The sequence below is a fragment of the Uloborus diversus genome, chromosome 4, assembly GCF_026930045.1.
Source record: "Uloborus diversus isolate 005 chromosome 4, Udiv.v.3.1, whole genome shotgun sequence".
Lineage (NCBI taxonomy): Eukaryota > Metazoa > Arthropoda > Arachnida > Araneae > Uloboridae > Uloborus > Uloborus diversus.
In genome coordinates, this window is record NC_072734.1 from 21,751,219 (window position 1) to 21,823,307 (window position 72,089).

Consider the following 72,089-nt stretch of genomic DNA (forward strand, 5'->3'; position numbering starts at 1 on the left):
AAAAAAACTCACATAGTTTACTATTTCAAAATATAAAATATTGAATTTTGCGTCTACGGAAAAATGCAAAATTATTTGTTTCATCATCACAGTTATTTGCTACAATATATTTGAAATGATTTTTTGAAAAACTGCATATTTTCTTTTCTGAAGCTTAAAAATTATTTACCAATATAATCTTTTGTTTAACAAACTTTAAATTTTCCAGTAAGGTATCTGAAAAATTAATACTTCTAAAAACCAACTTACGGCAGGCTGACGACCTGTTGTGCCAACTTATTGTCCAGTATGAACTGACTGAACCTAGGGTCAGAAGCAGGAATGACGCTTCCATAGTTCTGTAAGGTGGAATAGTGGCCAGTGTCATGGGCCGTGGAAGAAGATGGCTGTGGGGGAAGGGAGCGGGGCCGATGGGGCGCAGAACCCTGGTTGCTGCAATCGCCGGGCCCCGTGAACGTAAAACCTCTGGACTCCACACCTTCTGAAACAAACGAAGATATGAATAGGTTATACAAAAGAATATGAGCAGATTATGATTACTTGATGTCCCAAGTTCCTCCGCGTCTATTGTAGAAGTAGTTTACCAGTTGAGTGAGACGGCTCAATATTTGAGCCAAACCAAGATTCTCTTGATCCAGCAACCAGTTATGTTAAATTTGAATTGGAACTTCGAGGAAGGACTTCATAACCTCGAAAGATTGAGCGTGCACCTGTCACCATTACGTTATTTAGGTTATTTTAATAGTTAAAGACTGTCCGATTCCACATAACACTACTTTGACCTTTAGACGTTAGACGACTGTAAAACTCAAACTCACCAATGGCGAAGTTATAAAATTAAACCCTAATTTTCAGTTTGGTTGAACAGGGCGAACACAAGTACCCCACAGATTGCTGGAGAAGTTACAAATTGAAGCGAATGTGACACCCTAGGTATTGACCCCACGTGGGGGACCACAGAAATGGGTCCAAAAGAGCTCCTTGCAGAGAAAAACAAGACGAAACGTTATAAATCTATATCTCTGTTGTATGATCTGGAAAGGATTTCCTCAATTAATGTGGTTTTCATGACACTAGGACAAGACTTGATGAGAGGACCAATTACACGTCTTTAATGAGGTTTGAGTTCAGGACATTGCCATCAAAGCCTTCAACTGTACCTATTAGGTTATTGGATGGCAAACAAAGCAAGTAGAAAGTTAACAAGTTTTACAAGCATTGTTATTGCATGGTAGTCAGTGGTACTGTCTGCTACCTACTGAGTCTTATGGCACAATGCGCAAAATGTCGGTTTTGCTTTTCCCATCATGCAAAAGTTTTAAAAATTGCTTACTCCACTCGCCACGTGGCGACTAAACGAGAAAAAGTAGAGAGTGAAATTGTTAGTATCATTCCCCACCCGGTTGCTTCTTTTGTCAACACCTGTGTTATCGGTTCCTTTTATGTTTCAGTAGCAACTAGAAACTAGTAATATGTAGTTTCATTAACTTTTTTTTTTAACAAAAAAGAGAGAATTATTCGGAAATTTCAATAACCTTGGCGATAGTACCTTTTTTTTTTAAAAAAATCCGAATCAGCTAGACACAACGAAGGCTTGCTGTACTTTTAGTTTGACTTCAAACTATGATGGTTTAATCACTTCTATCACATAAAACTGAAATAAAAAAAAATCGAAAACTCTATCATTCCATTACATATTTATGACTGGCGCTTCCATTTTATACTAATATCGAGCCTGTGTGCACTTTATTTCAAAATTACTACTACTATGGCAAATGAGGAGAACTTTTCATGGAAAGGTTTTAAACCTACTTCCGCTATAACAGTGGAAACGTGATAAAACTTCAGAAAAGTCCTCGGAAAGAGTTTCTGGATACCGTACCTGTTCTGGGGGCTTGGAGACTATTCAGTTTCCGCAAGCAGCAGCAAGCGGCAACTGGAACTACAAGGATCGTTGTCATGGAAACTGCAACAGGAATGATGAATGACAGCTTCTGATAAAACGGAACAGCCAGATCTTCTTCTTCGTATTGGAACATAGAGCCACCAGTACCTAATAACAACAATGCTTTTTTAATGTAAATATATTTCAATGGTGACGAAAAATTTTCAAGACAAACGGATTTACGTCTATAGTTAAGGCAAACTAAACTTGGCAGCATTGTAAAGGCTAAGCAGGCCCTAATCACAGCATTACGAGGCTGCTAGGTCAGGTTCGCCTCAACTATAGAAGTTTTAAAACTTTCTACTTATTTCGTGCAGTCAGTTTATTTAGTTTTCATTCAGTAGATTGTTATTTGTCTTAAAAAAATGAATAAAATTAAGCCTTAAAACATACAGTACACAATAAAAAAAAAATGCAGTACTATTAGAAGCGTCTAGGAAACTGCGTACTCATGAAGGTTTCTAATAACTATACAGCTTCTTATCCGTTAACGTTGTCATGTCAACAATACATCAGAAGAAGCTGTATCGATAATAGAAACTTTTGTGGAATTCCAATCTCGTAGACATTTTCTAATATTGTAGTTTTCGGTGTTACAATGTAGAATGGTTTCTCAAAACACAAAAATTTTCAATAAGTTACACTGTAAAAAATGAAGGCCTCATCGTTTCACAAAGATTCCAATTGGCTGATGGACTTTCCTTCAAGAATATACGATTTTCCTGGTTCCATTAAAATGATTGCCAACAACAAACTTCACTCGACGTTAAATCCCAGTTGTCACAAATTTGCTGCCATTTGCGATTTTGCTGCGCTTGCGCGCGGACTTAGCTGATTTCAAAAATTTTGCTAAAATTAATTGCAAACATTTCAAATTCGTTAACAAATATGAGATGGCAGCAGATAAAAATTAAAAATCACAAAGCGTTCTCTGATTTAGTTTTTAGGCCTCGGTAAAGATTGAGTTTTGCGTCTTAATTATTAATGGATTCGGTGTCTGATTTTTCTGTCCCTTTTCAGAGACAAATTTTTACCTCAGAAGAGCGTACTGGAATTGCAGCATCACTTCTAATACAAAGCCGAACCCTCAACCTAAATAAAAATGTATAATACTAAGCTGTTTACGCCTAACGTAAAATATTCGCAAAAGACGGACTTCTGTACTCATATTCCAATCATTTTTGAAGTACATAACGTGGTTTACGTTTATGTTAAATAAATATTTCCAAACCATAAAATACTGAAGTGTCATTTTTCTCTTTACATTACAAAGATTATCAGTTATTCATATCCGTAGTTTCATATAATATGTCACGAAATCGCTGTGAAAATATTCTAATCGCATTCATTAATTCGTTGGGACCCTAGCTCAGCCTAAATATAAACAAGCAACACGAAATCTTAAAACCGAAAGCCCAAAAAGCTAAGTCCGCACGCAAGCGCAGTTGAAATGGCAAATTTGTGATAACCGGGATTTAACGTCTAGTACAAACTTCTAGTTTCACCAAAATCTCGGTTCAACTCAGGGCAAAAGTGCAGATGCGTAATGATTGCTGGCAAATATGCTATTTCTAATCGTAGAAGTTTTATCTAACACTCGAACAGCTTGCAAGATGAAATAAAAGTTCATTTCAAATTCGTTCTTTCATGTGGACAATTTTTGATTAATATTTCCCATCTTACAACTTTGAGTTTTACAAGCTCAAACAATTTGGATTTCATTCAAAAATTTACTGTTTTCACCTTTTATTTTCATCACAAAATACAGTGATAAAAAGAATTTGTGATTTTTGACTTGATGCTATGTTGTTAAGCATTCATTTTTCACACGTCTTTTGACCTAAAACCTCTCAAAATCTTTGTTTATTAAATTTATGTGATCATTTTTGTAGTAAATTTTTTCTTCCAATCTTTGGAATATGTTTAATTCTAAATACAAATATCAACACAATACATAATAGAAATTCCATTAAGGTGATTTAGTTTGTTTAGTTTGTTGTGGTTCAAAACTATGCTTAATGTAATTTTTCAATTAAATGTTTGAAGAAAAAAAATGACAGAAATTTTTTTTTTGTAGGATTTAAATTAATGGGCAAGTAAACTGACAAGTCATTATTCCTAATTTGTAATCTTTTAGTATGCTGCTGTGACTGAAAATGCCTTTTTTTTCATTTCATCTGTTTGCTTTAAATCTAAAAAAAAAATCTGTCCAAAGATGCGAAATTTTACTTCAGTATAAATTATACGTTGAGTGGCAATGGTGACAGAATAGAAAAAAGTAATACAACTTCTTGTACTAAAGCTATTTGCAGATTTATGAAGTATTGTAATCAATTCGAATAGTTGTGAACTGAAGAACAAGCAGTAAATATATTATAAAAAAACTGGCAATTTTTTGCTATTTCTTTGTTCAGAGTTATATCAATGAATGGAGTGATGGCTTGATGCAACAAGTCGCGTGAGATTACATTCTTTTGCATCGCTCTAATAATTTCATTGCGATTGTCCGATGGAAGCAACTCTCATAGGTGACAATTACATGAATAGATTTAAGAATTTTTATATTCAAGGTCACTTCATCTACTTAAGATCATTAGAAGGCACTTCATGCAACATTAACCGGGAACACGAAAGAAATGTAGCGTTTAATGGGTTAATTATCTATTATGGAAAAAAATCATCATTTCTTCATTCGACTTTGACATTTAATAATAATTAACTCCATTCTAATGATATAACTCTTTAATAAGTTCTAACTTGAACGTTTAGACATAACAAAGAAGATGTTTTTAAATTTAATGCAGGTTAATTTTGCTGTTCACTTTTTTTCACTTTTACACCCACATAGTATGTATTCCACTCAGCAGAATAAGCAAACGAAGTAGAACAGATGAATGATAGATTAACTGTTCTACTTTTTATAATTTCGTTGTTATAGTTACTTGATGAATCGTTAAAAATCAGCATCATCGGTTTTAATTTAACAGTAGAAGTCACGCCATTAGTGAGAAGATAAAATAATATTCTAATGAGACCCTCTTAATAGCTTTTCAAATGGTTAAAATATTTCAAATCATTGCTACTGTCTTTAAAAATAGTAATAGAACCAGCATTTTATATTTCAGCCGTAGTTTTTCAAATGTTTAAAATATTTAAAATCAGTGCTACTGTCTTTAAAAATAGTAATAGAACCAGCATTTTATATTTCAGCCGTAGCTTTTCAAATGTTTAAAATATTTAAAACCAGTGCTACTGTCTTTAAAAATAGTAATAGAACCAGCATTTTATATTTCAACCGTAGCTTTTCAAATGTTTAAAATATTTAAAACCAGTGCTACTGTCTTTAAAAATAGTAATAGAACCAGCATTTTATATTTCAGCCGTAACTTTTCAAATATTTAAAATATTTAAAATCAGTGCTACTATCTTTAAAAATAGTAATAGAACCAGCATTTTATATTTCAGCCGTAGTTTTTCAAATGTTTAAAATATTTAAAACCAGTGCTACTGTCTTTCAAAATAGTAATAGAACCAGCATTTTATATTTCAGCCGTAGTTTTCAAATGTTTAAAATATTTAAAATCAGTGCTACTGTCTTTAAAAATAGTAATAGAACCAGCATTTAATGTTTCATCCGTAAAATTTGAAAAGACACGTCGAATCTGTTAATAAAGATTAAGGTGAGTTAACAATGTGTACAGTAATAAGGGAGGAAGTTTAGTCTATTTATACATGCATAATTCTAAGCTCGTATCGTATTAGTGAGCTATTTATGAACAATAGACGTCGCAAATGTAGAACAAACCTTAGTTGACAATAAGTGTGTAATTGATCTGCAGAGTGTCAACCCCACCTCTTACATGTCAATCACTTCTACTCTAAGTTGAATTATTAATAGTGATTGGAAAGAAAGTTTCAATGTTTTGACTTCAGTTCTTTACAAACTTCTTGATGAATTTAGAGATAAAACTTTGAGCCAAGACTCCAATCTTATGTCGGACTATACTAAAATGTAAAATAGTATTAAATGTAGTGGGGGGGGAGTCTAAAAATTATAATCTCTTTCGCCAGTCTTTTTAAGCTTAACATTAAATTTACAGTATTATTACATTTGAAAGTTATACAATAAAAACTTTTGATTTTTACGTCTTATTGCAACCAGGCAAAATTTGCCGACACATTGTAGTGCATTATTTATCATATTTACCACTTCTTGCACTACCTACTACTTATAATACACAGGGTGTTCCGTTTTAACCTGCAAAACCTTTATTTTCGCAACCGTTAGTCGTAGATGTATACTTCCAACTGCAAAAATGTTCAAAATCAGATGCAGAGTTAAGATACTGAAAGTTTGAAGTAAAAATGTAAAAAAGTCAAAAAATACAAAAATTAACTTTTTATACGGACTTTAAGTCCCCAATTACACGCTTTTATTAGCTTCACCTGTAAGTATGTATGTATGTATGTATGTATGTATGTATGTATGTATGTATGTATCTTGTAATGGAATCTTGCAGCTCAAATTTCGCCCACTTCCTGTGATCGGATTCTTTTGAAATTTGGCACGCGATCTCAGACCCGATGACAATGCAATATTCTATAATCAAATTAATTAATTAACCCTTTTAATTGTTAGTTTCCTCCAATTTTAATCAATATTTTGGCATAAATCCAACAATGTGAAAAAGGAAAAATTTTTAAAAATACATCAAAAAATGCTCGCAAAAATTATTTAAAAATATCTACAAAAACCTTTAATTTTTCTGCATCAGGCAAAATTTGTTCCAATGTTCCAAGGTAATTAGAACATGAAATATAATTATTTTTAACTAATTTCATGCCAAAATTTAGGTGAGCCTTCAATTGGAAATTCATTGCTGATCAGACCATTGTTGAACAAAACTTTTATTCAAATGCATCTCAAATTTTCAAAGTAATATAAATATGATTTCTGCAAACATACATCGATGACTCACAGTAGCTTCCCATCGGGGTGCCCTTGTCTTAACTTTATGATATTACCTCGCACTCGTTTTATAAATAACTTCGTCGCTTGATAATTCTCCAACATAAGACTAAAAAGCAGAAAAATAAAATAATAGTTTAAAAAACTAAAAAAACACGCTTTCGTAGCAAAATGAACTAAAAAGTGAAAAATAATCTTTGGATGATAGTAGTTGACCAATCACCTAATTTTAATTTAATACAAAATAGCGAGGGGGGCGTCTTATCAGTTGTCTTGAATTTCTTCCATTTGTTGTCCAAGCAAAAATGTAAATAGACAGCATCCCACGCTTTTATACGGACTCTAAGTCCTTAATTAAAAAATAATTCCAACACAAAAAAATTTGAAATAAGTACGACCAATATTCACCGATATATGAAACGCACCGTTTTGTGACTTACACTACTTTTCACTTGCCCTCAATAACACCTTTTGGGGGGAAATATATTGCTTATCAAGTGTTTAAAATTATATGAGTTAATCGAGTGTGGTTTTTCAAATTGTTCGATGTTTTGTAATGTGTTTTAGCGTATCACAGCATAACATTTCCATTTATTTTTGAATACTAGCAAGAAAAAATATAAATACACTTAAGCAATAAATAAATACCTTTGAGCCGAGGAATAACAGGAAATATCCAACGTTGTTTAGCACAAATGCACAGATTTCAGAATACACGTGTTTCGGGGTTTCAAGGAACCCCTTTTTCAATTCAAAGGTGTGAGCTTCTAGATGTAAAAACACCCAGTAAAAGCAATGAAAATGGACAGCAGACAGTTTAAATATCAAAATAAGCAATAACAAAATCAAAACAAGACAAAACGGAACTCAAAGTCAAGATTTATTGCATGATTCCCCCCCCCCCCCAGAGAAAACCGTTAAGCAATTAATATCAGTAAAAAGACCCATAAAATGAATGTTGCTGTCAAAATGAACCGCTTATTAATAAATTAGCAATAAATTTATGTCCGAAAAAATTTTACTACGACTCAACTGCCACATTTAGCGAAAGAAAGAATAAACATAATTCAGGAAAACAGAAAGAAGTTGGAAAACAACAAAAAGTTAAACAAGTACAAAATAAAACATGAAATGGAAACGTAAAGTCAGAAAAAAAAAAAACGCAACCCACCTACAACGCAACGGAGAAAAAATATGAGATCAAAGATTCCTTGAAACCCCGAAACACGTGTATTCTGAAATCTGTGCATTTGTGCTAAACAACGTTGGATATTTCCTGTTATAAATACACTTGTTTTTCTTACTTTGACGACCTGTCATTCTCCTGAAAGGGCGATAAGTTCCAATCTCATCTTCCGTACGGTCCCTTAAAATTTTGAACTGGAATAATATCTCCGTGAGTTTTGGTCGCACAACTGTCAAGATTTTTCTGTCAATAATAGTTTTCAATGGAGAATATTTCCCTAAACATAAGTTAGGGGACCTGGGGCCCGCATAAAAAGTTAAATTTTGCATTTTTTGACTAATTTTTATTTTTGCTTCAAACTTTCAATATCTTAACTCTGCATCTGATTTTGAACATTTTTGCAATTGGAAGTATACATCTAGGACTAACGGTTGCGAAAATAAAGGTCTTGCAGGTTAAAACGGAACACCCTGTATAATATACGTACATTGCGATATTGCGCATTGCCAAACTTATGCTAGGAGCAGGAATACGATAATATCAAAATATTTTATTACTTCTACATAGTCTAAGTGAAGTGGGGGGGGGGAGCACACCAAAGTAGTTTTTGCCCAGCGTCATTGAAAGTCATAGTCGAGCAATGTAACTATAAACGTAGTCCCAAAGAGAGTATTATATGGGTCACGACTCATCATCTTAACCCAATCAAAGATAGCTTCAAATTTCCGTTATGGAACTTAAATTACCAACAAGTCCTTACAACAGCCTTTTCCAACCCATGGTCCGCGGCCCACAAGTGAGCCTTGAACACTGGTCTAGAATCTGAACCAAGATAAATCTTGGCGTTTTAATTTCCGTTTTTTGAGAAAATTCACTTATTGGAAGTACCGTCACTAAAAATCTCTCCCTGGCTTGGAGCCAATAGGGAAATTTTCCATTTTTCTTATAACAGAATATATATCTAATATATCTATATGAAAGATTTTTCATGTTTCTAAGGAATTTTTTCCCTTATTGAAGGTAAAATCTAATGAATCAGAAACTATTTTAAAGAAAATTGCCAAAGAAACTAGTATTAGTTTCAAGCTTCAAGTTAAAAATGCTCCTCCTTTGTTGAACTGAAATGACTAATCAGTAAATTGAGACATTTGGGGGGCTTTTCGATAACTTACCTATTTAAATGAGAGTTTCCATTGCATTAAAAAAAAAAAGACATAGAACTGCATTGAATGTTGCGAGTTATTTGAGACTAAAACTATCCACTTTCAATTCAGATTTCAACTTCCCAACTTCCTCATAGAAGAAAAACAACGTCAAAAATCCCATGAAGCTTTAAGGACTTCTCTTTGACTTTTCTTAGAGCTATGCCAGCTAAGTGAATGCAATGAAGTTATTTTCTTTCTTAAAAATTGTTTTGAAAATTGTTCTTGTACAATATATTTACATCAGACCAGTGATGAAGCATGGGGGGGAAGGGGATTGATATCTCCAGAACTCTTGTTTTCAACACAATTTCAATCCTAGTTACGGTATATTATTTACATTTAAGGACACATATGGACAAACGCCTCTCCTCCCCCCCCCCCCTAAAAATGGCTGTGCAAGAAATATATAGCAGTTACTGGGTCTCAATGGCGTTTTCTACAAAATTAGTGGGCCGCGCAACTAAAAAGGTTGGGAACCGCTGCCTTACAAGATGTTATCAATTCATAACGTATGTATTTTTGGCTTCTTGACCGCCTACGACTTTTCATTGAGCCGACTCGAGTTGGCTAAATCTCTTTAGATCGATTGAGGAGAATCAATTTTTTTGCTTGACCAACCATAACCTTTTACTAGTATAAGAAGAATCCGGCTGGTTTTTCAATCAAGGATGCCCTAAAAGCGTCCAGTGTCACTTTATTTTAGCATATTGAACAATGAGTTATGAGCTGAAAACCTCGAAATTTATTTGCAATTTATTGTTTTAATTTTAAAAGCTGCAATGAACAAAGGAACTAACCGTATTATGCATTGTTTTAGCAAACTGAAATATAAGTCAAATTTATGGTAAAAAAGTTTTAAGATTGGATACGCGTTTTTCTTTTTCTTTTGAAAATAAAGAAAAATTGAAAACCATACTGCAACACGTATTGCAAGACTAGAAAGACCCTCTCCCAAAACCCCCTTTTTTATACAAAAAAATTTTGACCCCAAAAAAAGATCATTATTACCCACTTTCAAGAAAAAAAACTTTTGTTTTCAAAAATTTTTATCATTACCAAAAACATCATCGGAGCCACAGTTTCCTAGCATGGAATTCCCTTCCAACCTAGACACTACGGTTTATGTGTTAACATTTCAGTAAAATATCCCTCCACCCCTACCCCTTAAAAACCAAGTCAATCCGTTCTTGACTTTAATTAAAACGTTCGAAGACTCATTTCCATGACTTTCAACCTCATTAAAATGGTTCTTTCGATGAGAGTTTAGAAGTAAAATTGAGAATGAATTAAAACCACACATATAGAAACTGATGCTTGACAGCAGGGAAAAGGTTAACTTTATCCTGCGATTAAACTTTTGCTTGAAAAAGAATAATAAAAATTAAAGAACAATAATGCGCCTCATTCACTAGCACAGCCAGAAATACTTTCTGGAGGGGGATTTTGATTAAAAAATATACCTTCTGGAGGGGAGTGTTAATGAAAAATACCTTTTCGAGGTTGTTGTTTTTTTTTTTTTTTTTTTTTTCGATCAAAAATACCTTCTGGAGGTGGTTTTTTGATAAAAGAAAATACCTTTTGAAAGGTGTTTTTTGATCCAAACTGCCCTTTCATATGCATAAACTACTGTTTTCGAATTTGCATTTTTGCCAAAACGAATAGCTTTGGGGGTGTTTTCAACCCCCTCCCATCTCCTCTGCGCCACCCTCATTACAAAAGAAAAACTGAATTTCCTTTCGAACAAACTTACTTTCGTATTCGGTGTGGAACGTTACTACTTCAGATGGGCCGCTGTCGCCGTATCCGTTTCTGGCGGTTACATACAGCCTGTACTGCCCACCGGCCAGCAGTCCACCTACTTTGTACTCCGTCCTGTGAGGGTTGAGTGGGATCTTTAACCAATGTCCGCTTCCCTCGCGAATATGCAGTATATATTCTATAAAGAAAATATGTCAAATGTTGCGCATCAATGAAGTTTCCTTTAGCTTGAACATCAAACAATTTTTGACACCGTTAATAATTTTAAATAGTTAAGAGCCACTGTCAGTAAGAATCAGACAGTTTAAGGCATTTGTGATTGTTGACATTTTTAATTTTCATTATTTTCACATATGTTGTTTCTTATCATGAATGTAATGTAAATCCGAAATTTGAGCTTTGTCTGACTTACCGTTTTTGAGAAAATAATTTTTTTAGTTAAGGGGGCATGGCACATTTTTGCTGGTTTTTCAAATTTGCAGTTTTTTATGTGCTTGTTGCTTGAAGCGTCCTTATAATGATATGAATTTTTTAATTGCATATTGTTATATGGTCTTGTTAGATACTGCTACAGCTGTCAAATCGATGACACTACAAGGGCAACGCGCACAAACTCCGTTTAAAAATGACCGAAAATGAATTTTTGCCACACTTACATACATCAAAAATATGTAATAAAATCGGTGTCACTATAAAGGCGCCAGAAGATATTGGAACTTTTAATTGATAAATTTCACAAACACCCAAATATTTAAAATCTAACTACAACTGTCGCCCTCATAGCAGAGATCTGATACTAAATAAGTTTGATAACCAACATGTTTGTCTAACATTTGCACACAAAAAAATCGGTGTCACTCCTATTATTTTTGGAAATATAATCATCCAAAGTTAGTACGTTATGGCGGTTTTTTTTTTTTTTTTTTTTTTTTTTTTTTGAGCAACCACGATTGCTTTTTGTTCTCATTTGACTGTTTTGATGTTCTTTGATTTTATTTTCTCACCACCACCCTCTGCACCATCACCGTCGACCGGCTCCTCACGATGCTGCTCCTATAGCGAAAACCGTCTCCAGGTTGCATCCATGTCCTACACATACGCGCATACATACACAACTACACATACACACACACACACGCACACACATATACACACAAACACATACACACACATACACCTACACACACACACACCACATACACACACACAAACACATACCGACACCTACACATGCACACACACACACACACACAAACACATACACACACTCATACAAACAACTACCCACACATTCATGCCTGCACACATACACAAACACATATGCCTACACGCACAGAAACATAACCCCCACATACACACACATCATACACACAACTACTCACACACTTATGCCTGCACACACATGCCTACACACACATACACATACTCCTACACACAACACACATACCCCTACACACAACACACATACCCCTACACACAACACACATACCTCCCACACACAAACACACACGCCTACATACACACACTCGTGATTGCGAAAAATATAATTTGAATTCAAGCTGTCAAAATTCAAATTATTTTTTTTTATATTTATTTATTTATTCTTTTCACACCCAGATAGTTTTTTTGAAGATATTTATTTTTAATTTAATACAAAGAAGTGTACCTTTTAACATAAACAACTTTGGGCCTAAGAGCATCTTTTTCTTGAATAGAAAATGCCCCTTTTGATATAGGTACAGGCGGATCTATTGTGCATAATATGTCTAGATTATCATACCAATGCTCGTCTTGTTTTTTCGGCCAAACAAATTTATTTATTCGAATTGTTCTTGACATGCATTTGACCTTAACTTGCAAATAGTCAACTCCTACTATTTTTCCGGGATACCATCTTTTCCCATGCTTTAGTACTACAAAATTACCAGTTTTCAATAAGAGATGACCGTCTTTCTGTAACTGGTTGATTTGATTCTTAATGTTTTTTTCGTTTTGGTCTATGTAATCCTCAAGTTCTATTTCAGATTCTGAATGTTCGCTTTCTTCAATATTCTCATTTGATGTATTTGAGAATGCCATCGTTTTTTTTTTCTTCCATCGAGAAAAAAGGGATGGGATTTGGTTCATAGTACAATACTCTGAAGTAGCGAACAGTTTTTTCCCGTTATGAACTGCATTTCTCATTAAGTGTGCAACTTGACTTGGATGTTGTTTTTTCCCGGTATATTCACTAATCATAAATTGTTCTTATAAATGCTGTTTCTGCTTTGAAGTGAACTTGAATTGAGCTCGTAAAGATAGGACCCGTCCAATTTCATTAAATTGAACTTGTGGCAATGCAGGGGTATGTATTATAGTTGAACAATTTGATGCATTTATATAAGATGTTTGTAAGAGCTTCTCACTGCACATCTTTAGTACACAATCCATTTGTAAGTTAAGGTCAAATATATGTCAAGAACAATTTGAAGAAGTAAATATGTTTGGCCGAAAAAACCAAGACGAGCACTGGTATGATAATCTAGACATATTATGCACAATAGATCCGCCTGTACCTATATCAAAACGGTCATTTTCTATTTAAGAAAAAGACGCTCTTACTGCCCAAAGCTGTTTATGTTAAAAGGTACACTTCTTTGTATTAAATTAAAAATAAATATATTCAAAAAACTATCTTGGTGTGAAAAGATTAAATAAATAAATATTTAAAAAAACGCCATAACGTACTAACTTCGGATGATTATGCTTTCAAAAATAATAGGAGTGACACCGATTTTTTTTTGCGCAAATGTTAGACAAACATGTTGGTTATCAACCTTATTTAGTATCAGATCTCTGCTATGAGGGCGACAGTTGTAGTTAGATTTTAAATATTTGTGTTTTTGTGAAATTTATCAAATAAAAGTTCCAATATCTTCTGGCGCCCTTATAGTGACACCGATTTTATTAAATATTTTTGATGTATGCAAGTGTGGCTAGAAAATGATCTAAAAACGTAGGTTTATTTACTGTTCTCTCCCATTCGGACTCGTTTCCAAATAGGGAAGTTGCAACCTATTAAATGTTCATATTTTGACAATTGGATATTGTTAATTGACCCTCAAAACTAAAAAATTCACCATTGCCGAATTTTAAAACACCGTGATTGATTTTTAATGAATTTTTAAAAATCGACGTGCAAAAGTGCGCGCTTCTGAAACGTCACAAGCTTACGTCACAGGGCAGTAATGGGCAGCCTTCCGCCGAAGATCCCTTGTTTTCGCTACGGACATTTTGAGCGCGCTGATATTTTTATTTTTTAGAAATTCAATAATGCTTTTGAACACACTATGGAGGCCGGATTCGTTAAAGCACAATCTAAATATCTTCCTCTAGTAACATCAATGATGATATTCGAATATTTCCGAGAGGATGAGAGGTTTAATGTTCCAGAAACGCGAGGAGTTAAATGCGAGGAGGTAAGCCTTACGTTTCGTCTTTGAAGCCAACTGCACGTCGTTCGGCTTCTCCTGCGGCGGAAGAGCGCATGACGTCACTTCCTGTGCCATTCGACGTCACAATCGCTTGAAATTTAAAAAAATAATTAAAAAAAACTACTTATCGTATCGCAAAATTTTTTTCACCTATAATGTTCATACATGTTACTCTATCATATAAAAATAAAATTAAAAAATCGAAAACTTTCCTATTGGAGACGTGGAGATAACTGGCGGCGCTATCTCTCGTTGGTTATTCCACTTATCTACTTTCAGTGTTAGGAACAATGGTGGTTGCCTATTGGGTGTCTTAACCAAGGACCATCACTTTCGTTGTATTGATAAGGCAAATGCCAAAAGTTAAATGCCCTCTTCCACGTTTAAGAAAATTAATTCTGCTTATTCATTACCGCTGAGATAAATGAATCAACTCGAGTGGTAATAGTTTAAATATTTAGACTGAATCCAAATACAGAAGAGAAAAAATAAAAGAGCAAAAATTTGCAAAATATTTTTATAATTGTGTTAGGTCAAACACAAGTTAAAATTCTTGTTCTTTTCTATTTCCCTGAAAACAGGTGCTATGTCTACGCTCATACGCTAACCCTTTTCCTTCAATCTTCAACATAATGAAGGGGGGGAGCGCAACAAAAGGCACTCGTTTTACGATCGTTTTACAAATGTCATGACGCATTGCCACAACGCACGTGGTTTCATCCCCCTTCGGCATGTTGAGGACAAAAAGACAGGTTGGAAGACATGATTGTAGACAGATCTACACAGTCTGCCTATTTGATGGATACGACATTTAACATGGGGAAGTTTGAAACTACCAAATTCTGTATTTAAATCAGGATTTTCAAGTACAAAACTGCATTTTCATAGGGGTTTTTTCCCCTTTAGTTATAACGTTTTAAGAAGTTGTGACACAGGTTCAAACAAAAAAAAAACATAAATTCTTCAAGTATCTATTTTTATAAAATTCACATTGTAATGGATTTGTAACGAACTCTTTTAATCAAAACCCTTATAAAACTTCAGAGAAAAAGATTATACGATGATGTTAAATAAATGATTCTTACGTGTGGCTGATGTTCTTTTTCTGCCTGTTGGTTCCACCTTCAATGTAATAACAGTTTGATCCACAGACAGTAGACTCACACTAGGAACTTGCGGGGATTCTAACGAGAGAGAAAAACGCATTCATGACTCAATTTACGAAAATCGTATTTTAATCCCTAAGTGGGTATCGACACACCAGTAATGTGTAATTATTTCTAGAAATAATATTTTAAAAGTCACTGGGGATTTTAATGTTTTATTGCCAAACATACAGTATTTAATAGTTTTTCTATTGGTTCATATGAAACCTATGCATCTAATTTCTTACGCTAGATGAAAATAATTTATTACTTTCGAAATAGATAGGAGTGGGTGGCCCAAAGCGGGTAGGTTAACGAGGAACAATCGAAAATTGTAGTTTTTGGCTTTTTTATCGTAACAGTTTCGATTTTATTTCCTAGAAGGGATCTTGAACTTCAAAAGTAAAAGTGATGCTTGCAGTGCTTCAAACCCAATATTTATTTGTTATCAAACATTACAAACACTCGAAAAACTCACTTTGCCCAACCAGGGGGCATAAAGCGGTTAAGCCGTTCGGGTAAAGCGAGTAAGTTTAATTAAGTGTGATTTGGTACATTTATCAGTCAAATATGAAGTAATAAATGATTAAACCAATTGACGAGCTAACTGCTTTCATTAAAAAAAAATGGAAAATAAAGTTATATTTATCGAATTTAAGTTAAAAATCTAAGTCAGCACATTTGTTTATAAAACATAAAGAAGTAATTATTTAAATAAATAGATTAGCAAATTTCCATCATAAAAAAAAACTTTTTTAAGTTATACTTAAAATCTAATTCAGTAAATTTGCCAGCAAAACACGTAGAAAGCAGACATACCGGCTTTGTCCTACCCACTTTGTCCGAAAGCACGTTTATATTTTCTTCTATATCTAATGCAGAAGAAAATATTGGTTTCGTGCAAATTTTCGAATTTCGAATTTTGACAGATTCGAACGTTTTAAGGTATGCTGAGTTGATTTCGACCATTTTTGGAAAATGGCTACGAACCATCAGATTTGCAATACTTGTCATACCGTAAGAAAAGTTTTCTATAGCCAATGTCATAAGAATTTTCCTCTAGAGAATAGAGCCAGCTTGTCACAGTTGTGCTCCTGCTTACAACCAATTTCACAAAAGCTCTGCAGCAGAAGTTTCGCAGTTAAAAGCACAACCAGGGGCGGCAAATAGGGGGGTCAAGAGGGGGCGGTTGCACCCCCAAATTTTTCAATGAGAAAAATAAAAAATGGATAAATTCAATTTAGATATAGAAAATCATTTGCCTGCATTTTCAGATCAGAAAAAAACTGATGGAGAATAATGGTTTGCCTTAACTAAAGAAGTAATTACTTCACATGGATTAAATATTTCAAAATTGTGTAATCTATGTTATGATGGTGCATCTTGTATGAGATGTCCATACAGTGTTGAGACTGCGCAATTTTTACACTTCAACTCCATGTCATTTTACATAAATTTAATGCTCTCATTATAAATTAATGTTTAGCTAGTAAGTGTTCATTGATTCCCTGTACTGGAAACACATTTTAGCAACTCGATGTAGGTATTATATGCTTTCATAGAAATTTTTTGTAAAGATATGCTATTTTTGAAAAACTTCCCACATCAAAAGTTACTTTCATATCAACAGATATATCTTGAGGCTCTTTACTTGACAATCTCTGAGTGACATAAATGGTATTCAAGAGTTAAACCTATAAAAGCTCCGTGGAAGAATTACTGGAAAGCGACCTTCTCAATGATAGAAAATCTAATGTTATTTTAATATGTATGACTTTGTTTGAATTTTTGTTTACTTTATTTCCTGCGGAGCGTTTTCTGAACAATGCTACACTGAATCATAAAAATTTCAATCTCAATTGGATTATCAATTGAAACTCTTAGTAATTTTCGCACTAATGCATACTTGAACCAAGTGTGGAACTTCGTGACAGAACTTTCTATAACAGTTTTTACTGTATGCCAATGTTGAAGAGGTGACAAAACCCATATGAAGTTGTAGTCAAAATATTAAATTAATATTTTGAATAAAATAATCAACTCAGTTTCTCAAGAAATCGAGGCAGGATTTGATGAGATACATTTCTTATCGGTTTTAATTTCAATTACGTAGGTTAGTTTGTTGGTTATAGAAACCGAAAAAGAATATTACACTTATACACAAGCGCAGCCAGAAATTCCTTATGAAGGGAGTTTTCTGATCAAAAATACCTTCTGGAGGAGTTTTTTTGGTGAAAAATACCTTCTGGAGTGGTTCTTTGATCAAAAATCCCTTCTGGAGGGGATCTTTTGATCAAAACAGCCCCTTCATATGCATAAATTACTGCATTAGAATTTGCGTTTATGTTAAAACCAATGGCTCAAGGGGATGTTTTCACCCCTCCTCGCTGCGCCACTGCAGTTATAAGAAAAATTTATAGCATGAGGGAACAGCAATTGTTTTGCGAATTTCGACTGTACTTTTTCATGACGCAAAATAAATACTAGCCCAATTTAAAAAGCTTTCTTGATTATTTTAAAGACAGAAATCTGAAAGAAGTGTGTTTTTTAACATAACTTTCTTGCTTCCATTGTTTTTTTGTCTGTTTCAATCTGGTCAGTCATTTTAAAAATGACCTTTGTGTCTCAGGAGGTTAGAGAAATACTTTCGAAGCGCAATGTGGCAAGCGAGACCTTCATCTTTAGCTATACTGGAAATAAAGCAAAACACTAAATATTGATTAAATATAGTTACAAAATTTTCTGTTCTTCCTGACCTCAAGAATAGCAGACTAAAGCTTTACTAAAAAATAAAAACTAGTCCCGAGATATTTTGTGAGAAAACTTGTTACAAAATAAATTTAAAGCTTTAGTTGCAAAAAATTTAATAGTTCTTAACAAACCTAATTATTCGTAACATTAAAACTATTTTATTATTCCTACCTGTTAACCAATATTTAATTTATACCGTACTGAAGAAATTCATGTTCAAGAAACTCGCCCCCCCCAAACGAAATGCTGAAATGCCGCCCCTGAGCACAACTGTCCACTTTTAATCTCACGGTATGAGAAGAGTTTCAATTTATGTTGCTCCTATGCTGATAAGTACTTGAAATGTTACTGCATCATTTGAAATAAGTCTACCAGGTAACTATGTCCTGACTAAAATGGAATCCATGCATGATAGTCGCGTAAATATCACATAAGAGTCCCAGTTAACTGACGGTAACGAAACGCCACTGACACACAGGATGCAGCAACTTACGAATGTCAATTCGTAGCGATGCCACAAAGTGACGTCGTAGTGACGTCTGATGTCTTCAGAAAGTCACAAAGGGATCGATCACTAATTAATCGTTGCAGAAACGTCGCACTGATGTCATATGAAAAAATGTCACTAATTCAACACGGTATGCCTCCTGTGAGACGTCATAGATCTGTTAGTTTGTGACTTTGACCATTGCGACTCGCAGTGACGTCTCTATGACATTGCCGTGATATATTGTGCTAGCAAGAGTTATATTTCTTTTTACGGGCCGTAGGAAAATTATTTTCCAAATCTCTTACTGCAATCCCTTCTCAAACTTAAAATAAAAAAATAACTTGGAAAGGCAAAAACTTTTAATATATTTAACACATGTTCATCATCAGTTGAAACAGTTTCAAAAACCTTTCAAGCACCAAGCTCTAAAATTTTGAAATAACATTTTTAGCACCCTATAAAAAATTTCGCCATCTATCACATTATTTTAAACCAGGGTTCCCGATAGAGCGCAAGACAGCGAGAATCGCGCAGTGTTAAAAGAAATCTCACTTGAAAAATATTTCGATGCAGGACATTTTGTCACGTCTGTTAAACTGAATAGCAAGATTTTTTTTAAAATACCCATCACAATTTTTAAAAACGTCAACACAGACACACACACATATGTGTGTATATATATATATATATATAAATATATATATATATATATATATATATATATATATATATATATATATATATATATATATATATATAGGATGAGATTTTTTTCACCCAAATTTTTTCCTTTAATGGGAACCTTATTTTATACTAAAAGGGAGACTCATTAAGGTGTATTTCTTTCTGTAAAATGTTGCAATAATTCCTATTAAAAAATTAAATATGATGATATATTTTCCTTCAAATTAGAACTCTTGGCATCTGACTGGTTTCCGACATAAAGGATCCAATTTCCCCGTTGATTAGTGTACCACCGGGAAGAACTCACCTCCATATGAGGTCTTGACGAGCACGGGTTCGGAGGGCGGTCCGATCCCTGCGGCCGTCATGGCCCTCACGACGACGGTGTAGGTGGAGGATTCCTGCAGGCCCCTCACCTCGAACTCCAAGGAGCCAGTGGGCGAGGAGGAGACGACGGGCAGCACCTTGTAGGTGAAGGGGCGCGACTGCGCAGAGGCGTGGGACACCCGCTTGTAGCCGATAGAGTACCCGATCAGTTCCCCGTTCCACTTGTCCTCCGGTGGAGGCTGAACAAGAAGAAAGGAACAAGTTCAAAAAACACTCTTGGCGTAAGAGTAGTAAAAGGAGGCAGCATAAACAAATGAAAGTGGTAAGATTAAAGCATAGTGCTGCTCTGGTAAGTTGAGCTATGACCTTGACAATGTTTACCTCGTTTTCGAGTTATAATGAAGGTGATTGGCGTTGAGTGGAAAAAGATTACTACTTTCGTAGTACTTTAGCAAAAGTACTCCAACTCAAATCCGCGCCAACGACGTGTCTCTTTTTCACTGAATTTCCCGAAAAGTGGTAAACATTGTCAAGGTCAGAGTTCAACTTTCCAGAGCCGCGCTATAACAACCCGTGTTCGCATTTAACGCGCGTTGTATCTCAACGCAACTACAACGAGCGATAATGACCTCCCTCGCACCCAGTTTCTCCCCATAGATGTAGTATAACTAAATACACAATTCATATCTGCAGCCACTGACCGTCATTGAACGTGCGGTTATTGAATAAAACATGTAAAAGCGCAGCTTACGATGATGTAACGCTGCTTGCATCTAATCAGGCTACGGCAAGTTGTTTGCGCGCATGCGCTTTTCGAACGCTTTCTCGTCTACTGCCGTTTACTAGAAGATCTCGGTTGCCTATGGATCCGGTTTCTTATTGTGTATCTATTAAATACTACATCTATGGTTTTACCGCTTGGACCGCGACAGATTCGAACAGTTCTTCTGTGCAACTGACAGTATTAATCATGAAATTAAGCATGAAGCATCAGCAAACATCCATGATGTTGAATAGGACAAGCCATGAGATAGATGACGAGACATAATGCTGTAAATATTGTTGTTAACTACAGTTTGAGGACCAAAGTTTTACGTCTTCAATAGTGTAGTCTACAAGTCAAATGCTTCTCTCGTATAACTATCTCTTTGAAACTGATTTTATGTAACACCATAAAAGCTTCCTACATCGTAAAATTCAGGAGAATTTCCTGGTCATAGCATTTTCTCAGTGACTCCATCTTCTAATATGTCAACAATGTTTACTTGATGGGGTAGCGTATTATCGATTGTAAACAATCTAATTCAGCGATTCTAAACCAACGTACTGGCACCGATCAATAGAAAAATTTTGTCGGTCCTCAAAGATTTTTGGTCGTTAAAAAAATTTCCTTACTAAAGAACCATAATAATGATCATGATATTCTATGCGGCATTTTAATTTTGTAAAGGTATATTTATTTTGGTAATTTTCTTATTTCCCACAAATATTTATTTGCTTACATTTAATTTATTGCAATAAATACTCAATTTTTAAATTCAAATAATTTGTGATCGTTCGTTAATACCATAAATGGTTTTGAAGAACTGTCACAAAATTTGTTATTTCTTCATTATTATTGGTACGAATTTATGAGGGGGGGAGGAAAGAAAAAAACGTACCGATTCGCAAAATATTTCACTAGTTTTTAACGGTCCTCGAGACTTTTTTATAATTCTATTTGCAAAAGAAAAAAAAAGGAAAAAAACCTCACTGGTCCATGAACATTTTTCAATTGTCGGTCCGTAGGTCAAAAAAATGTAATGAAACGCTGGTCTAATACGTAAGCACATTTGAAAAAGGACCTGAGATCTGACTATAATATTTCCACCCGTACACGGAGAACTGCTGAAAACGTCGTGAACAGTGGTAGTTATGTCCACGGGCCGTTTTTTACCCACCATCACTATTTATATGATCAGCTGTCAGCTCATAATAAAAGTCTAAAAGGTCTAAGTTCTTTTAAAAAATAGTATTTTTTGCTTTATTACAGGAAAAATCAAGCAAGCACCAGTACTGCAATAATTTCAGGGAAACTGGTTTGTTGAATATGACAGAGAACTCGTGAGCCAGACTATTTGTCTTAAACTTTAACTGTAGTTCCACAAATATAATGTCTCGATCTACCAAAGAAACATGAAACAAGCTTTGTATTTTAACTAAAATTACTTCATTTGGAGCTTTTTGCATGAAGTCGAACCAGTTTATCAGTGGTAAGATTATATGCACTCATATGAGCATCTTTTCTTTTTCCAAGCATTTCTCAGTCCATAGAGAAAATTCTGAGAAATTCATCTTAATTAAACTCACCTTCCACGAGAGAAGGAAACCAGCCGCATCTTTGCTCTTTACATGCACGTTTATTGGGGCAGCCTCCGGCTCTGTAGGAAGAAAAGTAACACATTTCAATGTCAAAATGGTTATAAAGTTAAAACACTTTGTATATAAGCAATGAGAAAATTACATTTAGCTAACTTTCAATTTAGTCAGCATTAGTTTGTGGAAAAAAATTAAATAAATAAATTTCCAAAAATTTTGTTAAAACATCATTAAATTTTTCTTTCGTACGAAATGTTGGAGCTTATTTTACACAAGAAAGTCAAGGAATGATGGGTGAAAATTGCTTCTACATTTGAACGAAGCAATTGCATGTTTGGTAATATTTTGATAGTTGAAATTTCAATCTTAACTCTTTTGGATGAACCCCAAACTCCACTAGATGGCGTTTTTGTTGGCCACTTTTCGTTTCTTCATTTTCCTAAAGTGACAGCCTTACCAGTAAAACAGTTAAGTTACCGAGTCCAGTTTAGCCTTGCCAAAATTAAGCCTTTCCCTGCATATCAAACGTTGCCAGAAAATATTATCAAATTATCTTGCTGCGGCGCGAGTTTCATTATTGGTGACGTCATAGTTACTCGATCAGTGAGTTGGCTATTATATGGATGAGGATGTTCAATGATTTTATCAGCTTATTTAGGAATCATAGGTAAGAGGTCTTTTTGAATAAAATGCATCTTACAAACAACTTCCTTATATAATCTGCAACTTCAAAACATTTTTTAGTGTTCGGAAACTAACACTGAACTGTCTTTCTTGCTCTAGCATACAGGAGAAACAATTTTGAAAGGCCGAAATTTAAGACGGGGGAAGGGGGATGGCTTTTTGTACTTTTGCACACTAACATTCGCGTATAACCCCTGCTCTGCGCATTACGCCAGCTAATTTAAGTTTGACATGGAACGAGACAACGACACAATACGCTTCTCCTGCCGTAGCCGCCCAACAGCATGTTGCTACAGATTCTGCTTCCCTGCCAGATCTTCAGTCATGGCGAATTTAACAGGCCCGGATCTGCGTGCCCGCAGACCCTGTAGTGCGGAGGGATCCACGTCCTAAAGGGCCCAACGGCCCAAAAAATTGAAAACAAAAAACTAGCACTAAGAATTATAAAAATTGCAAATATACACTGCTGGCCTCTGAATAAGAGGCCATACAGATTTTGCTGCAGGGGGCTCAAAATTTATAGATCCGGGCCTGGTATTTAACGAACAGTTTGCCTCTGAAATGCCGTATTGAACATCATTTTTAAAGTGCAGTAAAGAATCATTGAGCAAACACTGTGCAATAAGAGGACATGTTAATCAAAAAGTATCAACAATGGCTTTAGAAGAAGGTAATCATCCGTTATCTTAGTAACATTGAAAAAGGCGAATCGTTTATGAAAATTCTTGAAACGTTCAGCGACGTCGTTAGCAGAAGCATGCTGGTGCGCATGCTCAGAAGGGTGAGATTTCTTTTGTCTCGTGTCAGGAGTGGAACCATCTTACAGTTGTGATGCAGAGAAATGGCAGTTGGACTGAAAGTGGAAATTACTTTGTTCTGTAATAGCTAGGATTAACAAAAATGCACAAGCAGTAAAGTTTTTGCTGAAAGCGCGTTTCTCGCAGAATCTACTTACTACAAAAATGAAGTGATTTATCTTCGCTTCTAGCTCATCTGCCATTTCTCCATGGCACAACTATAACATAAACTCATACTAATCTCAGAAGGTATGAGATTGTTAAAGCGAAGGGTGGAGGAATATAGGGATTGGGAGGGAGGGAACGTCTACGCAGGTTAAAGTTTGACCCACGCTCACCTTCCTCTGTCGTGCTAGCGTGCTGGGCTGAGGAGGCACCGCTGGCTCCCACCTCGTTCACAGCCACCACCTGGAAACTGTACTGACTGTTCGGCCTCAGGTCTCGAATCACGACGCTGCTCTGACTGCCGGGCACTTTCGTCTCCGTGGGCCTGGAATCGCCTGTTGAATGCAAGTTTGAATTAATATCATTGCCGATTACCGAAAATACAAATACCTCCAACGGCTTCAACTAAATGATACGTAAGCAAAGCAATGAAGTAACACTAAGAGGAGAGCGAACTAATCCGTTCGTTTTTTGCCTGCGCGAGTATGGCAAAAGAATCGCACTTTTAACATTTAAACTCAAGTTCTATCATGTAAAGCCTTTCGACATGCATTTTTCAAATCCTTAATATGTTCAAATCGTCGTGGCAAAAGAAGCGGTCTTTTGCCATTAAACAAGATGTTTTATAATGCAATTGGTTTTGCCAAACTCGCTCGAAATTCAGACCGTGAGCCTCAGTGTAAAAGAATGGGAAGTTCTCTTCTCTTTGTGTTATAGCTCAATGAGTAAAACAGTAAAATGGGGGGGGGGGAGTTAGTAGACAACAAATTGATCCCTATATTGCGATGTGTTACAGTTCCTACCAAGTACATTTCACACTTTCTCTGTGTTCAAATAAACAGTCAAATTATGTTTGCGAGCTCTATCCAAAGCTTAATTTCTAACAAAAGAAAGTAGAAATTCCTATAATCTTAAAAACTAAGTTTTAAAACGTCAGGCAAAACCACCAATATATAACATTGGATTAGTATTTTCAGTAAGTTACCGCCCTACAGCCAAGGCTAAGGCAGAAATACATGAAATACACCGCCGGCTCAGTCATTCCAGCCGAGGACTGCAGTGTCGTCCTAGGACTGCAGCACGAAACTGCAGCCCTCGGCTGGAATGACTGAGCTGGTGGTGTATTTCATGTATTGCACTAGTAATTTGTACTAGTATTTAAAAATTATAATTAAAAAATAAAGTAACAAGATAAAAATATGCGACGAAAGATTAACTAAGAATTAGCGAAAAACTTAAGAGATTTTGCCAAGTGGCGATATCGTGGAGCAAAATGTGGCTGGAAATCACCAAACAGCCAAGTTTGGAATCAATGTCAAGTGATCATCATAAAGATCACATGATACTCAACATTACATTACACTTCAGGGTTCTCCGTATCTACCACTGTACGTGGTTCAACCTGTTGGAAAGGCCCCCAAGACAGCTCTGTTTTTTTTTTTTTTTTTTTTTTTTCTTTTCTTGTTTTAAATTTAGATCAGAAACTGAAAAAACTCCCATCCAGTACCCCCCCAGGGCTATTGATTTGGATTGGGACGCATATCTTCACACATCCATGTATGAAATTTCGTATAAATTAGTTCAGTGGATAAGTCACTAGAGCTTCGTATTTAGGGGTTTTAATTTACTTAAGATCATCCTGTGAAAGTGTTTAAAAAGCCTGAAATAGGTGTTTTGAGACTACGAGAGAGATGATGTTTCCAATTTGAATGCATAGTATGTTGTGAACCTGCACTGTGTATTAAAACATGCAGCTTTCAGTAAATTGAGTGATGGTCATTTAGCTATTCTTGAAACAAATTTTATATTTAATTTAAGGTTAGCTAAAATTTTCAAAAGAAAAAAAAACACTGAATTAGCTCGATTGGAGTATAATAAAATGTTCTTGTGAACCCGCACTGAATTACAATTCTGTTGAAAAATAAACCGATTATATGATTTATTTTTGCTCTTTTTTGATATACATACTCAGATATAATGTCGTACAATTATTTTACTGACATAACTCGCTGTTTCACAAAAGAATTATTCAGAAAATATTATTAACAAAAATAGTCGTGCATAAAATATAACATGAAAACCTTACCATCTTTAATTTTGTAACGAATGATATAATGCAATAAGGGACTGTTGCCGTTATAAGGTTGCTTCCATCTTAATCTAACGCTCTTGCACCACACCTCAGACACGATGAAATCGAGAGGAATGCTTGGTTGCTCTACAAAGAAAATGTTATTTTTTAATATTATAATACATGTTTGTTTTTACATGTTTAAAGAAGCTATATTTTGCCTATTAATTTGAAGTATTTAAAAATGAGGTTCTTTTCTCGTGATTTCAATAAGAAAAATAGAATCAATCAAAGCAAGATGTGCCATTGTTGAAGTTGAAAATAACAGCAAGCATTCATTTGTATGTAACCAATAGCTCAAAAATTACAATTCAGTTACAAATTTGTTTAAGACATTGGCACTTTTTATACGAAAAAGTTAGATGCAGGGGCGTGCACGGGGGGGGGGGGGGTTAAAAGGGACACCTGTTGGTCCGGACCCGGGCCTGAAGGGGACACGAGATTTTTAAAATGTGGGGTGAAATATATGTTGGGGCGTGGGGGGGGGGGAACAATATGAAGGGTGCCCGTAAAAGTCATTTGTGAGGGTCCCCAAAATTTCAGTGCACGCCCCTGGTTAGATGCTCAAGTTTTTTTTTTCCTTACGTTCTTGAATTCTTATAACTGAAGATAACAACAGAACTTGAAGAAAATATTTAACTTCATAAAATAAAACTCAGATGGCAGGCAAGCTCAAGCAGGGCTGCGTTTGGAATTTTTTGTAAAATCCAAGATTAAGTTCATAAAATGCCCAAGATCGATGAATAAAACTCAAAATCATGTGAATAAGAGATTTTATTCAATTTTACGTACATGCTACTATTGTAGTTGAGTAATCTGAAAAGTGATAAAGTGAGAAATTGTGTTACTAAATACTGAGATTGATCTCTCAATAGGTATTTTCCCGGAACATTAAAAAAAAAAAAAAAAAAAAAAACACGGTGTAAAAATTGTTTGCGACAAAAGCAAAAAAGTTGTAAATGTCTTCAAACAGTTTATACATTACAGAAAGTACAAGATACTCTTCAAAGTAAGAAGCAAAAGGACAGAAATAACATCCAGGTTTATACAGGAAAAGATTTTTCATATATATTTTTATTTATTTATTTTTATTTATTTATTTATTTTTATTTATTTTATTTTATTTTTATTTATTTATTTATTCTTTATTTATTTTTTATTATTTTTTTATTTATTTATTTTTATTTATTTATTTTTTTTCATTTATTTTTTTTATTTATTTTTTATTTTTTATTTATTTTTTTTTTTTTTTTTTTGTTTTGTAATAACTCAACCTTTTTGAAAATTTTATGCATGTGAATTCTAGATTGGCTAACAGAAAAACCATATTTTAGTTTAAATAACATGATGCGGTAAAATATTTATTCTTTTCTGGAATAAACCCAAAAACCAAAGAAATTCGAGAAAAATCCCGAGAACCTAAGGTCTCTTGAAAACCCAATCCCAGGCAGCCCTGAGTTTAAAGGCAATAAAATTGTCAAGAGCTTTTACCTGTTATTCGTATCGTTTACTTTGTTTTCAATACTGTGCTTTATTATTTACTTGTATGATGCATGGGTGCCCACCTAAAAAGGGTCATGGCGCAGGTTGCGCCATTGCAATTTTTAGGGGTATTTTTAATTTTTTTTGTGGGCGGAGCTTTTGGTTTCGGGGGCTCTTCACGATATTTAGGGGGGGGCGCCCTTGCTCTTAGGGATGTGGGCACCCCCTGTTATATGAATGACACTTATATTGATCTCACCTACAATCCTCAGTCTGATAGTAGCTTGACTCTGTCCGTAGGAATTTCGAGCCATGCAAATGTAGAGGCCAGTGTCCTCGGCGGCCGTGTTGCGGATGATGACAGATGAAGAAGAGTTTTCCACGGTCGTGTCCTCTTGGATTTTGATCCTGGTGAATGAATGGCGCTAGCGTCAGTTACAATTCACGAAATGTTAGTAATGTTAATTCAAGTACAAAACAACGGACAGGAGAGATGAGTGTATATGCTAATTACTCAATGAGCCAAATCTTTATTTATTTCAGTGTAATTTTAGTACATACTTAGTTGGTGAATGAAATTTGTTTCGCCTGGTTGCTTTAGGTGCCGCAAATTTGAGAGTAATTTTCGTCTTCCTGATGTAGATCTATCATCTGCTACTGGTAAAATTTAACAAGGTTTCAATACAGAACTCGGCGGATAGATTCGGCGCCTCCCATAGTCATAACCATATCTGTTTAGAGACTATGGGCTTGGAGAATAACCGAAGCCATTTGGCCAATTTGGCATTAGTTTTTGTGACTTAGCAGAAATTTGGGGGTCAAATTAAGTAAAAAATCACAAATGCTGCCAAGCTTGGCAGCATTTGTAGAATTTTTGAACCTGTTAAGTGACCCTTATCAAGGTATACCTGAAATCTGTGAAGACGTTATCCACCTGATAGCTAATCATAAGCGACTTTAGGAGGACATGAATACATACACTAATAAATGTAGTCGAATTTTATTTATATACATTTTTGTTGCTGTTCAGCGTCCGATAGTGGACACAACTTCCAATCGGTACAAAGATAAAGTCAATTTCTAACCACTATATTAAAAAAATAATAATAGAAGCATGACAAAAAAAATTTTGTTTAACTATGTGAAATTAGAGTGAGCTAAACAAGACTTTTAAATTATTTATGTAATTCTGTCTATGAATAGATAAACAGACATCATTTACTTTTAATCTAATTCTGCGTAATAGCTGAGCATTTAGATAATACTTTTCGAAGCCGTGGGAATCTATTATTTAGCTTCAAATCAACATTTCCAGCTTTTAGGATCGATTTTTAAGGTTGTAGTGTAGCTTTAGCTTCAAAATACTCAAAACGCATTGTTACTTACGTTGCTATTTTAAGAGGAAGGGTGAGCATGGTAAAAATTATAATTGAAAACTTGGTCATCAAGGTCACTCAAGGGTTGAGAAACGCAGAGTTAGGGTGAACTTAAATCGAAATTAAATGACTTACCTATCTTCGTTGACGAGGGGTAAATTACGATTGGCTTTACCCCAGCTGATTGTCAGAGGATTATCGCCGGTGACATCGCAGCGGAGCGTGGTGGGTTCCCCCTTCTTCACTGTCTTCTCTGACTCTGAAACCGTCACACTTGGAGGAACTGAGAAAAAGGATTACATTAATGAGTAAAAATTTCCACATTTTAAAACAGGTCAGTTATGCACAGTATTTAATTAGAAGTGTTTATAAGTTTCAAAACTAAATGGCCTGAAAATACCAAAGAGGTTTGAGACAGTTTGGAGCGAAACAAGTGTCAGGGGCACGTTTAAGTAAGACACAGTAAGAACATGCATAAAGGTACTCCGACGTCAACGCGTAAACTTGCCTCGTCACCAAGTTCGGATTTACTTTTAATGTGCAGAAAAGTTAAATAACATTTCAGTTCATACAAATACAATTCTCAAAAAAGGATAAAATTCTGCTATTTTTTATATATTTGTTCTTTCTTAAAGAAGTATTATTTATTCACAATAAGCTTCAAAACGTTCAACACAAAATTTACTCAGTTTGGTAAAAAACAGATTATACTTTCCGCATGCTAGGCCGAAGCTCGACTGGAACTCAAAAACTTGTGAGAATATTTCCTAGGGAGCAGCATCAATCTGTTATGACTGTTGGCTCTATGGTTATAATTCATTTTGAAAAAAGGGCACTGCGTAAACGTGACCCATGCGTAAACATGCCCCGGCCTACCCTACTTATTGACAAAAGTCGGTGGGTCCTGTGGCACCCATCTGCCGATTGCGGGAAGATAGCGCGGTGACCGCATTGCGAGATGTAGCTTCGGTTCTATTAAAACTAAATCTGTATTCTGTTTATTTATTTCTGAAAAAAAAAAAAATGTCCGTATTTTTCTCTGAATTAAAAACTTAGAGTTCCAAGAGTCATCTTTTCACTAACCTTGAACTTCTATTCGAACAGTCTTCCTCAGTCCTTCTCCGACGCCATTGGCTACTTCACAGGAATAGAAACCTTCGTCTTCTTTTCTGACGGATGACGTTGTTAAGCTTCCGTCCTCACCCATACGCCAATGGTTCACTGTTAAACTCTCCATTTGCTGAAGATTAAATCCTGAAAACCAGAATTTACAGAGATATTCAAAATCTTATGAGGATCACTGTCGTATTTAGCAGCAATAGAACATTTCTCCATGAAATGCACGAATGAAAATTGAGTTTATGGTGAACATGTCTGGGTTCAAATACTTTATAAGTAAAATATCACTGAACAATACTTGCGAAATTGGAAAGTTCACTTGTTCTATTGTTTGCCGACTTTCCCTGCAAATCACATTTAGTTCACACTTAAAAAAAAACTTCATTAGTTAATTAAAATGAATGCCACTTCTATAAACTCGTTCCAGATACCTTCCGGGGAGAAGGGAAACTTTTCAAATGTTTCACATAAACTTAGCAATTATAATGTTTAGAATTAATGCGTGTATTGGGAAGACAAGAAGGGAACTCCTTTTGACAAACATTTTACAAATTCTTGACTTTTTAAGCATTTTAATATCATTGATATTGTTTGATGTTGTCCTTTAGAAACGTTTATTTATTGTCTGTGTAACTTCAGATTTTATCTTTGTATTTCTATTTCACTGTTTGTGCCCATAGATTTGTGTATCTACACTAGGAGGATAATTTTAAAAAAGGTAATTTTGTAGGAAAAAGCCTTTCCAAAGGTATTTTTATCATAAAAAATAAAAGCAATTTATTTAGCTTTCATCGGATCTTTTGTTCTTTCCTTAAGCTCATTTTCTTCTCAAAACAGGAATCTAACTGCTCATTTGCAAGTTGTGCTCCTCCTTCGCTGATTCTCTTCTTTATATTTACTAATAATAAAGCAGAAAGTCTCCCTGTCAGTCAGGCTTCTGTCCGGATCTCTGTCTGTCAGGATTTCTGTGACGCGCATAGCCCCTATAGACCGTTCGGCCGATTTTCATGAAATTTGGCACAAAGTTAGTTTGTAGCATGGAGGTGTGCACCTCGAAGTGATTTTTCGAAAATTCGATTTTGTTCTTTTTCTATACCAGTTTTACGAAAAAAAAATTTCCGAGCAAATTATATCAACGTGGAATAGTAAATTACGAAATCATCATAACGTGGAACCGTAACATGGGCTATTCATTTAACATAGCCAATTGGCGAGAACTTCATCATCCATTATTTTTTAATATGCAGGCGAACCAAATGACCTTTTAATTTTCTATTACGGGCAAAGCCGTGCGGGTGCCACTAGTTCGACATATTTCTATTTTGAACTCAATTTTACTGCATAATTTCATACGTTACTTTTGTAATTTTAGGCTGCAAAAATAGATACTAACTTCTGATACGCAACATTTCGTAGCACAAAATAACTCAAATAACATTTCTAATACTACTTTAAAATATCTGTTGAAAGTCGAATTCATAGAACTTAAGTCATCCATATTTTCCAGTACGTCAGGTTTCTTAGCATTTTCTCTCAAGGTGTTATATGAAAAAATACGTATTGACACGTTTATCCTAACACCACTGCAGTAAGAGTTATTATGGGTGAATCTCATAGTAAGAACTAATCGATCTTAACGGGGGGAAAAAAAACGATGCATAAGAAAAATAAAATGTATGCCTAACTTTTTGGCCGAATTTTTCCAACTGTAGTGTCTCTTTATAAAACATGCGACTTAGTTTTAGCTTTAGTAATTAACCTTGCATTGGTTCCCATGCATACTGCTATTATTATTTTCCGTATTTTTTTTCTTCGCCGTGATCACATAACGTATTTATATACAAGTAACTCAGCTTCTTGTTAAATAAGAACTATAATTTAAAATGGAATAAAAAATGTTGAACGAATTTAAATAGCATGTTCAATTGTTTGCTGAGTTGAGAAAATCTTACACAGAGAATTGAAAATAACTGAAGTTATAAATTTAAGGTTTTTTTTACTTTGTCTTCTTTTCTTTCTTCTTCTTTTTTTTTTTTATTATTTTTTTTTAACTCTTGCATTTGTAACACAAACAAAAAAAAGTTTTAATTGAAATTTCGAGAAGCATTTATGCCGAAAAAGGGTTTTAAATCAGCAGATACATGTATTTCATTCATAAAAGCAACTGTTTTGTCGATTCTAAGAAGTTAAAATCTGTGTAATAAAAAAGGACTATTCATTTACTGTGCGATTTTTAAGCATTAAAAGAAATTGATTTTTAAAACCTTGGAACTCACGTCTGGAAATTTCATCCAAAGTATGATCCGCAACACTACTCTTGACAGAAACTATAATTGAAGCACAGGAAACATTTTCTCATTTTCACTTATTTTGGGCTTGCCATTCATTTTCTATTAATAACGAGGATCAGACAATTTAATATTTGGAGTCCATTAAAGAACATCTTTACTAATAATAAAGCTGAAAGTCTCTCTGTCTGGATTTCTCTCTGTTTGGATCTCTGTGACGCGCATAATGCCTAGACCGTTCGGCCGATTTTTATGAAATTTGGCACAGAATTAGTTTATAGCATGGGTGTGTGCACCTCGAAGCGATTTTTCGAAAATTCGATTTTGTTCTTTTTCTATTCCAATTTTAAGAATATTTTCCCGAGCAAAATTATCATAAGATGGACGAGTAAATTACCAAGTAATCATAACGTGGAACCGTAACATGGGCAAACCAACTGGCGAGAAAACCACCATACATTATTTGTAAATATACAGGCGAACCAAAAGACCTTTTATTTTTCTACTACGGGCAAAGCCGTGCGGGTAATTTAAAAATAAAATGTATGACGATTCAGAGGTTGTATAAAGCGCAAGAAAAGTTCTGCCGAGGAAAACAGATGTGTGCTTTATTGTTTTGAAGTAAGTTTTCTAAAAACATATATGTTACACAATGATAAATATCCATTGCTGATTGCTTTGTTTCACTAAAAAAATAGCATCATTCGCAACGTGAACTAAATTAGCATGCATTCTAAATTGGGTCAGCAAAGGCCTTCCTTAATTTCTTCTTTGCCAATTTCATTTGATAAAAAACATGTTTCACTTTACCAGGAAAATTTTGAATAAATTGAAAAACAAATACAAGGAAGATAATAGATATTTAACTATCTCAGTACTCTTATTTCTTAAAATATTTTTCAACATTAACTGTTCTAGCTGATTGAATTGAAGTCACTTCTTTCTTTTACTCTATACACAACGACTAATAGTGTACAAACTTAAACAGTTCGTAATAGAAAAAAAACGCTCGTTTTATTATGCGCTAATACGATACTATTCAAGCGTGATATTATTCAAACACATGCTTAAATGTTCTGCGAACTAAATCGTTGCTTTCTAGTAAAAAAGGCACTCGGCGAAAAAAGATATAAATGATGAGTAGTGAAGAAAAAAAATCGATTCACTTCCGGAAACTGCTCGTTAGATGTGCACAATTTTGCATTGTAAAATGGCAACAACTGGTGACTTATTCACCATACTTTCCCGCTTCCCCGATGATTCAAAAAAGAAAAAAAAAGAAATTATCTGTGATATTAATGTAACTATCAGCGTGTGCAGAGAGGAAAGTTTTCACTTCATCAGTTGCGCCGTGGTGCCTGAAGTCGAGAGAGAAGGTGACAATGAGACGATCTTTTTTCACGGTCACTGCATTTGTGACGGGGACAGTGTACTACAGAAAACATTTAGGCCATTTGATTTCTGGCTAATTGTACGTTTCTGATGATCAAAGCTTGCACCGCCAAGTCCTGTTCCGAGACATTGAGACCTTTTCTAAGACTCCCTTAAAAAAGACAAATATTACGAAATTGAAAGTGATTTTTATGGGGAATAAGCAATAAACTTCAGAAATAAGTTTAAGAACTTAAATGTAAAATTTATTTTTATATTTTCGTAAAAATATCACTTCACGAAGATATAAGCATTTCTTTTAAAAATACAAAGCATATTTGAAGGATTTTGGCTTATATCGCTCAAAATTTTCCGTCGCCCCTTATCAAACTTTTAGAGTATTTTACAACATAAGGAAAATATAATGCTAAAACTTGAAATTAAAATGCTGAAAATTTGATAGAATGTGAATGTTTAAACAATCAAATGTTCACCGCACATGCGCAATAGATATCAATTTATACTTCATAATTTAAAACGAAAGTAGACCTCCCAACTCATAATCCAAGTCCAGTTCAGTATTTTAAAAATTTAGGAAGATATCGGTGATCTAATGAAAGAACCTTCAATCATTCTTGGAAAGACGACGAATCGTAAGGGGTCGTACGCAAATTTACTATACTTACCAGTAATCGTTCAGTGCGATTCATGATAAAAGCAGATTGTTTTCACCAAAGTAAAAAATATAAAAATATAATTTTTACGTTGGTGGGAACCTTATTTTACCTTTGCTTCTTCTCCAAGTGACGGTCGGTTTTGGAGTTCCAGAAGTTTCACAATTCAGGGTTACTTTTGCTCCAGACAAAACAGACATATCATAAGGTTGTCGCAACCAGGTCGGTGGAACTGAAAAGACAAATTATGATTCATTCAAGTTTACTAAAAAGTTTAAAATAATCTTTGGATGACAAGTATATAAAGTAATTGACCAAACATTTAATTTTACTGTAATGGTTAAACAATGACTAATGCCTCATTTGCACACATAAAAAAGTTTTAACAAATAAAAGTTATCAACTCCAACCGGATCTTATCTCCTGAAAAGGAGTAAACTGAACTCAAAAAAAAGCTCCCATGATAGAGTAATAAAGATCTTAGAGAAATCTCGACTTTTAGTAAATTAGTAGTTCATTGAATTAAAAAAATAAATTTCAGCAATCAACGTCGACTTACACTACATGTAACTTATCGCCTTAACATCTTGTGCACTTACATTAGGCCTAACAGTTAAAGAAAGCAAGTCAGTTGTTTAAATCTTGAGTAGTTTACGGCTAATAATCATCGTAGAATCTTAATTTATTCTTTCTCCTAATATGTCGAAAATAAGATATTCATACAACCTACCTATTTTTTATAAAGACTTGAACGATGAAAAGTTACCTTAAAAACGATAGAATTTTTTAAAGTAAAATAACATTTTTAAAAAGTCAGATAAATGAAAATAAAAAGTCATTTAAAAAAAATCGTTTGATACAAGCCAAACGTCCTGAGTCTATCAACTTTAAAAAAAAAAAAAAAAAAAAAAAAAAGCCAGACAAATGGGGGGGAAAAACATGAGGCAGACCGAAAATGATGTCAAGTTATGGGGCTGGTTTGTAAAGGAGAGGAGCCTAGAATGTTTTTCGGGATTGATGGAATTCTCATTTTGCCGAATGGTTTTCCAAGTTTTTCCCAATGATAAAATACACGCACTTATGTAGAACCCTCACAAAAACCCTAAAGGGAAAAACGAGAAAGGAAACACAACTGAAGTTCTATAAGGCTATGGTGGTGCCAACTACACTATATGGCTCCGAAACATAGACTTTGAACACTCAAGTAACAAGTAGAATTCAAGCAGTAGAGATGAAATATTTGCGATCACTAAAGAACTACACTATCCTAGATAAAATAAGGAATGAATCTATTCGAAGAGAATTACAGATATTCAGCCTCAATGAAAAAATTACAGAATATCGTAACGATTGGAAAAGCCATGTTCGACGCATGACACGAGGGAGACTTCCTGCCTTTTATTACAGACCAAGGGGCAAGCGAGACCGCGGTAGGCCCAGGAAACGGTGGGGCGACCAAGAAGCCGGAAAAGACTATATGCCTAATCCTTGACGATGATGATGATAAAATACGGGTTATGCACACTGCACATACACATTTAATGAAGAGGTACATTCGGGCCTTTAAAAATTACAATTATGTCTCCAAGTTTGCCGAATCGTCAAGCAAAATTTGCCGAATGGTGACAATTTTTAGGAGGTCATTATGACCTCCCATCGGGGCACCCACGGAGTGAAGGGGTAACAAGAAGTATGACATCACACACTTTTTATAGTGATATGCTTATGAAAACTAATGTGACAAGTGACAAAGAGGAAGAGGAGTGGGTCAATTGCGACACTTCGTAACACGGGGTGAGGGAGTCATTTTTTTAGAAAGTGCGATATCATTAATGGAGAACCCCAAAGTCATTAAAAAAACTCGTTTGATACGTACCGAGCACCCTGAGCACGACAGTCGAGCTGTCGCTACCCCCTAGGTTGGAGACGATGCAGGTGTAGTTCCCGGCGTGGTCTTCGCGCAGCGCAGCCATGATGATGGAAGAGGAGAACTCGTCGAAGCGCCGGATCTGCAGGGACTCGGGGCTCTCAACCAGGGTCTGGCCGTCCCGGACCCATCCGAAGGTCAGGGGCGGCTCTCCTTCCCGGCACGAGCACACCAGCTGGAAGCGCTCGCCTCGCCTGAACTCCAGCTCGCGAGGCAGGGGAGCCAGCTTCGGCGCCACTGCAAAGGAAACGCACAATGAGTAATGTCACTCAGGTCAAACTGTCATTCCCAACAAAATAGTCCAAATCATGTAAAATACCGACAGCCGCTTATCCAGAGACTGCAATTTTGTCCTCGTCAAGGACCCATCAGTCTGGGACATGCCATAACTGAGCTATAGGCAAGTGTCCTCTTATTGTAGCTGAGGTTACCTTCAAAGTGGTAGCTAAAAATAATTTGGCCCACCAGCGAGAATCCGCAAGCAATGGTGCAGTTCAACTCGTAAAATGAAGGCAAAAGCCTAAATAATAAGTAGTAAGTTGCCGCCCTTAAACCAGGGCTAAAGTATTTTATGTGCAGTTCTGCTTTAGCCCTGGGTAAGAGCGGTAACTTATTGCTCAGTACAAATTATGTCCGACACGAATGAATTTCGTTTGTCAATTTAAATAATTTTCGCCATTTTTTTCTTTCTTTCTTTCTTTTTTTTAATTTTTTAATGTGATGCCCCATTTATTTATTTTCAATGAAGTATCGATATTTTGTACATACGTAATTTATGAAGGATTTTTAAATATTTTGACCACTTCACGTAACAGAGTGGACAAATGAGCCTTTCAAAAAATCGCTCTAATCATAAAGAAAAGTTACAATCACAGAACAAGCGCAAAATGAAATTATGAATACTATGATATGCTTTCTCAAAACTCTGTAGGAACAACTGTTTATAAAGCGCTTCTAACATAGACGAATGGGTCATAGGGGAGGGGGGGGCCCAAAACGGGTAAGTTTTCGAAAAACGCTCGAAAATTGTAGTTTCTGGACTTTTATCTCAGCAATTTCGGTATCATTTCCTAGCAGGATTCTTGAACTTCAAAATAAAAAGCGATTTTTGTACTATTTCAAACCCAATATTTATTTATTATCAAACTTTACAAACATTGCATGAACCCGCTTTGCCCTACCAGGGAGCCCAAAGCGAGTAAGCTTAACTAATTGTGATTTAGTACATTTGCCAATCAAATGTGAAGTTATAAATGATTAATATAGTTGACTAGCTACCTGCCATTATAAAAAAAAATATATTAAATAATTGTACTTATCCAATTTAAAGTTAGCACATTTGTTTATAAAACATAAAGAAATAACTGATTATATATAATAGTTTAATTAATTGCCATCCTAAAAAATTACTTTTTAAAATTATACTTATCCTATTGAAATAGAAAATCTAGAGTCAAGATATTATAAACAAATATATGATTAAATCCTATACCCGCTTTGCCCGACCCGCTTTTTCCAAAGGCACGTTTTTTATTTAAATAATTATAAACTTAAATTAAAAAAACAAACAAACGAAATGACTATCGTAGTTTGTAGGTGGATGTTGCCAGAATAACGTAATACTATTGACAATAAAAAAATAAGCTGGTCTTCGACTAATCCCAAGTTACAAGACTTTTTTTTTTTTTTTTAGAAATGCACCATTTTATTATTTTAAGCGTGGTTGCGCTATAATGCTTCACTGTTGCTTCGCTGGGACAGATAAAAACTCAAGGGTGTTCATGTAAACACGACATATGAATGTCATGTGCGACATACGCACACCATGAGGGAGGGGGGCACACGAAGGCCTACCCGCTTTGGACGACCTACCCGCTTCGGGTCACCCTCCCTTACGTAGAAAAACCTTTGAGCATTTTTCATTTATTTTAAATATTATTTTAACTTTATTTTAAGAACGGAAAATATGCTAGCAAGGCATCTCAAATAATGAGGTATTGTTTGTTTTGTTTTTTTTTAAATATTATTTCTTTAACAAAAAATCCTTTAAAATTAGTAACAATGAAAGCATCTTTTGACTTAGCAATGCAAGATTCAAACACTTTCTTTCAATGCATGGATGTTGAGAGCTGATAAACTGACAAATGCATTTATTTCCTTGTGTCTTTGTTGACAAATTGTAGTTCGCTAAATAAACTTGAAACGCAATCAATATTTTCAGACTAAACGAAAACATTTCAATTCAAACGAAGTGTAAACATCAAAATTGTAAAATTTAAACTTCTAATGTATGAACTGTATTTCAATATCGCGATGAAAAAGAAATTACAATGAATAAAGGGAAGAAAAGTTGTTTGTCATCTGAACTTATTTATGAAACACACTTAAAGTATACAACAAACACTTTAATCTTAAACTAATCAGTATACAGGATCCTGTATAATCAGTTCTGCATTTGAACAAAGTTAATACGTAATTAAAGGACTTAAGTAATGTGCAGTAACTAAAACTAAGTTAAATGTGTAATTTGTACTATTTTTGTAAATTCTGAAATTTACCAAAAATTTCAGAAATTCAGAAATATATAACTTATATTCGTTGCGAAAAACAAAATTATGAAAAGAGTTTTATCATTCAATATTTCAATTAAATATTACGTTTTAATTTGAGTTTCATTTGTATATTTAAAATTAAATTATTCGATTTCTCATAGTAAGGGTTTCTTTTGAATTTAGTAACATTTAACACCAGTTAGCTTGTACATGTGATATCAACAGATACAAAAAATCAACTAAAAACGAGCTGATGTGTGCATCACATGACTTCCTTTTACTCCAATTTAATGTCATTTTCTCATTATTGGCAGTTTTAATGTGACTCGATAGTTTACTCTCTAAATATCACCAACTGTGGCCAAATTGAAACCAAATTTAAAAAATAATAATTTTAAAAAATCGCCAAATTTGTCGCCAAGTTGGCGAAAAACCTTGGCGACCAAAAGACTGGCCAAGTGTCCGCCAAATTATAAAACCACTTGAGTTTACATCGAAATTAACAATGATTTTCCCCAAAAAAGGGGCAAAAGGCCCCCTTTTGGAGCATCCGAATGCAAGCAAAAAGGTAGGTGCACGACTAGACCTAACTAGGAGTCCAATTACCAAATTTCAACTTTCTAGGACATTCCGTTCTTGAGTTATATGCGACATACATACACAAATACACACATACGCACATACATACGTACATACAGACGTCACGAGAAAACTCGTTGTAATTAACTCGAGGATCGTCAAAATGGATATTTTGGGTGTCTGTACGTTCCTAGGCATATATTCACGTGTGGTCGGGTTGAAAAATAAACTCAACATTCATTCGGAGGTGAGCAAAATGGAAATTAAAGCCGATTTTTGAGTGAAAATTTTTTCGCGAATACAATACTTCCTTTTTTGTAAAAGGAAGAAAAAGAGAAGAATTTCAATTTTAAAATGAATGACCATTCTTGCGTAAGAGGAATTTTAATTTCCACATAATTTATGTTATTTCAGGATGTCCAATAATTATTTCCACGCACAAATACTGACGCGCCCTCTATTGTTTACTTTAAATGTTTCTGGAAATAAAGAAAGCCAGTTATTTACGCAGTTCATCGACCATTTCATTAAAAACTCAAAAATGTATATTTACAATTAAATAATTCGGTTTAATGCCACTATCAGCAGTTCTGACAAATCTGCAAAATATTTGGATGGGCACAGACAAAATTGAAAAACAAAGTGCAATATTTTTGTATTGAATGGGGTTTTTTTTCATCCGAATGGATTTCAATGAATTGTGCACGTATACTAATTTAAAAAAAATAATGTATGAGTAACCAAGAATATGAAATTAATATTTAGTTATCTTAACCCTAAAATTCAAACAAAACTTACCTTGAGCATACACAAATCCAAAGAGGTTGATTATAATCCATGAACAAAATCTAATGTGTGGTAACATTGTCTAAGTAAGTCTAAATTTTAGAAATGAATCCATTTTGCTATTGCCTAGCTGCAGTTTTGTTTATTTCTCTTTGATATCCAATTTCGTTGACAGTGCGAAGTTCTCTTTTCAGCCGGCTGCCATCGCTTTCGGATCGATAACGCAAAAAGAAGCCATTTTTGCCCGCCTCCTGCGTTTGAATCGGAATTCCACGGTGCACTTGGGTCAAATTTCCTTCCAAAATTTTCGTCCCTTCTCTAGAAAGACACAGACTGCATACCGGATATCATTTCCAAATAATTTCGAACTGTCTCACATGCAGATTAATTGGAAAGAATAATCTGGGAATACTCTCGTTCGCACGATTCTGTTTCGTTTCCCGACGCTACGCGGCGCTAGAGAGCGGTTTCTATTTTGGTTATTTCTCCTGGTATGTCTGGAGTGCAGGGATGGAGCTCCCAGACGACCAGGAAGGGTTTTCCCGGATTCGAGGAATTAAATCTCGAACGAGCTACGGGCAGCAGCCAAAAGAGAAACGCCTCCGGGAAACCGCTCAATAAAAATGATTTTTTTCTCTTTTTTTTCTAATAAAAGGAAATTGGGAGAAACCAACAAACTTAAATAGATGATAAAATAAATAAATTTTAAAGCTATATTTTTGAAACGTATTTGAGTAAAGGTTATATTATGCTTACTTTTTCAGAAATACCTCACAACACATTGATTTAGAAATACACCTCAAAAATTCAGTTTAGCATATTTTAAAGCTTTGTATTTTGAATGAAAATTTAGCTTTGTGGAAAATTGGGATGGAAAAAAAGTAGTTTTTGAATTTACAAAATAAATTAAATTTGAGGGGTTTTTTTTCTTTTTTTAATTCAAAAAATATCCAACCTTCTAAAAATTAAAAATCAAAATAGCATACACCTGTTTTTTCCCGCCATCTTTCATTTAATCCTTGAAAATTTAGTATTTAATGGTAGTGTTACTGTTATATTCTAAACTATTTTCGTTTATTTCTTTCCTTAGAATCAGTTTTACCCCTTTTAAAAAAATCAAGGAGCATTTCAAGCCTTGAAGGGAAAAAAACATAGTTATGCATATGTGTGTGTGTGTGTGTGTGTGTGTGTGTGTGTGCGAGAGAGAGACAGAGAGTAAATAGCAGAAAAAATTAGGTTAATGTGCTAATAAAAAATAACAATTTCGGTTAAGATACATCACAAAAATGTTTCAACTGATGGAAAGATTCTATCCTGTGTAGAAATCTTTCAGAGTTTACATTGAAGTAACGTTAAACGGAATATTTTCAAATATTCTTCCACGAGATTGAATTAGGTAATTTTGTGAATGTTTTAGGCTTTGGAACCTTAAAAAATTATAATAAATCAAGAGAAACTAAGTAAAATGTATTAACTAAAAGCTGAGTACAATTTCTCTTTAATTTTATAGGAAATCCTTGAAAACATTTTTTTCCTTTTAAAGAGTTAAAAAAATTTCTTACGACCATAAGGATTTGGTTTTAAATTCACTGCTCTCTATCTGTCTTTACAAGGGAACTTTAGGTTGTATCATTTATATCAAACATTTTTGTATAGGTACAAATTTGTATCATATAGAAAACTTCCGTTTAGTATAATCCATTAGAAGTTTCATCAAAGAACTTCATGTAACATGTTAATGTTCCCAAACGGAAGCATATGCCCGAAACCTCAGATTTAATTTTAAAAAAATTTAATTTCCTTCTCCATTGTCTAATTTAAAAGAATAAATTTTAGTCGCATTTTTGCAGTAAACTTCGGATTATCGACGGTCGGATTATCGGCGGTTAGGATTATCCACGTGTCTTTTCACATTTTTTTCTTTTCAACTCATGATTGTGTTATTGTTCGATTTTAGATTTTACATACAGGGTGTTCCGTTTTAACCTGCAAGACCTTTATTTTCGCAACCGTTAGTCCTGGATGTATACCAATTGCAAAAATGTTAAAAATCAGACCAGAGTTAAGATATTGAAAGTTTGAAGTCAAAAAACACAAAACTTAACTTTTTATACGGGCCACAACTCTCCTAACTTATAGTTAGGGAAATAATCTCCATTGAAAAGTAATTCCAACACAAAAAGTTTGAAATTAGTACGACCAATGTTCACCGAGATATGAAACGTAGAGTTTCATGACATACACCACTTTTCACTGGCCGTCAATAACACCTTTTGAGAGGAAAAATAGCGGTTAACAAGTGTTTAAAATTATGTGTGTGCATAGAGCGTTGTTTTTCAAATTGTTCGAGGTTTTGTAGTGTGTTTTTGCGTGTCACGGCATAAAATTTGCAGTTGTTTTAGAATAGCAATTAAAAGTATATATTCTTTGTTTTTTTACTTCGACAATCTGTCACTCTTCTAAAAGGGCGATAAGTTCCAGATCTTATGTTCTGTATGGCCCCTTAAAACTTTGAAATGGAATGTCTCCTTGAGTTTTGGTCGCACTAATGCCAAGTTTTTTGTGTCAGTAATAGCTTTCAATGAAGATTATTTCTTTAAATATTAGTTAGGGTACCTAAAGCCCGTATAAAAAGTTAAATTTTGTATTTTTTTGACTCATTTTTATTGTTGCTTCAAACTTTCAGATCAATGTGTTAACTCTGCATCTGATTTTGAACATTTCTGCAATTGGAAGTATACATCTAGGAATAACGGTTGCGAAAATGAAGGTCTTGCAGGTTAAAACGGAACACCCTGTATATTTTTTTATATTCAATGTTAGTAGATGCAATATAGCAATGTTTTAGTTATAATTTAAATATATATGTGAGTGTTATTAATATTTTTTAGCTATTGTATACACCAAGTATCGTTTTTTACCTATTATTTGGATTATCCGATGTTTTTGCTTATCCGCGGTTACCGTGACACCCTATTCCGTGGATAATCGAGAGTTTACTGTACTACGAAACTTCCTGATTTATATCTGAAATATAGAGCGTATTTAAAAAGCTGAGGGAAAATTTCATGCAGGCAAACAGTCCTAAATACTAACGAAAGTGTTGCTTTACGAAACAACACTCTTAAATTACCCAGTCACTGCTATTTAATTTCAAAAGAAGCAAATCCACAGTACACCGTATTTTTTTACCTTCCGTTATTGAAAGAAAAAAAAATCTAAAAGTGGAACATAATTGTGAATAAAGAAAAAAAAGAGAGCACTTTGTTGATCAACTGGGACACCAGGCAGAACAAAATTTATATTAAAAAGCTATAAGCATGTTTCCAAACAATAGAAAAGATCTGTGTTTTTAAAATCATTATTATTGACGAAAATAGAAAAAAAAAAAACTTCTTGTTATCACGTGGGAGTATTGGGAACGATTGAAAAGTAAAATTAGAAACGTGTTCTAGTTACGACGATGATTTCTTGCAGAATGTCAACTCCTCCTTGTTAGTATCTATCGTTGTTGTGACCTTAATGTAACGAAGTTTCATAAGGCTGAACGAATGAAGTGTATAAAGTGCGCCTGAAAGGGAATGAGGTTGTTTCCTTCAGTCAAAAGTAGCACTTTTTGTGACTGATATTGATAGAATAAGAAAAAAAAATAACATGGACTCAGAAAATACTTTAATTTTCCCAACAGTTATTTTTTAATCATTTTTTAAAATGTCCGATTCTTCAAACAAGGCGTGATCTTTTATGACGACACAAATGATGCACTATGGCGCATCTTTCTACCGCATTTCCACGTTATGATAATAAAGAAGAGAATTACAATTGCGCTCTACGCTTGCTATCAACCATATCGCTGCCAATACACGTGAGTAAAGATGCGAATTAAATATTTTGGACCGTGAATGGCAACACTGAATGACATTTTATCATTTGTGATGTCATCGGCAGAAGCGTTAAACGATGAAAGAGCACCGATTTAAGTAATTTTTTAAAAATATTAAAATATTAAACTTAATGAAATTATTAAAAAAATCGTCAGATACTATGTTTTTAAGCATACTCTTTCAGAAATTTGGAAACGACCCCATTGTTGTATTTAATGTTTTCCAAAACTTGTTTCTAGTAATGCAGAAGAAATGTTTAAGTGCTGCGACATTGATGATTTCAAGACATCTATCTTTCGCTCCATTTTTAGCAGCTCAAGTTCGGAAAAGTACTTTAGATCGGTAGATAATTAAAGGCAGGGTTCCCGATGGCTACATCCAAATTCTTCCCCGTGCTGATAAGGATGACAGGTGAGCTGTCAGAGTAACTATTGTCTGGAACTTCCTTTGTGCAAGGAAAGAAACTTAAAAAGCAGGTTCAATACAAATCCGTATGTCCGCCATTACTGGTCACGAAAACAATTGTAAATCCCCGCGGAAAGCATTCGCCAAGGGAAAGATAACACGCGAAATTGTTGCACTCCTTTCGAAAGAGCGTCCGGTTCTCCGGAAAATTCTTGGAAGGTTCCTTGTAAGTTTGAAGCTAGCCGTAAATAATAGGGTGCTTTCATGTGATCGTTTTTCCTTAACTTTCAGTAGTCTTTCTCGCTAAAATTATTTTCCGATACACGATACAGAACTTTAAGACGATTTCTTAGCGTACTTTCTATGTCATAATGCTTGCATACTAACTCCGGTTGGCAAAAAACAATGAAAAATAATTATTACTATAAATAGACATGGTACGAAGTTTCGGCTATTTCACCACAGCATCGTCCTGGCCGAATCATGAGAAGTGATTCTGCCGCTTCAACAGATATTTTATGTTGAAATAAATAAAGATTTATGGTGTGAGTTTCATTTTACAATTGTAATTATACAAAATAGTGTGCTTTAAGTTTACGCAATTATGCCATACAATTAAATAAAGTAGATAAGTACAATTAATTAAATTGATTGTAAATATTGAACACTTGAAACCAGAAATTGTCCAGAAATTAATTGCAACTTTTAACTTGAACGTCTTTGGAGAAAAATAAGTTTAACCTCTATATTCGAAGTAAATAAGTGTAGCATTTTTTTATTTTAAAATAGATTATTTGGCTGTAAGGATAAGGGGAGGTAAGGATAATCTTTTAAAACATTTTTAAAACAGTCTCAAGAGAACTTTTTTCTTTTAAGTAAAAAAGGGGGGGGGGTAAACTTTTTCCGGCTTCTTCCATAAAATATTTTCCTGTAGAGATTGTTCAAGATTATTAATAATAGTCCTGGATTATAAAACATCCTACGAATTAAGCAAAAAAAAGTTAATTGAAAATGAATTTTTATTATTTATATTTTATAAAGCAAAATATAAAGAAAGAGACTATTCTTTGCACAACCACGTTTTATCACTTTAAAGAAAATAGTTATTTGTGATTTCTTGTTCTTTTTTTTCCAAAATAAATACGTCAGCTCCGCTTAATCGAGTAACGGATATGCAAATACCCGGCTTTTACGAACAAAATATCCTGGAACTGAATATTTCCACATAGACACAATGTTAAATATCCTCGCTAAATGCCCGGATAATCGAATAATATTAATCAGCTTTAGCAAATAACTTTGTTGGGAAAAATCTTGAATAAATTAGAAAGAAATTAAGCAAGAACATTGATTGTCGTTGAAGGCGTGAAAAACAACATCCATATTCCATGAAAAGTTTTCAATGTTTTTAAAAGAACAGTGAAAGAATTTTAAAAATTTCTTTTGTCTTTGTCATTACAAAAAAAAAAAAAAGCAGTCGATAATGAAATTAAATAACGCAAATAAATATACGCACTTTAGGCGATGATGAGGAATTGATAAATATTAAATGTAAGATACGGTAGACGAGAAGGGAAAAAAAGGGAGTCAGAAAAGTGTTCCCAAAAAGATCTTGAGTACAAGCAATTTATAGAATTTTTCAGAAAAAAACGTACTGAAAAAAGGTGCCAAAACAAAGATTTCATAACTCAAGCTGTAGGTTACTTTTCATAATTTCCATACGTACTTGTAATGTATTGTACTAATTGTTGAACTATTTTGCTCTTAAATTTAGCTTATTTCAAAAACATTTTAGCAATAACATTTCTTTGTGCAGCGATCTATTTATTATTAGTATAATGTTTTAAGAAAAAGGTTGTCAAATTAGAAAGGTAAATAAAATTTTCCCGCATATTCAAATAGCCCGTTTTATCGAATAATATTTCTTGGAACCGACGATATTCGATTAAGCGGGGCTAGTTCCAAAATAAATGCGTTAACTCTCTTACTTAAAGAATTTTTTCTGAAAGATAAGTAAAGTAAGAAAAAATACATGTACATAACTAGAACAATTTTAATTTGACTTCAAAAATTTCAAATTAAGTATAATGTTAAGATTTAGTGAAATTAGTTTAAAAATAAGACAGTAAGCAGGAAATGTTTTGTGACACTATACATATTAAAATATCTGTAGTACAGTATCATATTGCATGCATTTATTATGAATTCAAGTATTCATGGCTAAAAATTCAAGAAAAGAAGCAGCCGAAGCTTCGGTCATCACTTAGCCGATGCTTCGATGTTTGACGCTTCGGTTAAACTGCACTTCTACTTTTTAATTATTAGCAGTAAAAATAAAATAAAACAGTAATTAAAAGGCAGGGGCGGATACAGACAGTTTTTGGGAGAGGTCCCGAGAAGTAAAAAGTGCCCCCTTCATAAGAACTTATTAAAAAAAGTTCTAGACCGGGATCCCTCGCCCTTTTTCGTTATTCATTACTAACAAGCTAATTTTCCGTTAGTAGCTTCATTTTGTCGAGACGCCCAACATTAGCCAGTACAAAAAATTTGTAAGTGATAGCTAACAGGGGTATTAAGGACATAGATTGTTGATTTGGCGGTTATCAAATATTTATAACTAACTGGGTTTATTTTTATTATTCTCATAATAATTATATAAATTAACCGAAAAAAAATTGTCCTACAAAATGCATGATTTGATCAAAGATGTCCCACTTTTGCAACATGTACTATTTACGAAGACATGAAATATAATTACTAACCAGCTGAATTTTTTTGGTCAGTTAGTTAATATTTGTATAATTTAAAACACACATTGTCCTACAAATTGCGTGGTATGCTTTTTCTGGTTCGACACTCCAAAGTTGTCAATACCAACTTTGGAGTGTTTTTTTTTTTTTAGTAACCGTAGGACACAAATATCACGTGATAATAGATTAGTGTGTTTTGTGCCCAAATAAAACAATGTCCTACGAGAAAACAGGTATATAGTCCCTAGTACTACAATAATTGTTATTTTCGTTTTCCTTTGTGAAACATAACGTAACGTGAAAATATATTTATTGAAATAAATCAACCTTATTATCTTATATAAACAAATTTTTTTTTTACACAAAAAAAAAAAATAATAATAATAATAATTTTCATCTGACTCATCAGACAAATATTCGTCATCGTCGCTGCTAGTATCACTCTCATCTTCATCAGTATCTTCTTCATTTAGATTGCATTAGAATGCAAATTCATTGTCCTCCCCCCCTTCCCCCAAGCGATGGCGCGCCCGTTAAGTGTGACGGAGTACCCATCCAAAATAAAAGACCTCAAAAAAGAAAGAAATACCCCTTGAAAAAACTGCCTTAAAATTTCCAATGACGCGATTTGCGCCATGGACCCCCCCCCCCCCCCCCCCCCCCCCTTCTGTCTCTGTGCATTCCAGTTAATTGGAAAGTTTTTCTGGGAGAGTTTATTATTTTACTATTGTAGAGTGTTGTTTCTGCGAGTTTTAAGTTTCTTTTTTTTTAAGCAATAGAAATTATTTTTATTTAAAAATAGGATTTTTCGTCCCCCTCTTTCCCCCAAAACCCGGCGTGCAAAGTGCTGGGACCTTTTACCCCCGTTTTGCTGGAAGGGTAAGAAGTAATTTGCAACAGGTTTCAACTTTTTTTTTTTTTGGATGTTTGGGTTTGGCCATTTTTTGGCCTAATCTTACTGTACTATATGCATTATACTCCAAATTTTTTAGAAAAATATGAAAAGCATAATGTACTTACTAAAATGATTGTTTAAAAAAAGAAATAGCAATAATTTTATCATGAAAGTACTCCAGTTTTCTTTTTTTTTTTTTTTTTTACATAATTGCGTGAAAATTTCTACTTAATGAATTATTTTTCATATATTTTAAAAATAAAATGAAAAAATTGTCAATCGATTTATCTTTCATAATATAAATATTTTGATTTCACTCTAAATTCTTTATAGCAAGAGGAATGATACCCGATTATGTCGTCATTCCAATTTTCCGGTCGTACGACATTACAATATTTGTGATTATGATGCTTTCGAGCTGATAGAAAATTTCGACAAGAAAGGAAAATATTTTGAAAAAATTTCTTGATTTCTTCGCGTTTCTCTCGAAAGCGAGGGTTGTCGCACAATATACTGCATAAAAAAACACTCCATTATTTTGCAGAAATTCACAAAGTAATTGAAATTATTTCAGAGCGATAAACACGTGGTCAACATAAAATAACTTAGCACGGTTGTGGTCGGCTCCAACGTGAAATACCTAATACACAGTAAACAATATTGTGCGCATGCGTACTAATATAACTGAACTCCAATAGCAAAATGTAGTGAATTAATCTATTTTCAGTTGCATGAATTTCAAATTACATTGGAGGATCGGCAAAACGTACCACGCAATTTGTAGGACAACTAGCAAAAATACCCGGCGTTGCCCGGGTCAGTAATAGTTATGAGAAACAATCGTTAGTTGCTCTTGTTTTCTGTTTTAAGCGAAGGAATTCAAAACAATCTTTTTTCACGTGATTAAAAATCGAGCTTCTTCCTTACTCATAAAACTAAAATAGCAATAAGTATAAAGAACAAAATAGTATTCATTTAGAAACGAAAGCACGACATTTAAGCGTATACGAATTTGAGAATTTCCGAAATATGAAATTAAACTTTACATGTTTAAAAATATTTATCTGTTAGTACTTTTTTTTACATCTAAAACCTTCTCTGTATGGCTATTGATGTACGAACTGTTTTAAAAAATGTAGCCGCCCGTGTTCCCTTTACACTTGCTTTAGTTTTTTTTGGGGAAATTTCAATTATTGTGCGCACTTAGTGCGGTTTAAAATGTTACCAAATTTGCGAGAATCATTTTGGGACACCTTCGATAATACTCCCCCCTCTTACTAATTTTATTATAGAAATATTGTCGCCAGATGCTGAGATACTTTTGGTCAAAATAAAATGGCGCTAAACGGTTTCATCCCAAAAGTCTCCAAAATAAGTAGTAAAATTTGGCGATTGTTTGAAATTGCGCAAAAATAAAAATTTGTGGAAGGTTTTTTTGCTCTTTATGGATTTGCCTTATTTAGTTGCTGTACTATTTTACACAGTAAAATTTTTTTTAAAAAAAAGATTCTTTGATTGGCGATATTTTGTTTACATGGTGTAAGCTGAGAAACATTATTACGTAGCCTTTGGCTTCAAAAACAGCGACAGTTGAAAAAAACTACCAAATGCATCAGCTACTGAATCTTTCTGCAAAAATTTTGACGATATTTCAGCTGATTGATTGGATAGTAAGCGTCCACTCCGCATAAAAAAAACCCCGTTATTTTCATTTATGTTCCGTTTAAATAGAAAATGATCAGCCAAATCCTTTTATTTTTAGCCAATCTTGTGGGAAAACGTTACTTTAAGATTTGACTTGAGAAAAGCCTCAAAAAGTCAGAAGAAACGCAAAAATATTCAACAATACAACAATTCTTGGGAGTTGAGATGACATAAATAATGACTTGGGTAGATGAAAGCCTTCGAACAGGGAACAAAAAAGCTCATAACTCATTTTTTATACAACTTAGAAACTTCGAACAGATGCTATCTTCAGCAGAAAAATTGGCGCTTTCGATGGACATATAATGTTAGTATGTGCACGTTTTTTTCCACCCCCATATTGGGGCATTTATGCGAAAATTGGGACTAAAATTGGAATAAGAAGGGAACTATCAATCGGATTTTTTTCGAACTGGTCTATAAACCTTCCCAGTACCAAACTGAACAAACGGTGTAAGTTTCAGCCAAATCTGCCGGGTAGTTTCTGAGATCTTAGGGAACAAATTTACCAAACTCCATTTTTATATATATAGATGTGGGTGTTAAATCACATAAATATTAACTAACTGATCAAATAAAATTCAGCTGGTTAGTAATTATATTTCATGACCTCGTTAATGATGCATGTTAGAAAGGGGGGGGGAACCTCGTTGATAAAATCTTGAATTTTGTATGACAAATATTTTTTCGGCTAATGTCAATAATTATTTTGAGAATTTAAAAAATAAAACCCAGTTAGTAATAAGTTTTTTATTATCATCAAATCAACATATTATATACCTGCCACAATCGTGCATTTTTGCAAAGGAAACTGTTGTGCGTCTCATTGAAACGAAACTACTCACGAAGATTCAACTTGATAGTAATTATTTTTATATTTGGGATTTGTACTACAACTTTGGAGTGTCGGACCAGGAAAGCATACCACGCAATTTGTAGGACAATGTGTCTAAAATTATATAAATATTAACTAACTGACCAAAAAAATTCAGCTGGTTAGTAATTATATTTCATGTCTTCGCAAAAAGTACATGTTGCAAAAGTGGGACATATTGGATCAAATCGTGCATTTTGTTGGACAATTTTTTTTCCGGCTAATTTAGATAATTATTAAATTACTAGTGTGGTACCCGCATGACTTTGCCCGTAAGAGAAAAAATAAAAGGTCTTTTGGTTCGCCTGTATATTTACAAATAATGTATGGTGAATTTTCTCGCCAATTGGCTTGTGCCCATGTTACGCTTCCACGTTATGATAATTTCGTAATTTACTCGTCCATCTTATGATACCTTTGTTTCTTAAAATTGGAATAGAAAAAGAACCACATCGAATTTTCGAAAAATCGCTTCGAGGTGCACACCCCCATGCTACAAACTAACTTTGTGCCAAATTTCATGAAAATCGGCCGAACGGTCTAGGCGCTATGCGCGTCACAGACATCCAGACATCCTCCGGACAGAGAGACTTTCAGCTTTATTATTAGTAAAGATAATGAGAATTATTAAAAAAAAAACAGTTAGTTATAAATATTTGATAACCGCCAAACAAACAAACTATGTCATTATTACCCTTGTTAGCTACCACTTACAAAATTTTTGTACTGGCTAATGTTGGGCGTCTCGACAAAATGAAGCTACAAACGGAAAATTAGCTTGTTAGTGATAAATAACGAAAGAGGGCGCGGGATCCCGGTCTATTCCCGCGAGGTCCCTTTAAAATGTTTTTAAAGATCTCTTAGAGCCAATTAAACTACTTTTAAGTACATAAAATTACGTACTAACTCATTTCGGATGTAGTGATAAAATATTTTTAAAAACAATTTAAGCTGATTAACTATTAACTGACATAAAATGCTTAGTAATAGATAGAATCATTGTCATAATGCTTAAAAAAGAGGTTATATATATAAAAAAAAGAATTATCTTTTTTTTTTAGTTTACTAAAGAATTAATGAAGAATTAATAAACAAATCGTGAAACTATCTACCCTTGACTTCGAAATTCGTAAGTCTTATGTATTCTTTTCGATTCACTGCCGACTGCAATATTACTCTCATAGCAAACCAACGTAACTTTATTGAAATTTGTTTCTTGCGTAGGCGTGTGTGTTTTAAAAGAAATAATTTGAAATTGTGAATACTGAAATGAAGAAATCTCTTCATATTAAAAAAAAAGTAAGGTCAAAGAAAATTTAGAAAGGAAGTCTGTGGCGGGACAGCGTGAAGGAGACCCTATAGCACCTACACACCAACAGCCTTGAAATTTTGTACGAAATTACTTCGAGTCCCGCTCCGGTGGTTTGCTCCTACGGTTTTGTTTTTTTAAATTCTAATTAGTTTTTCTGTAATTAATTTTTTTTAGCTCAAATTTTGCGTGAATCGCCTATTATTGCCTGATAAAAGGGTGAAAAAAATACTTGTATATATAAATATTATATATCGTTGGAAAGGGTAGAATTTTCCCCGTTCTACGTAATTTGTTTCAATGCTCTAACGTAATTACGGTGCTAGTTATTGTTTTTAGCTCGAATTTGTTTAGGCTAAGCTAAAATTTAGGCACTACTTTCTTCATTAAATTTATCAGTAAAAAGTGAAAGAATTGTCGCACAGTTTTTTTTTTTTTTTTTTTTTTGGACACCATTGGAATTAGTGGCTTTTTTTATTCCAGATGTAACTCGACCTATGGTCGAAAAACTTAGCTTCTAGCTCCAAAGAAGAAAAAGTTATAAGCAGTTTTTATCAAGTTCGAAAAATTTCATTTCCATTCAAATTATTGATGATATTTGGCGTTGCCATAGTTACGTCTTTTCGATTCGTTTGTTTCTTCTTTCTTAATCCCAAATTTTAAGGTTAAGATTTTAACGGAAAATCTTAGGCTCAACTCAATTCAAGTCCCGAGCTAAGGTGCAAAATATATTACTAGAGATCATGATTATGAACGCGATTTTTCAAACGTATACAACTGCAGTTTTGCAATGCGTAGGAGCCTCCTAACTAGTGAAGTGCCGAATCGTCAAAAAGTAGATCCGCGGATACGGACCCGGATCATTAGTGTCAAGATCCACGGATACGGATCTCAATTTGTCTTACCCAATTCAACTATCCAAGTGTTTAATTTGTTACAGAAGGTATTCCCGTCAGAATAATAACACTGCTTCTTCAAAATATGTCATTTACGGCGAAAATATAATCAAGACTATGATTTACTCTTTAAAGAAATCTCCGTTAAAATTGAGGGAGAGTTGGAAGGAACGGGTCAACGCTGCATTAATGCCTAAATGGAATGTGAAGAATTATTTCTAGCTTCCTCGGTAAATGTAGGATACAGGAGCAAGAGTGTAAAGCTGCTACTGGGCAGGCTAGAAATAATTTTTCGCATTTTATTTCAGCATAAATGCAGCACTGACCCATTCCACCCAACTTACTCCGACCGACAGAATAACAGAGACGAGAAAACCCTTACAAACAGTTAATAGAGAATTTAGTTTCACTTTTTTTGAAGAATGCCGAGAAAAACCAAAATGAAGAACGAAAGAAACCCCAAATCAATAACAGAAACTAATGTTAAACTAAAAATAAAAATAAAATAAAAAAAAAACGTGTCCTAGAGGGCCGACCCGATATTGAGATGGATTTTGCGGGTCAAAACACACATTGTTAACAAATATGAACTGACAGCGGATAGAAATTTTAAATCATTGAACTTTTTCTCCTTATCGACTATGAAATAGCTACCGATCACGCGTATAAAGGCTTTGAATTGCATTTAAAATTTCTTGAACAAGATTATAGCTTTTACTGCATATAACTTGGAAGTTCCAAACAAATATCAAATGCAGAAAAACTTAGTTTTTTCAATTTGAGGCCAATATTTTTAACGTACGGGTAAGTTTTTACTACCATAATTCTGAAAAACATTAAGTTGGTTTTTATTAATATCTCCGGTTTTGCAACGGGTGGTACAAATTTGCTTCTGAAATGATACCTTATAATTTAAAAAGGGAATAAAACCTAATTTAAACGGAATTTAAGAGTCTTTTATTCAAACATTTAGGAATTTTTAGAATAGAAAAGATCCGTTTAAGATCCGTCAAAAAGTAACGGATATGGATAGATATCTTTACTTTCCCTTGGATATCCGCGGATACGGATATCCGGAACATCACTACTCCTAATCCTTATCGCTCTGCAAATTAGTACAAATTATTTTGAAACCCGGGGAAGGGGTGCTTTTTGTTCCAAAGAGAGCTCATAATGCATTTTTAACCTGTTTCTTTATAATTGACGTTTTAAATCGTTGCGAATCAAACAAGATTGCTAAGCAACCTTTGGAGCTTGGTCAGCGTTAGCGAGCGGGGACAGAGCTCCCTAGTATATTGAAAAATAGTTAATGGTATTGTTAAATTAATCCCGGGAGGGGGAGGTTCGGAACCCTGTGTCCCCCTCCTAAAGTCCCTAAATGTTATAAAGTTAAAGTTTTGTCAAAAACATTTCATGACTAATGGGCCATTTTAAAATTTTTAATTAATGCAGGTTTTTGAGCATTCTGTGATTTAGTTTATAAGCACTTTTGCAAGCTTTTTTCTTTTTCACTAGCATTTGAAATTCGAACACAAAAACTTTTAGAGCAGATAATGGTACACAATTCTCTCTTTAAGCGAAAATTTTTTATTCAAACAAAAATAGGATAGAAAGCAAGTAAATATGTTTTAAATTTCAAACAGTTTCGTCTTAAATAGGTTAGATTGAATAAATGATACGTCCGTCATTTTGAAATCGTAGAAACTGGACACACGTGCTTTTTTTTTTTCTCTTTTCTTTTCACACACCCCTGCTTAAGAATGGGCAACCCTTTAAGACGCCAAGAATTCGCCAACTTCAATTTCTATAGTAGAAACTTTTAAAAGAGTGAGACTTCATGGGAAAAGAACAGGAAAAACAGCTTGGTATTTTCAAACTTCTTTCACCCCTAAACTCCACAGGAGGTATGGCTGGAGCTCTTCGACTGCGATAAGCGCTATTGTTTGCTCCCTCTAGTCCCTCGGGTATACCAGAAGTGTGGAAGAATTTGGACGACACCTTCCCGGCTAGGGCAGAGCGCGAAACCGCGAAAATTGCGCGCTTTAAAAAAAAATCTCACTCTAAAAATGTTTCGATGCAGTACTTTCTCGCGATTTTCTCGCTTCTGTTAAATTGAATAATATTTTTTAAATAAATCTCTTTCAATTTTTAAAATTTGAATGGAAAGTTAGATTTTTCCACCTACTTTTTTTTCTTCTTGTAGGAAACCTGATTATAAAACCCCGCATATAAAACGTTTTTCATTTTTTCAGGTGAAACTGAAACATTTTAGAGTATTAAAATCGTTTACCCTTAACTGGGCGCAAAGTGCTTTATGCAATATTTTTCGAATTTTTGCATTTTTATTTCTATTTAAGAATTGAAAAAAACATTTTACAGTCGGACTTCGATATATGGTCACACCTCGGGACTTCCTCAAACTGATCTTATAACCGATTCATACGATAGCCATGTATATAAATAGCATAATTCTCTGTGAAGTTTAAAAAGTTCGCAACTCCAGAGCTCGAATACGCTACCTTGCGGTGATTAACAATACTAAAGAAAAAGGTAAAACATTCCGTTCCACGTGTTTTTTTTTTTTTTTTTTTGAGAAAATTACAGGCTTCAGAGAGTTTATGGTGCAATGTAATTTCAGAGGAATAGAAAAGAAAGTTTCCCACAAATACGATGAAATATTACTGTCATTTATTAAGCTTCAAAGCAAGTTGTAAGTTACGGGATCAGATTGTTTCACCTCTTTCATCCGCCATTAGACAGTGGCTATAGCGCTCCCTATAGTTAATTGGAGTTACGAATTAGTTTATAATAACTTTTAATTAAGTTGAACCAATTAAAATTAATGGCATCAATGAATACTCATACTTTTTTTAAAATTCGGAATGAAATTTTATGCAAGTATACTAAAACAAAGTACTGATGTACAACTTACTTTACTCAAAATAATCCATAATACAGGAATGCCGCAATTTTTCTAGTTTTGTTTTCGTACAACGTTTTCTAAGATCATACTTTCTGGGGAAAGAAAATTCAGCTCTCTCATCTCATTTTTAAAAATGTCTCATGGACATTTATGCTCTGAGAGTGAGTGTTTGTTCTTGTATCTACCCCTCAGTTATTACTCGTTATATCCACCTTCTTCTATGATCTCTACGCTTTATCTATATGTCAGCAGAAACTATTATGTTGTGGCCATCACGAAACTTTCTTCTATATCTTTCTTATAATCCTAATCCCTCCCCATGCTTGACGAGGAAGAAATATTCCCAACAAAAACAAAATTACACTCGTGAAAACTTGACTACCATCCCAATTCCCGATTTATCTCAAAAGCAAAGCAAAGAATGAAAATTGAAAATTATTTTAAAAGCCTTGCTTAAAATAATTAGAATTATTTATTTGGTAACAAACACAAGATGGCAACAGTTAAAAAATTTAAATCATCGTGATTTTCTGGTCATTTTCCAACAATTTAAACCACGCGGAATACGCAGACGATAGTCTATTACGATTTATCTTACTTATTGTTGCCTTTATAGAGCTATTTTTATTCACACAAAAAAATCAGCCTCCCATGGAGCGATTGGTGCCAAAAATGAACCAACGCCTGTTTACATATGGATTCACATTTATTCCAAATTTCATCCAGAACGTAGTATTACTTCTTGAGATATGGCACTCACAATGGAAAAAAAAAGAATGTTCGATTGCGCGACCCCCGTTTGAGCTATTGACACCAAAATTGAAGCAGCACCTGTACCTGTTAGGGCAACATATGAACTAAATTTTGTTTGATTCCTCCAGTTACTTCTTGGGGAATAGCAGGCACGCATAACTCAAGAAACGTCCTATTGCTCCCCCCTCCCCCCTCCCCTTGGAGAAACTCGCGCCAAAAACAATTGGGCACAAGTTCACATAGAGGCACATATGTGTACCAAATTTCGTTCGATTTCATGAGATAGTTTTTGCCGTAGAGCGGCCACAAAAACTGGTCACACACATACAGACGGACAGACATTTTACAAAAATGGTCGAAATGAACACAGCACACCTCAAAACATTCGAATCCGGTCAAAATTCGAAATTCGAAAATTTTCACGGATTCAATACTTTCTTCTATATATTAGATATAGGAAAAAGTATAAATGACTTTCCACCGATAAAATATCATAAATCACCGAAAATCCTCGGAAGTGAAAAATATGTAAGGTTTCATATCAAGCAAAGTTTATTGACTCCTGCTCACCCCAGGGCTAGTATTAAATACAAATACAAATGTGACGACCAGCAAAAGGCTCTTGGCAGAGCTAGGCTGGTCCTCAATTTATTAGTCCTCAATGAAGATCAATGGCCCTTTTAAAGCTATCCACCCCCTTGCTCATTACCACCTCTTCCGGTAAGCTGTTCCAAGAGGGTCCCTATTAAAGTAGTAGTTTTTCCTTATTTCCAGGTTAGCCTGCGATTTGAATAGCTTAAAACAATGAACCCTCATCCTGCTGTCGTTGCAAAAATTTAATCCATTAACATCATTCATTTTGATAAATTTAAACAACTGAATCATGTCCCCTCTGATCCTTCTTTGCTCCATGCTATACATATTAAGATCATTGGATTGATTAATAAATGAAACTCATCAGGAAGTTATCTGGAGGCAGTAACTATGTTTCAGTAATTAATGAACAAATTAGTGTATGCTTTTCCCGACAAATATAATGATAAAAATAAATATTGAATAAATCTAAGAATGACATAAACTTCAGTGACCTCTGCTTGCGTAATTCATGTGAGAAAAGAAAATGTTTTTTGCATCAGTAATCACGATTGGGAAAAAATCATATTCAACACGCGATGTAGCTGATTAAAAAAGATTTTTGTTATAAATCTGTCATTGTGTTTTTCTTGGTTTTTCCTTCAGAAAGTTAGCAATGTCTCTAAACATTGATGTAGCTGAAGTTTCGACATCTCATGTACGACATGTCAGCTGCAGTGGTGCACGCAAGGGGGAGGATCCTGGGGGTCCGAACCCCTCCCATCGCCCTTGAGATTTTTTGATTGAAGATAATCCTACGTATGTAGTGCGTAAAATAATTCCTAGAAAAGTAAGCAATAGTTTCCGATTTAATATATAAAAATATTAAATTTATTTCTCACTTTCTTTCCCTTTAAAATCAATTCGTGTAGGAATATTAATTGTCCTATAATGGAGATTTTGCTTCGGTGTTTTTAATTTTAATTATGAAAAAAAGTAAATACATATATTCTTATGCTTTCTGTTATTTCAATTTAGTATTTATTATTAATAATTTCTTTTCTAACTAATGTTAAGTAATTATTGAATAATGGGGTCGTTTCCAAAACTTTGAAAATATTTTTTTATGAAAGAGCAAACCTTTTAACCTTTTTTAAATAATTTGACAATTTTTAATATTTTTTAACAATTATTTTGAACGATGCAATGTCATTGTTTACGCTTCTGCACATGACATCACAAATGATGAAATGCTATTCACCAATGCCATTAGCAAAGCGCAATATCTAATTCGCATTTTTACTCGCGTGTACTGGCAACGATATGGTTGATAGCATCCGTAGAGCGCAATCTTTAATTCGCTTCTTGATTATCATAACGTGGAAACGCGGTAAACAGCGGTGCCAAAGTACACCATTAATGACGTCATAAAGACCACTCGTTGTTCTCAAAATCGGATATTTTAAAAAATTAACTAAAAGTGAAGCGCTGGGAAAATAAAAGTTTTTTTTCTCACCGCGAGTTTTTTTTTTTTTTTATTAATTTTTGTGATTAAAAGCAATACTTTTTATTGAACGAAACAACCCCATTTATTTTTTACTGCTTTTTAGCCTACTTTCCCAGTAAAAGTCAGAGAAAGAGGAAAAAAGCATGAAAGAAGGCTTAATGCATCTTAAAAATATCCCGAAAAACAAAAAAAAAGTCAAAAATAAATAAAATAGTTAGATAAATATTGAAAAATTAAAAAATGGAAAGTAGGGTATTGAGATGGGAAAAAATGTCTGTCGGTCTGTCTGTCGGTCTGCCTGTCTGTCCTCCCCTAATAACTTTCGAATGAATAGTCCGATTCGAACAAACTTTTTTTTGTTCGAAAGATCTCGGCGAGTACACCTCATTCCCATATTTCACTTTTTGATTTGAACTATTTTTTGTTCAATTTTGAACAGTTCACAAAAACTTAACATTAGAGCCTACGGGGAAATTCAAGGCAATTCCGAACTGTGAGGCGAATTTGCTTCAAACAAACTTTGTAGGAAAAAACTTTTGATGAAAAACTTGTATATAAAATATCTTTTTGATTCGAAAAATTTTCCGTTCAATTTTGAACAGTTCAAATCCCTTAACATTAGCGCCTACGGGGAAACTGAAAGTCAATGTAGATTCCGTACTTGAAGGTGGATTTACTTCAAACAAATTTTGTTGGAAACAGCTCTTGACGCCAAACTCCAGACTCCGACTCGGAGAATTTAGGGGCACCTGACTCCGACTCGACTCCTGTGCCCGATAATTAATCGGACTCCGACTTTCTGTATCATTCTTCATTTTATTTATTTTCTTTTTTCGTTAAGTATGTCCTACACGCACACGCACACACGTTTGTGTGCATTCAGGCATGTTGTGAGGTGCGTATTTCTGTGTGTGCATAATGTACACTACGTATCAGAAATTAAAACACAGTACAACAAACTTTTGCGTTTCACATATAGTAATACAGTACTAGCTGCGTCACTCGGCTTTGAACAGTCTACCTCGAAAATAAAAGTTATGTCAAGTGTTTAACAACCAAGCTTGAACAAAAAAAAATCAGTAAAAGTTTGAGGCAGATTCGCAACTCCAACGAACTGTAGGGGGCACTGAAGTCACTGTCTAATGGCGGAATTGAAAACTAAAACAAACGCACATGGTAACGAAGAAAATGCTAAAAGTGTTGTGATTTTTGTTCGTACGTATGATTTTTTCGCTTTATTCTTTTTAAATTAATTTTCAAAGTCTTGTGGATATTCTGGCCCACGTAGAAAGAAATGAGAATTCAAGAAGCATTACTAAACGTCAAAGATTAATGCAAACTACGTAGTTCGTAGTTCTAAGCAGCTATTTCCATGATGTTGTATTCGATATTTATCAATTCTTGATAAAACTAAATAATAATTGTGGCCTGACAAGAACAACAATTAATGCTAGAAAATTCAATATGACATTACAAATTATTATCGAAAGAAGATGATACTTCTTTGCCTTGCTTGGCTAGCGCTTATTTTTTTTCCATTTGTAGCTGAGTTATTTCTCTCGAATTCCCGAATCGGTTCATTTAAAAATTTTCTGTTTCGATTTTTCTAATTTCTGAGTTACGATTTAATTGTGTCATGTTATGCAAATCATCAACAAAATTCTAACGGATATATGGTGGTAGTTTTCTTTTCAGTTGATTGACCATTATTTCTTTTTACTTATCGAATTCTGTAATCTTACTACCATTTTATTCCACTCATGATAAAAATTAAAAATGGTTTAACTAAAAACGCGAAATCTCGCCAAGGCTACTTTGCTCGCACAATACCAAAATTAACCCTAAACAAATTTGGCGAAACCTTTCAGCTGAGAATAAAAGGAATAAAGTAAATTCTTTCTAGGTTAAACATTTTTCATTTTGTTCTACGATAATAAATCCAAGAAAATATTTTGCATACTGTCCATTCCAACTAAATGCTGCTGTAAAATATGATTAGTTAAATTAATTTAAGATTAAAAAAAACTCATGTTCTTACAAATTCATACAATAAAAAATTTTACCTGGTATAACGTTATCCAATTTTGTTAATCCAGAGTTTTCTTGTTTACGCGTCCACCATTTAATACTTTTTTGAAAGAAATAAGGAAAACTAACATTATTTTGAGAAGCTCGAGAATACTCTTAGGGGACGAATTAATTTCTGTAGCTGAAAGCAAACTAAGACACATCGATTGCGTTAATAAATACTCCGAACAAACTGCCTGTGTTTACGTCAACAGACACACATGGAACTAAAACGTGGCAATGTTTTAGTTCCATCGGCAGTTTTGTAAATCACCGCAAGGTAGCGTATTCGAGCGCTGGAGTTCCGAATTGCAGAAAAATAACCGAAAAGGAAACATTTTAAATTCCTTTATTACAGGAAAAGCCTTAAAAAAAAACCCTCAACTTTATTTTTCATATTCGAGAAAAAAAAATGGCAACAGATATTTTTTCTCAACGCTTTTCTTCACGCTTCAAATTTCAATATAAAAGCATTGTTACGGAAAGTTGAGATGAAGCACTGAATAATAATTTGAATGGAGGAAAGCCTTCGAAAAATAGGGATTTTATTTAGAAATCTAAGTGTCATAATTAATATAGTTTTTAATTGATATCTCCACTAATTATTAACGGAGGATTATGTTAAACAGTCAGACATGAAGACGGGAAAATTAGGAATCTATCGATACCTGGCTCGATGGTCAGTTCACTGGCGTTAGGGAGAAGTAGCTTAGACATACATACATCGTACATTACATACATAGGTACATACGCTCAGTTTTTAATTATATAAGATACTAGCAAAAATACCCGGCGTTGCCTGAGTCAGTAATAATTATGAGAAACAGTCGTTGCTTGCACTTGTTTTCTGTTTTAACTGAAAGATTTCAAAACACACCTTTTTGACGTGATTGGAAATCGAGCTTCATCCTTGCTCATAAAAGTAAAATAGCAATAAGTATAAAGAGCAAAATAGTATTCATTTAGACACGAAAGCACGAAATGTAAGCATATACAAATTTGAAGAATTTCCGAAATATGATATTAAATTTCACATGTTTAAAAAGATTTATCAGTTAATTTTTTTTTTTTTTTTTGCATGGAGTCTTACCTTCTCTGTACCTATTGAAATGCGAACTGTTTAAAAAATTGTAGCCGCCCGTGATCCCCTCATACTTGCTTTAATTATTTCGGCAAATTTCAATTATTGTGGGTTCTTGGTGCGATTTTTTTTTTTTTTTTTTTGGTGCGCAGAACGGACACCTGTTGTCCCGGGCCCGAGCCTGAAGGAGGTCTAATATTTTCAAAACTAGGCATGAAACATATAGGTAAACAATATGGAGGGGGGCCCGGAAAAGTCTTTGTCACGGCCCCCAAAATTTCTGTGCACGCCCCTGTATACAGAATAATATTTTCTGAAGATAAACGCGGATGTTTATGTAAATAGGTAAATTCTATTATCTACCTTTTCGTGATTAAAGTCTATATTTTCCTAAAGAAATCGAATAATTTTATATTCAAATTTCTGGATGTTACATTTACAAAACACTTTTGATCAGTTAAGTTCAAGGAGACAAAACAAAAGTGATCAAACTGAGCTAAAATTTGAAATATGAGTCATTTCTTTTGCGTGGTTTCAGAAATGGTCTCAAAATATCAGACGCACATTAAGTCCCATTATTCTCCACCGGGAAACTAACTTTCGAAAAAATCAATAAAATCTCAAAATAACCACAAAAAGGGAGGAAATTCAAAGAACGTGATTTCCAAAAAGAGAGTATACAATTTCAATGACCATCTGATCGTGAGAATACGGGGAATATGTTAGTTATAGAAGCAATTTGTTTGCTTGTTTCGTTTTATGTTTCAAAAGCATGTTGTGGCTGTGCCTTAAAATAATCTTTGTCCAGAATATGAATTCAAAAAGAAAGCAACAATACTAAATATTTAGGATCGTTACTATTTTTAGAAGTTCAATGTACGTATTAAGTTGCTTTTGTCTGAAATATGAATTTGGAGTTCTATATGTCATACTTAGTTTTGTATTATGCTCCAATTTTGTCTAAATCTATGCAAACTCATAACTTACAGCCATTTTAGGTTTTTTTACTTCCTTTTGCAAAAAAGGAAGTATTTTATTCGCGAAAAAAAATTCACTCAAAAATTGACCTTAATTTCCATTTTGCTCACCCTCGAAAGAATGTTGAGTTTTTTTTTTTGGCTCGACCACACGTGGATAAATGCCTGAGAACGTATAGACACATGAAATATCCATTTTGACGATTCCCGAGTTAGTTACAACGAGTTTTCTCGTGACGTCTGTATGTACGTATGTATGTATGTGCGTATGTGCGGATGTGCGGATGTGCGTATGTATGTCGCATAACTCAAGAACGGTATGTCCTAGAAAGGTGAAATTTGGTACGTAGACTCCTAGTGGGGTCTAGTTGTGCACCTCCCCTTTTGGTTGCATTCAAGTGTTTCTAAGGGGGTCTTTCGTCCCTTTTTGGGGGGAAATCATTGTTAATTTCGATGTAAACTCAAAATGTGTTACAATTTGGCGGACACCTGGCGATATATCGTCTTTTGGTCGCCAAGTTTTGTTGCCAACTTGGCGACAAATTTGACGATTTTTTTTTAAATCTGGTTTTAATTTGGCCACTGTTGGTGATATTTAGGATAAACTATTGAATCACATTAAAATTACCAATAAATGGAAAATGACATTAAATTGGAGCAAAAGGAAGTCATGTGAGGCACACATCAGCTCGTTTTTTTTTTAGTGTGTGTGTGTGTGCAAATATGTTGTTTCTTCATGTAATTTAGTTGCACTTTTGTGCTCTCAAAACTTATACATAATGCCATTCAAGTAGTCCCTAATGGAAAAATTCTTTAACGTACTGTCTTAACTTAATTGCAGATATTTTCCAACCTAGCTACGTTAAAACCTTTAGTTGATTGTGTATCGTTATACATTAAAAGAAGTAGCGTCAAAGAAATTGGTAAGGAATATCTGCGGCGGACTTGCGTCCAGGAGGCCCCATAGCACCTACACCCATTAAATTTGGTACAAGATTGCTTTGAATCCCGGGAGTTTACACTTTGGAGCTTTTTTCTTTAAGTTTCGAATTATATTTTTCGTAAATAGATTTTTAAATAATATATCACATAAGTTGCTAAAATATCACATAAATTGCCTATTAAAGGGATGAAAGATTATCCACAACTATTAGCACTATTTTATGCGAAAGAACTTTTTTCTGCATCAAATTAAACTTGCTCCAATTCTTTTAATGAGTTAGAACAGCAGATTTCAGGAAATCTAATTTAGCGATCATCCCAGACGAAACTCAATTCAAGCTTAGAGCTAAAGAGCAAAAGGTTACTAAAGACCACGAATTTGAAAACACCTCTTCAAATATATAAAACAACCGTTTTTCACTGCTCAAAATTCGCTTAGCACCTACAGCTGAGAAAAATCGTACAAGTTAGTATTTACCACAGGAGAGGGTGCTCTTCTACGCATTTTTTATTATTATTATTATTTGTTTTGTTATGCGTATTTTAATCAAGTTTTTTTCCTATGGGTTTTAGCAGGATTTTCATACTGTTTTAATTATTACGAACGCTTCAATTAAATTCAATTTTTAGGGGGGGGGGATAGGCGTTCTAATAATAACAAGGTTTTTAATCTGATTCTTCCTAGCAGACGATTTAAATCTTCGCGAACTAAATAAGATTGTGAATCATTCTTTGGAGGTTAGTGAACGTGGGGCAGAACCCCTAGTCTATATATATAAAAATAAATGTTTGTCTGTATGTCATCCATGAACTCAAAAACTACCCGGCAGATTTGGCTGAAACTTTCACCGTTTGTTATTTTTGGTACTGGGAATGTTTATAGACCAGTTCGAAAAAAATCCGATCGATAGTTCCTTTTTTTTTTCAATTTAAGTCACAATCCATTGGATAAATACGAATAAAATTATCGGCTGCAGAAATTAATTCGCGTGAAAGATCTCATTGATAAGAAGTTAGCTATTGCCATTTTTCTTGAGTTTGAACAAATAAATTCTTTCTTTATTGTTTTATGGCTTTTCATGCAACGGGGGGATTTAAAACTTTTTCTATTTGATATTTTTAGCGATTGATTGATCTTGCAAACTGCGTGAGTACAAAATTTGAGTATAGTCACGGCTTCACTTGATACCTGGACCGATTATTATGAAAATTGCTATATATATGTGTATTTTTCCACGGAGAAGGTGCATAATATGCTCATTGAAGCCACTCGCCACTAGGTGGCACTGCAGAGTAGCAACTTCTGCCCCGCTCAACCGAATGTCATGAAAATCAGTATAATGATGTATTTTTTTGTTGGCGTACCAATGCGCGTCGGGTACAGCTAGTTTAAAATAAAAAAGCCATTGCTTATTCATCCCTTTATATCCCATCGATTTGATTTCAATTTCAGTGTCGTAAATTGAGGTTTACTCTTTACCAATCCTCTGAACCTCTGCCTCCTACAGCTAGGGCTGAGAGTCGTTTACGATTGAATTCAACTCTCACTTCCTATGCAAATTCGGTGCGAAAGGATTGCGTCTCGAACTGGTCGGTCATCAGCCTCAGACGTTTCTGGCCGTGACCGCGAATAAATAGACCGTGGCATCCGAACTTGCCCACACGCGACCATCAATAGAGGTCCGAGTGCGATAAACGAAGATCGCGAAAAAAGGAAAAACCTCCGCGATGAAATAAATGAAAGAAAAACTCCTTTGCGGGTGATTTATTTTGAGCAACGAATACCTTCTGAAGGTGGTGTTTATTTTCCTTGAAGAAAGTGCGTGCAATAGCGTCAACCTTTTTATGACAAATGTAATCGCTTGTCGAATGTTAGACAGCAATTATATAACGATACTGGTGTTTGTTATAATTTGAAGTGTGTCATCTCGCTTTTTTTTCTTTTTCCATGTAGACTATAGCATTTTTCCTTTCAGCTTTCGATATTTTAATCAGATTAGAGGTTCGTGTATACTTTTTTATACTGTTACTTTGGGTTTTGATTAAATTTGTTTATATATCAGGGCTAAGGAGTCGAACTGATTTTGAGGTAAAGTAGTCGGAGTCGGAGTCGGGAGTCGAAGGTTTAAATCTCCAAGAGTTGAATTTGGAGCCGGTCATTTTCCATCCAAGTCCTCAACTGTGCCAGTGCTTACGGAGTCGAAGTCAAACTGATTTTGGGGTGAAGAAGTCGGAGTCTAAAGTAAGGATGCACCGATTAATCGACCATCTTCGGCCACTTCGCCGATTATTCATAATCGCCCAAATTTTGTCGATTAATCGGCGGAGAATATATGTAAAAAAAAAAACTTTTTTTTAAGCTTGTATTCAAGAAGAAACTATGATGAACACATTTATTAACAATAAATAAATATAATTTTCTGCAAACACTACTATAAAATGTAGTATGAAAGTAAACAAGGTTAAAAAAAAACGAATAGTTTAGAAACGTTGGAAAACTAAATGAAATATTAAAGATGAACTCTCACAAATTATATTTAAATCACACTACTAAGAACAATTAAATTCTAGAATTTTTAAATTGGAATGCGAAAATTATTTATCCCCTCCCCCCCACACACACATTCTTTTTTCACTTGCCTTGGAGTTGTTTTTGTTTTTATGTTATTTCTATTTACCTTTTGGCGCCCAGAAATGTAACAGAAACAAACAATTGTGTGTATGATCCCACTGCAACCTCCCCTTACCTCTCTTCACTGAAAAGGAAAAAGCTGCTTCCAAATGCTTTTATTTCATTTCTTAAATATATTCAGGATCATTTCCTAAAAGTTTATGCAATGATAACCCAGCTTTTGATAACATAACTTGATTTTTTTGAGCAATCACGATTGCTTATTGTTCTCATTTGACTGTTTTTGAGGTCCTTTGATTTTTCCCACCGCTACCCTTCGCACCATCACCGTCGACGGGTTCCTCACGATGCTGCTCGTATAGCGAAAGCCGTCTCCAGGTTGCATCCATGTCCTACACACACGCGCATACCATACACAACTACACACACGCACGCACACACAAACACACATACACATACATACAGACACCTACACATACACGCACAAAAACATACACACACACATACACACAACTACCCACACATTCATGCTTGCACACAGACACAAACACATATGCCTACACACATACACATACCCCCCCCCCACACACATTCATACACACAACTACCCACACACTTATGCCAGCACTCAGACACAAACACACATACACATAATCCGTACACACAAACACGCACGCCTACATACACACACTCGTGATTGCGAAAAACATAATTTGAATTCAAGATGTCAAAATTCAAATTTTTTTTTTTTTTTCAGTTATTTTGTTTCTTGTAACTAGACATATGTTTACATCGTACGTTTTACAACTTACTCTTCAAATTATTAGTTTTTGATTCAACAAAAAACTTTTTTTAAATATCGTTTGATTAAAAAAAAATATGTTTGTACTCTATTATTAATATTATTATATTACAAACTGATAATTGAAGTAATGTTATTTTTTAATGTAACTTTTCTATTTAAAAAAAATATTTGCACATCGTAGCATCAGAGCAACAGTAAGAAATCTAATCCCAGAAATAACACTAAGATGTCTTCCCGCAACAGTTAGACATATAATCCCAGGAATAATACTAAGATATCCTATTGTTGATCTGAGGCGACGCAATGTTGCAACATTTTTCATTCGTGGATAGTTTTCCCCCTTTAAAATAGTGCTTTTAGAAAACTTTATAATTTTTAAAACAATAAAAGTCTTGGATTTAATGGTTACTAATAATTTAAAAATACATTTAAATTTAAAATACTCCTAAACTAGCCTGCTGATCACAGGCTGCCCCCTAATATTTTTAATTTTTACATTATGTAATTTTATTAATAATATGAAAATTGGCTGAAAGAAATTAAATGAAGTTCAAACATTGTTTTTGGAAAATTAGGAAAGAGGAGAAAAATAAATCGACTCTCAGAAATAAACTATTTACTATTTCTGAAGTCGAATTAAAACGGAAAAAAAAGTGTCTTTGTTTGTTAACTTAAAACAAGAGTTTCTTACAAAGTTAGCACAATTCGGTAAAACTGTACAATCAAGCATTAAAATGTTAGAAAAGGGATAGTGCAAAGGAAGTGCTTTACGTAATTTTAATTTTCTAGAGACCTTAAAAATTAATTAAATAAGTCTTTGAAACAACTTGAAACGTGCATCAATTTCATTTCTCACCAAGTGTTAAAAACTATGAATTGTTTGAACGGCTAGGATGTTGCTCTCTCGTTACCAATTTTCTAAATATCTGTACAATTTCTTTTGAAAAATTTATGCAATTTTTACTACTGATCATTTCACACTTAGCTCGACCTTATGCTTGCCGATGGGCTGAGGGAATGATCAAAAACTAACTGTACTGAAATCCGATGTGAGCAAGTGACGATGCGTTACCTTTTCTCCTTCCGTTAATGATTAACGTTGACAGTTTGTTGAACAGAAAACAATATTTATTTTGCATTATCTGAATTAGCAAAAGAATGTATAACTTCAAAAAAGATTTTGCTCTCCTATTTTTTTCTTGATATTTTCGTAGATTGAGGTTATTCTAGACCGCATTTAAAGAGGGTCCTTGAATCACTCTTGATACCCCTTCCCCGTCAAGGTTAATCCAACACAACACAGAAGGCAGTATTTAAAAAAATATAAAAGAAAAAACGTGACTGTATGCATCAAAGGAAAAGTCACATTGTAGAAAAATAAAGCTTGTTTAGCCATTAACATGAAAGTTGTCCGGACAAAAAAGGGGACTCCCATACCTGAGATAGCTTAGTGCCTCCTATAGATCTATAGATAGGACCTTAAGTCAAAATCCAGCCCTGAGCAGTGGAGTTCTATTGTGTTATATATATATATATATATATATATATATATATATAAAGTTAGGTATACTGTACAACCTCGTTTATACGGACTAATTGGGAGCAAAGGCAATCCGGAAAAAACGTAAATCCGGATAATCCGGGTATTGTGGAAGTAAATCACATTCATAAATAAGCAGACATATACAGTAAAACCTGTCTGTTGGGACCTAAGAAAAGTATCGTAATAGACAGATTATCGTTATAGACAGTTTGATTATTCATGCTGACATTTTGCTGGGGCCAAAAAAAAAATATTGTTATAGACAGGTAATCGTTACAGACAGTATCGTTATACACAGATTTCACTATATTTTATTGCAGCAAATAACGATGCTTTGTAACAAAATTACATGTGATTGTTACTCGCAAGCACTTTATCATTTATAGCTCAGATGAAGTGGTGTCAGACTGATACTCCAAATACGCCACGTTGTTTATTAGATGACTATAAGTTATTGCACAATCTATGCAGAAGTTGTACATTTAATCAAAATAAACAGCGAATATTTGGCGCATTTAAAATTCTGTTCTTGCTATCGTAATTAAGAATTATTATTAAAAGGAATATATATATATTTTAATTCTACGAATTCGATAAGGATAAAGCGGAGTTCAGGGTAAACAAGGGCCGGTTAAACGAGGTTCTACTGTTCTGAAACAATGGACTCTTTCCTTCAGTCAAAAGTAGTACCTTTTGTCACTGAAACTGATAGAATAAGCAAAAAAAAGAAAAAATAATAACATGGACTCAGAAAATACTTTCATTTTCCCAACAGTTATTTCTTAATTAATTTTTTTTAATGTCCGATTCTTCAAACAAGGCGTGGTCTTTAGGACGTCACAAATGATGCACTATGGCGCATTTTTCTACCGCATTTTCCACGTTACGATAATCAAGAAGCGAATTACAATTGCGCTCTACGCTTGCTATCAACCCTATCGTTGCCAATACACGTGAGTAAGGATGCGAATTAAATATTTTGGACCGTGAATGGCAACACTGAATGGCATTTCATCATTTGTGATGTCATCGGCAGAAGTGTTAAACGATGAAAGAGCACCGATTTAAGTAATTTTTTAAAAATATTAAACTTAAAGAAATTATTTTAAAATGGTCAGATTCTATGTTTTTCTTTCAGAAAAAAATACTTTTAAAAATTTTGGAAACGACCCCATTGCAGTGGCCCGAAGTTAGCCGACGCAGCTCAAAGCTACCCTAAACGACTCCCACAACCAGCGAGATACTGCGTCAAATATCACGATTAATCAAAAAAAAAAAAAAAAAGGATGAAAGAATTCACTCCGCCTTTCGTTCTCGATATCGAAACCGAAACAACGGTCACCCTCCGTGCGTTGAAAAGGAAAAGGTGGGAAAAGTGATAACGAGGAGTGGGTTTTTCGTGCGAGGGGAGGAATGGACTGGACGACCCCATTATCTACTTCGTGTGTCCAACTCGGGAGGAGAGAAAACCTTATATATAGATCTCCGGCTGCGAGGGAGACATATTTTGGATAATCCGCATCTCGGCGAAGACACACGAGAGACGACAGGCATTTTGTGTTGCAGTGGATCCCGCTTTAAGAAGAATTTTTTTTTTAAAGGTGAGTTATATACAGATGAATGTCCTTTACTTATTATTTTTATTACTAGAAAGTCACCCGTCGTTACAGATTAATGTCATTTACTTATTATAATTATTACTAGAAAGTCACCCATCGTTACAGATTAATGTCATTTACTTATTATTTTATTACTAAAAAGTCACCCATCGTTACAGATTAATGTCATTTACTTATTATTTTATTACTAAAAAGTCACCCATCGTTACAGATTAATGTCATTTACTTATTATTTTTATTACTAGAAAGTCACCCATCGTTACAGATTAATGTCATTTACTTATTATTTTTATTACTAGAAAATCACCCATCGTTACAGATTAATGTCATTTACTTATTATTTTATTACTAGAAAGTCCCCCGTCGTTACAGATTAATGTCGTTTACTTATTATTTTTATTACTAGAAAGTCACCCGTCGTTACAGATTAATGTCATTTACTTATTATTTTTATTACTAGAAATTCGCCCGTCAAGATATGACGGGTGAAAATTGCTTCTACATTTGAACGAAGCCATATTGCCTGTTTGGTGATAGTTTGATCGTTGAAATTGTAACCCTAACTCCAGTGGATGAACCCTAAACTCCAGTAGATAGCGTTCATTGTTTTCGTTTCTTCATTCCCCTGAAATGACACACTCTTACCAGTAAAACAGTTAAGTTACCGGATCGAGTTCAGCCTTGTCACAATAAAACCTTTCCCTGCATGTTAAACCAAGGCTTCACTTGATACGCGTCTTATCAGGCTCAGTCATTTCAATAAAAGTTGTAGTATGAAACCAATCAATCAAACAAAAAACCTGATCAGACTCCAGTGATATCTGGTGGATTTTGTGGCAACTTTTAACTATATAAACAACAGATAAGATTATTCTTAAAGAGAATAATTATTCAAAATTGAGTTCAAAAGTATTTGAGTTAATTTAAAAGCGGTTTTTTTCTTCCTGAGGAAAAGTGTTTGAAAAGATATTTTAGGCAAAAAGTGAAAAAATATGAAACTTTGTTTTCAAGAAAAATTAAGTTTGGAAACAAAATCAGATGAATATAAGCTGAGGAAGACAAATCAATATAAATTCCGTGTATAAAAAAATGTTGTGATTAATTATTCCAACTTTTCGCAATAAGCATTTTCAAAATTATTTGAGTAATTTAACTGCAAACCTTCAATAAATATAAATAAGAGTGAGCATTTATTGCAATTTATACATTGAATAACAATTTCAAACGAGCTTAAAAAGAAGTTTTCTGTTCGAAAACGTATGTTAATAAATGTTTTGGAAATACTGTTATTTTTTCTTTTTTTTTGGGGGGGGGGGATGGGGTAATTTCTGCTTCCAATTAACAACAAACAAACATTGGAAATTTGGCTCTGAATGAAATAATGCATAATATTATATAATTAAATATTACATCTTATGGACGAAACCATACTGTCTATTAAACGTATAAACTATGCTTAATAATTTGTATCAAGAAAAAGTTTTTTTTTTTTTTTTTTTTTTGGTTTTATTATGCAAAAATTAACTACATATGCTTCATCAAGCACAACTGATAAATATATTTATCAGTTAAAACAGAAAACAAATGAAAGTAGCGATTGTTTCTCATAATTATTACTAACCCAGGCAATGCCGGATATTTTTGATAGTTGATAAATATATTTTTGGAAACATTCAGAGAGCTTTTAGTATTTTTTTTTCTTATACTTTAAAGTTTAATTCAAAAATA

General features: G+C 34.1%; 1 protein-coding gene across 1 annotated transcript; it reads right to left on the minus strand.

The window, feature by feature from the left end:
• Nucleotides 1-245: 245 nt before the first annotated feature.
• Nucleotides 246-40,301, minus strand: LOC129219937 (cell adhesion molecule Dscam2-like). Its single transcript, XM_054854253.1, has 14 exons — nucleotides 40,235-40,301; nucleotides 36,255-36,542; nucleotides 34,491-34,610; nucleotides 30,010-30,180; nucleotides 29,062-29,209; nucleotides 27,744-27,958; nucleotides 26,024-26,155; nucleotides 24,111-24,272; nucleotides 22,283-22,353; nucleotides 19,914-20,172; nucleotides 15,622-15,720; nucleotides 11,056-11,241; nucleotides 1,883-2,023; nucleotides 246-481 (listed from the first exon to the last, which is right to left on the minus strand). The coding sequence occupies exons 1-14, from the start codon at nucleotides 40,299-40,301 to the stop codon at nucleotides 246-248; spliced, it is 2,295 nt and encodes a 764-aa protein (XP_054710228.1).
• Between the last annotated feature and the right edge of the window lie 31,788 nt (nucleotides 40,302-72,089).

Excerpts from the sequence above, each read along its gene's own strand:
- LOC129219937 (XM_054854253.1), bottom strand. The coding sequence starts at position 40,301 with ATGTTACCACACATTAGATTTTGTTCATGGATTATAATCAACCTCTTT. Across the intron at positions 34,611-36,254 it reads TGTCGTGCTCAGGGTGCTCG|TTCCACCGACCTGGTTGCGA; the intron begins GTACGTATCAAA and ends TTGTCTTTTCAG. Across the intron at positions 29,210-30,009 it reads TGTTCGAATAGAAGTTCAAG|TTCCTCCAAGTGTGACGGTT; the intron begins GTTAGTGAAAAG and ends CCTTTTTCTCAG.